Source organism: Gossypium arboreum, chromosome 5 (genome assembly GCF_025698485.1).
Source record: "Gossypium arboreum isolate Shixiya-1 chromosome 5, ASM2569848v2, whole genome shotgun sequence".
NCBI classification, from domain to species: domain Eukaryota; kingdom Viridiplantae; phylum Streptophyta; class Magnoliopsida; order Malvales; family Malvaceae; genus Gossypium; species Gossypium arboreum.
In genome coordinates this window covers 73,598,635-73,670,723 of record NC_069074.1, presented here as the reverse complement: position 1 = coordinate 73,670,723, position 72,089 = coordinate 73,598,635, and the positions used below count along the sequence as shown (strand labels likewise).

Below are 72,089 nucleotides of genomic sequence, written 5' to 3'. Positions count from 1 at the left end.
TACTACATGGGATTTATCTTGGACTGGTAATCCCACCGTAAGAGCAAGGTTCGTGGGAGTGCATACTTAAAATGATCACTTGCATGATTTGACGGTAAATGGGATATCCATCGAGATTCTGAGAAATTCAACAGGATTAAAATGAGAAAAGGAATGGAAATACTTGAATTGTATGAGACTAAATTGATGATTGAGTACATGTGTTAAGGAAAATAATCTATGTTTGATGGATTGTATAGCTAATGTGGTTGTATGTTAATTAACCGGTAAGTTTACCTTCCTCTTATCCGAACTTACTAAGCATGTTAATGCTTACTCTCTTTTCTTTTCCCTGTCTTATAGAGCTTATGGACTCGTGAAGATTGGAAGACGGTTGGAGCATTGTCTACACTATTAACTTGTCTTGCTTAGGTATATAGAAACTTTCATTTTGTTATAATGGCATGTATAGGCTCCTTGTTCATTTTGTTATATGTGTCGTTTGATTTACCGAAGTAATGGCTTTAAATGTTATGTTAATTTATTTTGTATGTGGCTATGAGATGTGGCCATTATTGATGTGGGTTGTAACCCTACTTATTTTGCATGCTAATGCTTAAATATTCCATGTGATGTGTTGATGTGGTTTATAATGGATGGATACATGAAATGAGGCCCAATAACTTGAGAATCGTTATGGCATAAAATGGTATGTGGTTAAGTTATGGCCTAAGTGTAAAATGCGGATTACAATACTGGTAACCCTTAATTCAAAAAGGGTAACTTAGTATGCATTGAGCAAATGAGATGAGGTCTACATGAAATAAACTATGCTCAAGTGGTTAAGGGTATGCTTAGACCATGTTAGATATCATTAAGATTAATAGTTGTGAACATGGGTGAAAAAAGGAGACCAATGGCTTGGAAAATAGCTTTCAAATGGTCCACATGTGTAGACACATGGCCATGTGTCTAGGCTGTGTGTGACACACGATTTGCCCCCATGGGCGTGTTGCCCGACCGTGTGCCCCCTGTACCCTAATTTTTCAAGTCAGTATGCATGGTAGTAAACATAAGGGCAGAGACACGGCTGTGTGTCTCAACCGTGTAGAGGACACGGCCTCTGGCCACGGGCATGTGCCTTGGCTGTGTGCCTCAAATTGGATGCTGGCGTCATAAACAGAATGTTAAGGTTTTTAGATACGGGCATGTCTAGGCCATGTGATGGACACGAGCCAAGGACACGGGCGCGTGTTCAGCAGTGTGAAAATCCCTGTAGGTGCGAAATGAAAAAAATAAATCCACATGGGTAAGGGACACGGGCATGCCCCAGGCACACGGGCGTGTGAGGCTTAAAGCATGAATTTTTCCCAAGCCTTCCTCAAGTTTCTAGATTTAGTCCCAATCCTTTTCCGATGGCTGTTTTGAGCCTTGTAGGTCCATAGTAGGGACAATTTGTGTATGTATGAATGAGGTTGTTCTAAAGAAATTTTATAACTCGATTTTTACATGAATGACTATGTATGTGTTTGGTAATGCCTCATATCCTATTCTGATCTTGGGTAGGGTAAGGGATGTTACAGGTAAGATATGTCAGAATGGGTCTGCTGGTCTAGTGGTTAAGTGGAGTGTTAAGTGTGGTGAAGGTCTTGAGTTCGAGTCCTAGCGATGCAGGGGAGTGTTTTATTTTGCTAGATGCCATGTAAGTGTTTGTGTGCCAGTAGAATTCTGATGCTAGTGGGCAGTTGGAGTGTTTAAGGAGTGTGGGTTGTTGTGGCCGAATTTTTGAAGGATATTGCGGAGAAGTTTTAGGGATATGTTTAGTGTTGGTGCTGAATTTAAATTACCCTTTTTACTCAAAATTTTGACAGGGGTGTTGTTGGCTCCTCATTTTCTTTGTTTTGTTTTTCTGCCGAAGATTGCTTCCTCAAACTCTCCCTCTGCTGCTGATTTTTTCTTTTCTAATTCCTGTCACTACCGTTTTGTTTTCTTTGGGTTGATTTACTCACCTCAATTTCTTTCTTTTCCCCTAAAACCTTGTCGAATTCTTGTTCCTTCTCCACTCTAGATTTTCGATTTCTCTCTGAAAAGGGAGAATTGGCGTTGGTTCTTCTCTATTTCTGTGACAGCCCAAAATTGACCCTAGTCGGGAAGTGGTTTCAGGACCGCTAAACCGAGTCACCGAAATGTTTGAACATAATATTTATTGTCTAGAATATGTATTTATGAATGTGTGAAAATTTCGAGCTTCGATTTAGTCGATTGCATGTGAATTCAGTCATTAGGACTTGTGTGACATTTTTGAAATGTGATAGGCTAATCTATAAGGACCTAATAGTGCATGTAAACAAAAGGGGACTTGCATGTCAAATTTCCCCTAATAGCTAGTGGCCGCCATGACAAGGATTATGGGTAAAAACATGTCATAAAACATGTTGGGACAATGGTGTATGTAAGAAAAAATAAAATAATGAGCATGGGAATTTAATAATGAAAGGAACAAAAAAAAAGAGAATGGTGAGTGTTTCCTCCCCTTGCCGTGAGTTGAAGAAAGAGAAGAAAAAATTTGTTGTTCATCTTTTTTCATTTCTTTGAGCTGAAATTCTAAGGAAGAAGGAAGGGTACTTGCTTCATGCTTGGTTTGGAAGAGGATTAGGAGGAGGTTTGGCCATACTTGTGTCTAGATTAAGGTATGTTTGAGGTTGTGCCATGAGATTCATGCATGTTCTTAGTTGCTAGCTTGAGTTCTAATTAGTCCATGGTTCAAAACATTGCTATATCATGGGGATGATATTCGCCAAGGTAGATTTTGTGTTAATGTCATTGCATGCTAAATATGAAGCTTGTTAATGATACATGTGATGGTGGATTGATGACTCTTGGATTTTCTTTTTAGCATTTTTGAGTAAGACATTAAGTTTTGGAATTGATGGAATGGAGAGTATGCTTAAGTTGTGTTATGAACAACTATGTGTTAAATCGAGGGTTGCTAAGCTAGCTATTAAGGTGAAGTGCAATGTTAGTGATTGATTAATAGTGTATATACATGTATGCATATTCGCCATCAAATTAAGAGCATAGGTGATGATGAGTCTATGCTTTGTACATTCGGCCATATATATATATATATGCATGTGTGATTGGATTATTGATAGTAGGGCTATAGCATATGGTTATGAGCCGAATAGCTAAGAGCATGAGGTAGCAAGATAAAAATTTTACCATGCCATTCCGTATGTCATAAAATCATTAAATTGTGAATATCAATATGTGTAGCAAAGCGGTTGAATGAGTTAATTTATTTGTTTAAGCTCAAGATCCTAAAGGAGAGGCGTCCAACAAGGGGAAATCGAAGGTCGTCGAGTAGCCGACTTGGAATTATTTTACACCACACAAGGTAGGTCACTAAGCATATATTTTGTATTGATTTAAATAGACATAATGTCTATGTAATTATGCCGAAAGGAATGATAAATTTATGTACATATATGTATGTGGTGATGAAAGTATTGAATGAAAAGAAAAGAGGTGAGATGCATTGAGTTGTTGATTTCGGCACTAAGTGTGCGGGTATAAACATTTGTGATCATGAGAATGACACTAAGTGTGCGGGTTTAAAATTTGTACAGCACTAAGTGTGCGAGTTTGATCATATAGCACTAAGTGTGCGAGTTGATTATATAGCACTAAGTGTGCGGACTCACTATATGCTTTTGAATCACTATTGACACTGAGTGTGCGACATTATTGAGTCGATCACGGACAGCAGATCGGGTAAGTACCTTGAGTTCATGACTAATAGGCGCTATGTTTATATTTGGAGTTAAGCTTGGTAAGTTTTGAACCTATGTGACAATTCAAATTGAAGTCACGTACATGAGAATTATCGTGGAATAAGTGAAAGGTCATGTAGATGTATGATTGTAACGAAAACAAAATGGTGTGTAAAAATGCCTCAAATATCCTATTGATTAGTATATGGAATGTGAATGTGTAACTTGGTATGAGATTGAATCGAAAGGTCTAAGGAACTATGGTATAGTTCGGTTTGAATGGAGTAATTAGCCTCGTTCCATTTTGTTTCCTCTTGTGATAATGTTATTAATAGTTGGTAATGCATTGCTTATGACTTACTGAGTTATATACTCATTCGGTGTTTGCTTGTCACCTATTTTAGGTTTCTTGGACTCGACTTTTTTCATATTCGGGACCCTCATCGAAGTCATCACACCGGCTAACAACTTTTGGTATTTTCTTCGTAGTTGGTCTAGGAGTACATTTCGGCATGTATAGGCTGTTATGCTTTGTTGAAATTTGGTATGTAAACTTTTAGCCATGCGAAAATGGCGTAAATGTTCGGTTGGAATTGGTTTTGTGATGTTTGGACACTAATCATGGTTATAATTTGGGACATGCATGATGAATTATTAGTTAAATTAAGGGAAAGTCATGAAATAGGCATGGTTTGTTTTAGTAATAGATGCCGACAAGAAGCGATGGTGTGGATGTGAAAATCACTAAAAATAGCAGGAGTGGAATTAAATAGTGAATAAATTATGTAAATGAGCCTTGATGAATCTACTTTCATATGGAAGAAACGAAACGGTCATATGAGTTGTATATTGAGAGATATTTAAGTATTCGTGAAACAGGGCCAGAACGGTTTCTGGATTCCCTGTTTCGACTTTGGAAATTCATTATAAATTCATACCATATATGTATAGATTCCTCTTTGAGTCTAGTTTCTATAGAAATAAACGTCATCAGTATTGAAGCCCCGCGAGGAGATATTCAAGTTGTAACGCACGAAGGTCAGTGTAGTCGACCCCTGTAACATGGGAGACTTTAACTAATAAACTGTACTAATTGGCTCGACCAAAAATTCTAGAAAAAAAGCTGTAGATGGACATATGAGTCTAGTTTCAGGGAAAAATTACGGAACTGATTTTCGAGTTTTGAAACTCCAGATATGATTTTTAAGGCGACAGTGACGCAGTAACCAGTTTGTCTGGAAATTTTTTTTATGGACTGTGAAAACAATTAAGTTAAGTCTGTGTGCACCTTGTATTCGACTCCGATAACGGACTCGGGTACGGGGTGTTACAATTTCCTTGGCTAAATACTTTATTTCCCCTTATTCTCCCTTTTCTGTCAATTATCTCTTTAGGAGTTATTCCTGTTCAACGTGGGTTACTTTTGAGTGGTAAGTTTTTTGATAAGGGGAAAGTTATGCCTCAAATGTTTCGAGAGAAGTTGTTATTTCTGTTAATTTGATAAGTTCCTAACATTCGATTATGTCAAATTGTGTTTGGCAACAACAAATCGTAACAAGCTGGGTCTACTTTCGGAATCGTAGGCTACATCCTTAGGAGCAGTAAGGATAAGCGACATTATTGGTGTTTGATTGTTGTTGTTCTAATGGTATTCATTTTAAGCGCGACTGATTTTTGGTCAAGGAATTGTCGTTTTTTAGGTGCTTTTTGTCTTAGAGTGGTTGTATACCAAAGAAAAATCATATTAGGTGTGTAAACACAACTCCAGAATTAGAATTCGACAAAAGCCGGAATAAGTGAATGTCAACACCACACGAGCGTGCGGTCGCCCGTGTGGTAGGCCATGTGATCGGACATGGGCGTGTAATCGACTAGGCAGGCCATGTGCGATTCATGGGCTGAGCCAAATCTGGCCTTGTGGGCCCTAAGGGCGTATAGGCCCCACACTGTTGAACCACACGGGCATGTGAGATTATTGGGCCAGGCTTTGCGATCCATACGGATAAGGCCATTTTGGGCCTTGTGGGCCACACGGACGTGTAGGCCCACATAAGCAAATTACATGGGCTTGTGGGCCCATTTTACTATTTGACCACTAAGGTTGCATGGGTCACCCAAGTCGATTGTAGACCTACGGTAAGGTCGATAAGATTACTTAGATCCCTAATTAACTGAATGACTTTTATATCCATGTACTTTATATATATATATACACATGTATGACTGTATTTTGAGCATGCTGTTAAAACTGTACTGAATACATATATGATACCATGATTTGGCATGACATGATTGTATGATCCATTGCATGGGGATGGGTTTATATGGATTGGAGGAAGTGTACTGAAAGGCTTTAACCCTAACTTACTGGCAGCTCAGCAGCAAACTACTGTTTAGTGCCACATTCTGTACTTTTTGGAGTGTAAGGATAGGTGGGTTGATTATATCCCCACATAGAGTGTAGGGTTGGACGGAGATGGATTGTAGAGGCTAGCTGGGTAGGACTTGTATACTGCATAATTTGATACTGCACTGATTACTGATACTGTAACGGGCCAAGGCCCAAATGCATGACTGCTTCTATATTGAGATGGGCTAAAGCCCAAACTGATATTGCCACTGATTCTAAAAAGGGCTTAGGCCTAGACTGTGATTGCCTTCTATCTGTATGTTTGTTCTAAATGGGCTTACACACTGAGTTTTTTTAAACTCACCCTTCTGTTTTAACTGTATAGGTAATCCCAGGCATAGGCGGATCGGTGCGATGGAAGACTCAACTGTGGCCACACGACCCATTTCATTTTATTTTAGTACTTAATTATAATTTTGATTTTATTTTGGGGTATTTTACTGTATCATGGCCTCTTTGGATTTTAAATTTTAAATTTGGGATTTTTATGGTTTTGATTTATAGTTGCTAGTAGTAGGTATAATCGAGTTTTCAAAAAGAATCAAAGTTAAACAAATTCACTCAAATACGCAACGATTTTAAAAAGTTTTCGCAATAGGTGACGTTTTGAAAATTAATAACGTTTTGGAAGATTATAACTTTGTGATAACGAATTAACATAAAATATTGTAAAGAACTTATATAGAAAGGAGGTTTTTGACGACAACTCACTGTTTCAAAAAACACTACCATGTGATATCGCTAGATTTGGCCATAATGTCTAGGTCGGGTTTGAAGTGTTACATTTAGTGGTATCAGAGCCAGATTGCAACACTCGGCTGTGGATTTGGGTTTTAAAATTGAAAATTTGAAAGAACAGCTTTCAAAGGATTTGAAATGATCTGAAATATTTTATCAATTGTGTGGTATACCGAGTCTCTGGCGCCGACCCTGTAAGTTCTCTGTAACTATTATGTGTTTGACTAAAATGCTATAAAGAGTAAACACTGAGACTACTATAGATAGCATACTGTACTGAAAATACTTTAGTAGTGTACACTAAGACTATAGTAAAACTATAGTGAGACTGTGATATACGAAAACGAACTTTGAATTACTAATACTGTTTTCCATAAAATATTTGTTAATAAACACTAGAACTGTAAAATGATGCAAAAAAATGTTAGTACAGATCAAAGACAATTCGATAATAAGCACCAGAGGTACTCGCAGACGGGATACAAGAGGCCGTGGTAGAGGCTGTGGAGGTGCTTGAGCTGGGTCCTTGTCATCTGGCCACATACCTAATTTGGAAACTAGTGAGACATGGACTCAACCTGTGACTGAGGCTGGGTCTCATGATCGAGTGGCTAGGGATGATGCACTGTCCCAAGCCAGTGTTAAGAATTCTGGAGAGGGTCGCTGGGCCCAATACTAGAGCTAGAGAACAAGGGTCAATTACGGAACGACTCCAGTCTAATAGAGCTGGGATATTCAAGGGTGTTGCTGGGGTCGCCCCTAATGTGGCTAAGTACTAGATTGAGGCCTGTAACACCCCTAACCCGTATCCATTACCGGAATGGGGTTAGGAAGTATTACCGGAAAAAACACATATACTAATGAAAAGTACACTTTTCATTTTTTTATAACACTTAACAAGCATGAAACATATCAAAGATTTAAGCCAAATAATCAAGCATATTAATTTACCTTTCACATGAACACATCAAATATATATATACATATATAATACATAAAAATATTTGTCCAACATTCTAGCATACCAAAACCAATTTTAACATGCTATTATCATTTAGTATATATAGTAACAAAAGTCATATTTTAAACTAATTTATTATTATCATATTCGGCTATGTACATATATAAACATATATATATAGTCGAATCGAACCACTATTAATCACAAATACATGTTACTCCAATTATCTAATATCCACCTAAAGATAATTCACCTTGTTTGCCAACTTTAAACATGGTCATTTTACAAGCTATTCATTATGCTTAACATCTCATTTATAATCAATGATCAAAGGAAATAAACTAATATCTATATCTATTTCATTCCACAAATGAATATCAACACTTCAAAACATAGTTATTTACCTAATATATCCCACTTATAAATCATGTAATTCACTCAACAAAATATACATCCACAATTCCCTTCAAATCAAATTTACCATTTACATATACTTTAGCATAACCTTATCACCATTACCACATGTATCAACCATGATTCACACATATATATATACAAATACCGAACCATCAATCAAGTATACTTATTACCTCAATTCATCGTTTAGCCAAATATATTCATCAACCAAATTTAACCATTACTATCTAATACAAGACATATCTAAATCATTTTAACTAAAGATAACATGGCAAACATAATTCATACTCATGTATATACCAAAGCCGATTTAACCAAACCACATCCAAATTCACCAATCATTATCAATACATTAAACACATATAAAACTTGACTAAAGTCTTATATACTCTCATAACATATTAGCCATTTTCGCATGGCTTAATATATACATAACTTCAAATAAACTAACATAAAGGCTAGTCTATATATGCCATAAGTTCGAGTTCAAATATAAAAGTATCGAAACAGTCAATAATGTGATAGATTTCTCTGACGATCCTCGAGTCTATTACTAGATCCAAAACCTATAAAGTAGAGAGTAAATATACACACAGTAAGCTTTCACAGTTTAGTAAGTCATAAGCAAATATATATCTAAGAATCCATTTTAACATTATAATAACAAGGTAGAATCAACCTATTTTCATCCAAGAATACATACTCATGTTCGTAACTCATAAATCATCTCATAAAAATTCAAATTTTATAATCATAAGGCCGAATATGTTCAATCATATATGCATAGAATTCCATTTGCATCATACATAATTTATATCACATTTCAAATGTCTATCTTATCATATTTTCAAATAAGCATTTAACAAACACATACCCGGACTTTTTAGCTTGATTACACATTCGATCATAACTTATCATTGCTCGTTTAACTATTCAGAATTAATAGGATATTCGGATAATCACATATTTTGTACAATACCAACGTCCCTAACGTGGTCTTACATGTAATCTCATATTGATTCCACTGTCCCAGACAGGGTCTTACTCTTAAACACATATTGATGCCAACGTCCCAGACGTGGTCTTACACGTAATCACATATCGATGCCAACGTCCCGGACGTGGTCTAATACATGATATTATGATAGGTTTTAAAAATTTATATTTAATCATATTGAAACTAACTATTATTACGATGAAGACAAGTGTACCTATCGAACAGTAGTATAGCTTTAGCAAGACGGATTTGTCAAACCCAAAGGAACCAAGAGTACTAGTAATTACTTCCTTTTTATTATCTAGCCTAAAAATTAAGGGGTTTGTTTATCTAAACTAATTAAATAAACTAAGGATGCACAGAGAGAAAATTGGGGAAAACTTTTGAGAAAACTCGATTGATTAAGACAATACCGAAGGAAAAATTCACCTAGACTTCACTTGTTATTTGATCTGAATCAGACGATTTATTCATTTGACTTGATCCGTAGAAATCCCTAAGTTATATTATTATCTCTCTCGAGACTAATAACGTCTAACCCTAAATCTCTTTCTAATTAACACCCTAGTGTTGCATTAACTCGATCTATGGATCCCCTTATTAGGTTTCACCCTAATCCAGCAAAATCTTGTCACCCTATCTCTAGACGTGCAATCAACTTTGCTTAATTACGACAAATTTACACTTAGACAGGGTCTTTTCCTACTCTAAATAAGAGCATTAACTTGAATCAATATCCTAGAATATTAAAACAAGAATTAAGAACACATAATTAAGAACAAGTCAAATATTTATCATACAACTCAGATAATAATAACAAGATCTGTCTTAAGTTTCATTCCCCTTAGGTATTTAAGGGGTTTAGTTCATAGTTATAAAAGAAAACATCTCAAAAGAATAATGAACGCAAAACATAAAGAAAACTTGAAAACCCCTGAATGGAAATTGAAGGGAGATCTTCAGTCTTGACGATGAATCCGGCTTCTGAGATGGACCAATCGGCTTCCTTTGAGTAATTCCTTGCCTCCTACTCTATGTGTCTCTTCTAAGTGCCTCCTCAGGTGTTTAAATAGGCTTTAAAATGCCTAAAAGCCCTCAAACGTGGCCTTTTTCGAGTAGGACTATACTTGGGCTCGGCAGGGACACGCCCGTGTGACACGCCCGTGTGTGATTACTCTAGCCCGTGGTCAAGGCTGTTGAATAGGCATGGGCGTGTAGTCTACCCGTGTAAGTCATGCTTCGATCCTACCAAATAGACACGCCCGTGTGACACACCCATGTGAGAAAGTCCAGGCCGTGTTGATTTTCCATGTGGGTCCATTCTCTCTGTTTTCGGCCCGTTACTTGCTCTTTTTTACTCTCCTATGCTCACCTAAGTATAAAACATGAAATTAAATATTTAAGAGCATTGAATTCACCAAATCTAAGGAGGAATCATCCATAAATGTGCTAAGCATGGGATAAAAATATGTATAAATTACGGTTTATCATGGTCTTATACGTAATCACATATCGATGCCAACGTCCCAGACGTGGTCTTATGCGTAATCACGTATCGATGCCAACGTCCCAAACTTGGTCTTACAAGTAATAACATATTGATGCCAACATCCCAGATGTGGTCTTATGCTTAATCACATATCGATGCCAACATCCCAGACGTGGTCTTACACGTAATCACATATCGATGCCAACGTCCCAGAAGTGGTCTTACGCGTAATCACATATCGATGCCAATGTCCCAGACGTGGCCTTATGCGTAATCACATGTCGATGCCAACGTCCCAGACGTAGTCTTACACGTAATCACATATCGATGTCTCATATATATTCACATATCAACTTTAACTTTGCCAAAATACACATATGTTCATTAACAAAGTTATCATTCACTTCCAAGGTCACAATATCATCTATAGTCGAATATATATATATATATATATATATATATATATATATTCATGATTCACACTTTAATATCACATACATTTATCATTTAGCGAATATAGATTTGTAATTAATATACATATAATCAACATTTTAACATGTATAGCTCATGTCATCACTTCAAATACCAAAACTTATTCATTACTTTATCATCAAACATAAATTATTTTTCATTACTCAATGCCGATTCATAATTTGCTTCTAATTATTACAATTATTTATAAATCACATATATTGAAATTTAATAACATCTATTTGCTTAGAAAATTACCTCAGTCGACAAAAAATTAGAACGGGATGACTAGTCGACAACTTTAGTTTTCCCCTGATCCAAATCTAATTTCTTTGGTTCTTGATCTAAACATATTCAAATTAAACTCATTCAACATATTTTCACTCAATTTAATTCAAAAAAACATAAATGAGAAAATTACCATTTTACCCCTGATATTTCACACTTTTTACAATTTAGTCCAAATTGCACAAAACACAAAACATGCAAAATTTGCACATACCATGCTTAGGCCGAATATTACCCATGTTCATACAAGTCCGTATATTTCATTTATTTCACATTTTAGTCCCTCTATTTATTATTTTTGCAATTTAGTCCTCATTAATTACTCAAAATCATCAAAATTTCCAATACAAAACATATCAATCCAAAATATATTTTTCATATTTCATCAACTAATATCACAAAACTCAAATATTCATCAATTTCATAACTCAAAATATTCATCAAAATTAGAAATTCAAGCATGGGCCTTGTACATTACACTGCAACGATATCAAAAATGTAAAAATTATCAAAAACCGAGCTCCTTACATACCTTAATTAAGCTTCAATATTTCCAAATACCTAAGCTTTCTATCTTTCTTTTCTTTTTAATGTTTTGGTCACCAAGAAATAAAATGAACACTTGTAATATCCTGAATTAGGGCTTAATCGGAATAGTGGTTTTGTGACCACAAATCCGAGATAGAAATAATTATTTTATAATTATTTTGATGATTATGATATGATTGCATGATTGTGTGAAAATTTCGTGATGAAATTCTATACCTAAAGTGTTTAAATTGAAAGTAGGGACTAAATCGAATAAGTTGCAAAATTTGCATTCTAGAAGTTTTTAGTATGAAATTGCATTGAAATATTAATTAGGAGGTCTTAAATAGCAATTTGACCAATTTTAAGTTCATGGACAAAATTAGGACATGGAAGGAATTTTTGAAAGTTTAGTAAGGAGGGGCATTTTGGTCATTCGGATATTAAATGAAATAAAATGGAAAAAATAACACAAAACTGGTCATCATCCTCCTTAGTTGCTACCGAATTCTCCCTCTCTCCATAGCTAGGGTTTCTTCAACTTTCAAGCTCCATAGTAAGTGATTCCAAGCCTCGTTTTTAATGTTCTTTACGTTTTTGGAATCCCGGAAGCTCAATTAAGCTTATGCTAGCAATAATTCAACCTAGGGTTTATATTTGGAAAAATACCCATAGGTGAAATTTGTGTATTTTGATGTTTTATGATAGAATATGGGGTTTTAAATTATGTTAGACAACTTGTGCTACTCAGTTTTGAGTAAAAACGAGTAAAAGGGCTTAATCTGCAAAAATACCTAATAGTCACAAGTATATGTTAGAGTGAGAATTTGATGTTGCCATAGAAGGAAAAAGTGATCAGCATGTTATAAAACATAAGAATAAGGAATAAAATTTAATTCCCGAGCCTAAGGGCAAAAGTGTAATTATGCAAAAGTTTAGGGGCAAAAGTGTAATTTTCTAAAGTTCGTATTAAATGCTGTTTTGATGAATGTATGTATTAAATAAGATTAATTTGGTATTATAGATCAAGAGAAACGAGATTCAAGTCGCGATCGAGGAAAAGAAAAGATTGTGGACTAAATTGCAAAATCTTTATATTTTGGTACCAAGGTAAGTTCATGTGTAAATAATGTAGCATAATTGTTATTTTTAAGTTATTGATGTTAATTATATGATATACTGATTTTTAATCGTGGAATATTATGCTTTGTGGCTAATGTTGAGTAATATGCAAATTATGTTTACTACTTGATAAATATGAATTGCTACCGAGTATCGGTTCCGATATTCTATGGAAGACAGCAAATGTGAGATCGAGGGAAAAAGCCCGTTTGAACCTTAGGAATAGATTAGGATACAAGTGACATGTCACTAGGATGGTTGAGCATCCGAACTCGTTGAGTTGAGTCTGAGTTCACTTATGGATGCAAATGTCCGAACTCGTTGAGTTGAGTCCTAGTTCGTGAGATGTAACTAGGCATCCGAACTCGTTGAGTTGAGTTCGAGTTCATTTATGGATGCGAATGCCCAAGCTCGTTGAGTTGAGTCCGAGTTCACTTAGGGGCGGGTTACATGATTTCTTGATTACATATGTGGCACTTATGTGCAAATTATCCATGTATCCGAGTTATATTCCGATGTGTTCAACGGGTGAAATTTTTAGTTTAATGGAAAAGCACTTAAGATATAAGTGACGTTTTGGGTAAGTGTTGTGAAATGGACACTTTGGACAGGTATGTTCTTAACCCTCGGGTTGGAAATAGGTACAACAACGATAAGATCGTAAGATGATGAATGATATTTAGAAGTGTGATAAATGTTTTGGTGATACCATGTTAAGGTTGTTTGGTATGATTGTATTTTTATGTTACTTTTTATTTGCATATGAACTTACTAAGCATTTATGCTTACTCCTTCCTTTTCATTCACTGTAGTTTTGAACAAGCCGGCTCAGGAATCGGGACAGGTCGAAAGTTCGATCACGCTATGCAAAGGACTTTTATCTTGGTAAATGGCTTGTACAACTACTTAAATATGGCATGTATAGCAATATACCTATTTTGTGTAAATAATTTTATGATATGGCCATGTTTGGTTGAGAAAATGTTTGATATTGATAAGTCATGGTGATGGCTAATTTAGATCATGTTTGATATCATGGAAGTTTAATAGGTTATCTAGTTTATAAAAATTCATGGAAAGATGAAACTTGCCTTAAAACAGAATATTGCTGCAGCAATGATAGGAATTTGAAAAATCACTAAAACTAGTATAAGTGGAACTAAATGATGAGTAAGTTATGAAATTGAAGCTTAATGAGTCTATTTTCATTTGAATTGAACAAAACATGCATATAAATTATATTTTATGAGATATTTAAACTTTTGTGAAACAAGGCCAGAGTAATTTCTGGATCCCCTATTCTGACTTTAAAAATTCATAATAAATTTTAAAAAAATAATTAGAAGTTTTTATTTATATTTACAGATTTCTTATTGAGTATAGTTTTAAGAGAAACAAACCTCATAGTCATTGAAATTTTTTATAGAGAGATATCTGATTCGTAATACACAGAGATCAGAGCAGTCGAACCCTGAAATAGGGGAGACTTTAATTAATAAACTGTACTAATTTGCCCAACTAAAAATTCTAGAAAAAAATTATTAAATATATATATGAGTCTAGATTCAGGGAAAATTTACAGATCTTGATTTTGAGTTTCGTAACTCGAGATATGTTTTTCTTGTAACTGTGATGCGGGTAGCTAGAAAGCTGTGATTGTAGAAACAAATGATTTGAAGTTCTTAATTCGATAAATTATGTTCGGGTAACCCCTCAAGCTCGACTTCGGCGATGGTCTCAGGCGTGGGGGCGTTACATTTAGTGGTATCAGAGCAGGTTTAGTCGGTTCTCGGACTACGTGTTGTATGTACGGATTTTTGCTATACATGCCATATGTATGAATTGTGATAGTGTGACGATTTCTGACCTTTTTAAATGATTTTTATAGTAAATGGATCCCGATCCAGCTGTGGCAGATGAAGTAGAGAGTAATTCGCCAGCTCCGGCTGAAGGGGCAGCGCCTATTGAAAACCCACCTCCTACTGTCGGTCAGGGAGGTGGAGAAAGGGATCCGGAAGCCTTTCTCCAAATGATGAGTGCATGGTACACTGAGTTTGTTCGTACGAACCCAAATGTACGACCTCCCCCACCTCCCCCAATTCCTCAACCTATGCCTCGATGCCTCAAGTAGTGGATATTATAAAATTTCACGAACCCCGTTGATAGAATTAAGTAAACAAGGGCTGAAGAATTTAGAGCAAATATTGATGATGATGTAGAAAAGCGAGTTCGGCTTGAAAATTCTATCCGGTATTTGATGAATTATCTTGTACACCAAGAATGTTTGAAATGTGCTACAAAGAATTGTTGAGAGATTCAGCCTATAATTGGTGGAAGACTTTGATTTGGTGGTACCGAAAGAGAGGGTAACTCGGGAATTCTTTCAAGAAGAGTTTGGAAGAAATATATTAGTGAAAGATTTATTGATCGAAATGTAAAGAGTTTCTTGAGTGAAACAAGGTAATATGGCGGTCTCAGAATATGAAAGAGAGTTTGCTCGATTGAGTAAGTATGCCAGGGAATATGTTCCTACAGAAGCCAAGATGTGCTGACGATTTGAAGACGGGCTCAACGAAGACATTAAGGTATTTTTCGAGATCCTTGAACTGAAAGAAATGGTAGTACTGGTTGATCGAGCTTGCAAGGTTGAAGAATTACTTAAAGAGAAGAGAAAGGCTGAGACACGAAATTGGAAGAAAAGGCCAATGAGTAAGGCACCTTCACAGCAACCTGGAAAGTCAAGAAATATGAATCCTCGTTCCCAAGTTTTAGCTGGGCAATCATATAGAAATTTTAAGAAGCAGAATGTGGGTCCTAAATCTCAGAATACTTCTGCAGCTAGTGTAGGGAACTCGAGATTTGTTAAACCCGAGTGCCAGCGGTGTGGTAGAAATCATTTTGGTCCGTGCAGAGCAAATGAATGTTTTCGATGTGGTTCTCCGGATCATTTTATTAGAGACTGCCCAGAGAGAACTGAGAAAGAAAAATTTCAGAGTGTAAAAGCTAGTGGTGCAGACTCGAGGAGAAGGTATCCGAGAAAAGCTGGAAGTGAAACAAGCAGTAAGAATGTAGCCAAAGATGCAGCAGTTAGATCTGAAGGAAGAGCTCCGGCTAGAACTTATGCTATTAAAGCGCGTGAAGATGCTTCCTCACCCGATGTGATTACCGGTACATTTTCTCTTTATGATATTAATGTTATTGCTTTGATTGATCCTGGTTCTACTCATTCATATGTGTGCATGAAACTGGTGTCTAGTATGAATATACCTGTTGAGAACACAGAATTTATGATTAGAGTGTCGAACCCGTTAGGCAAATGCGTGATAGTTGATAAAGTAAGTAAGAAATGCCCTTTAATGATTCGGGGTCATTACTTTCCGGCCGACTTGATGTTGTTGCCGTTTGATGAATTTGATGTTATTTTGGGTATGGATTGGTTGACATTGCATGATGCTATAGTAAATTGCAAAGAAAAGGTTATAGAATTAAAGTGTGAAAACGGTGAAACTCTGCGGGTTGAAACAGATAAATCAGAGGCATTGTCTAGTGTGATTTCTTCGATGTCGGCTCAGAGATATTTGAGAAAGGTTTATGAAGCTTATTTGGCGTATGTAATTAATACAAAAGAAGTTGAAAAGAAAGTTAAATCAATGCCGGTTGTGTGTGAATTTGCGGATGTATTTCCAGAAGAATTGCTGGGTTTGCCTCCAGTCAGGGAAGTAGAATTTGGTATTGATTTGATATCGGGAACAGCTCCGATCTCGATTGCTCCATATAGAATGGCACCAACAGAGTTGAAAGAATTAAAGTCGCAGCTTGCAAGAGTTGGTGATAAAGGCTTTGTGAGATCGAGTTTTCACCTTGGGGTGCTCCGTGTTATTTGTGAAAAGAAGGATGGTTCTATGAGATTATGTGTTGATTATCGGTAGTTAAACAAGGTGACAATCAAAACAAGTATCCATTGTCGAGAATTGATGATTTGTTTGATCAGCTAAAAGGAGCGACATGGTTTTCAAAGATTGACTTGAGATCTGGGTATTATCAGCTGTGAGTAAAAGAGTCAGATGTGCCTAAAACTACTTTTAGAACAAGGTACGGTCATTATGAATTTTAGTTATGCCATTCAGGTTGATAAATGCTCTGCTTGTGTTTATGGATTTAATGAATCGCATATTTCACCATACTTGGATGATTTGTTGTGGTGTTTATAGATGATATTTTAATTTATTTAAAAGATGAGACAGAGCATCTTGAGCATTTGAGGATAGTTTTGCAAACTTTGAGAGATAAGCGATGTATGCTAAGTTTAGTAAAAGTGAATTTTGGCTCCGGAAGTTGGATTTTGGGTCATATTGTTTCAAGTGATGGTATCTGAGTTGATCCGAGTAAAATTTCAGCCATTGTTGATTGAAACCACCGAAAAACATAAGCGAAGTTAGAAGTTTCTTGGGGCTAGCTGCGTATTATCGCGGTTTGTAAATGGATTTTCTATAATTGCTGCTCCTATGACTAGACTACTCGAAAGGATGTTAAATTTGAATGGACGGAAGAATGTCAACAGAGTTTCAAGAATTGAAAAAGTTATTAATCTGAAGCACCGGTGTTAGTACAACCCTAATCGTAAAGAATTTGTGGTGTATAGTGATGCTTCTCTAAATGGTTTGGGTGTGTACTCATGCAAGAAGGAAAAGTGGTGGCTTATGCTTCGAGGCAGTTAAAACCTTATGAGAGGAATTATCCTACTCACGATTTGGAATTGGCTGCGGTGGTATTTGCTTTGAAGATTTGGCGACATTATTGTATGGTGAAAAGTGCCGAGTATATACCGATCACAAAAGTCTTAAATACTTGATGTCACAAAAAGACTTGAATTTGAGACAGCGTAGATGGTTGGAGTTATTGAAAGATTATGAGCTTGTTATTGATTATTATCCGGGAAAAGTGAATGTGGTTGCCGATGCTTTAAGCAGAAAGTTGTTGTTTTCTTTGAGAGTTATGAACACTCAGTTGAAAATTTCAGATGACGGTTCGATTCAAGCAGAGTTAAGAGCAAGACCGATGTTTTTACAAGAGATTTCAAGCTCGAAAAATGATCAAGATTTGCTAGCCAAAAGAAAATAAAGGTGAAGTCGACACGGATCGATTTGAATCGGTTCGATGGTTGTTTGATGTTTAAAATTGGATTTGTGTACCGAAAAATGATGAGTTGATTCAAAAGATTTTGTATGAAGCACATAATAGTTGTTTGGCGGTTCATCCGGGCAGTACGAAGATGTATAATGACTTGAAGAAAATGTACTGATGGAGTGGAATGAAAAGAGATATTTTCTAGTTTGTATCAAAGTGCTTAGTTTGTCAACAAGTGAAAGCTGAACACCAAGTACCTTCAGGATTACTCTAGCCTATTATGGTTCCTGAATGGAAATGGGATCGGATTACTATGGATTTTATATCAGGGTTGCCGTTAACTCCAGGGAAGAAAAATGCTATCTGGGCAATAGTTGACAGACTGACTAAATCGGCTCATTTTATTCCTAAGACGTCTGATTATTCTTTTAATAAGTTGGCTGAATTGTATATCGAGAGATTGTTAGACTTCATGGGATACCTTTGTCAATCATTTTGGATAGAGATCCGAGGTTTACCTCACGGTTTTGGCAAAAGTTGCAAGAAGCATTAGGTACAAAGTTAAATTTCAGATCGCCTTTCATCCACAAACCGATGGACAATGAGAGTAATTGATTCTTGAAGACATGCTCGATGTTGTGTATTGGAATTTCAAGGTAGTTGGGAAAAGTATTTACCGTTGGTAGAATTTGCTTATAATAATAGTTATCGACAAGTTTGAAGATGGCACCTTATGAAGCATTATATGGTCGTAAATGTTGGACGCCATTGTATTGGGTGAACTCAAGGAAAATCAGATTTATGGAGTTGATTTAATAAAAGAAACCAAGAAAAGGTGAAAGTGATTCGAGATTGTTTGAAAGTCGCTCAGATAGATGTAAATCTTATGCGGATTTGAAATGAAAGGAAATGGAGTTTCAAGTTGGTGATAAGGTATTTTTAAAAGTGTCTCCATGGAAGAACGTCCTTAGATTTGGACAAAAGGGCAAGTTAAGTCCGCGTTTTATTGGACCGTATGAAATAATTGAAAAAGTTGGACCGGTAGCATATCGGCTAGCATTACCACCTGAATTAGAGAAGATTCATGATGTGTTTCACGTATCTATGTTACGTCGGTATCGTTCGGATCCTTCACATATAATTTCATCGACAGAAATTAAACTACGACCGGATATGACTTATGAAGAAGAACCGATTAAGATTTTAGCTCGAGAAGTCAAACAACTAAGAAATAAGAGTGTTGCACTTGTGAAAGTGTTGTGGCAAAAGCATGGAGTAGAAGAGACTACATGGGAACCTGAAGAAACTATGAGAAACCAATACCCACACCTGTTTACCGGTAAGATTTTCGGGGGGAGAGTTGTAATATCCTGAATTAGGGCTTAATCGGAAAAGTGGTTTTGTGACCACAAGTCTGAGATAGAAAAAATTATTTTATAATTATTTTGATGATTATGATATGATTTCATGATTGTGTGAAAATTTTGTGATGAAATTCTATGCCTAAACTGTTTAAATTAAAAGTAGGGACTAAATCGAATAAGTTGCAAAATTAGCATTCTAGAAGTTTTTAGTATGAAATTGCATTGAAATATTAATTAGGAGGTCTTAAATAGCAATTTGACCAATTTTAAGTTCATGGACAAAAATAGGACATGGAAGGAATTTTTGAAAGTTTAATAAGAAGGGGCATTTTGGTCATTTGGATATTAAATGAAATAAAATGGTAAAAATAACAAAAAATTGGTCATCATCCTCCTTAGTTGCTGCCGAATTCTCCCTCTCACCATAGCTAGGGTTTCTTCAACTTTCAAGCTCCATAGTAAGTGATTCCAAGCCCCGTTTTTAATGTTCTTTACGTTTTTGGAATCCCGGAAGCTCGATTAAGCTTATGCTAGCAATAATTCAACCTAGGGTTTATATTTGGAAAAATACCCATAGGTGAAATTTGTGTATTTTGATGTTTTATGATAGAATATGGGGTTTTAAATTATGTTAGACAACTTGTGCTACTCGGTTTTGAGTGAAAACGAGTAAAAGGGCTTAATCTGCAAAAATACCTAATAGTCACAAGTATATGTTAGAGTGAGAATTTGATGTTGCCATAGAAGGAAAAAGTGATCAGCATGTTATAAAACATAAGAATAAGGAATAAAGTTTAATTCCCAAGCCTAGGGGCAAAAGTGTAATTATGCAAAAGTTTAGGGGCAAAAGTGTAATTTTCTAAAGTTCATATTAAATGCTATTTTGATGAATGTATGTATTAAATAAGATTAATTTGGTATTATAGATCAAGAGAAACGAGATTCAAGTCGCGATCGAGGAAAAGAAAAGATTGTGGACTAAATTGCAAAATCTTTATATTTTGGTACCAAGGTAAGTTCATGTGTAAATAATGTAGCATAATTGTTATTTTAGGTTATTGATGTTAATTATATGATATGCTGATTTTAATCGTGAAATATTATGCTTTGTGGTTAATGTTGAGTAATATGCAAATTATGTTTACTACTTGATAAATATGAATTGCTACCGAGTATCTGCCCGATATTCTATGGAAGACGGCAAATGTGAGATCGAGGAAAAGCCTGTTTGAACCTTAGGAATAGATTAGGATACAAGTGACATGTCACTAGGATGGTTGAGCATCCGAACTCGTTGAGTTGAGTCCGAGTTCACTTATGGATGCAAATGTCCGAACTCGTTGAGTTGAGTCCGAGTTCGTGAGATGTAACTAGGCATCCGAACTCGTTGAGTTGAGTCCGAGTTCATTTATGGATGCGAACGCCTGAGCTCATTGAGTTGAGTCCGAGTTCACTTAGGGGCGGGTTACATGATTTCTTGATTACATATGTGGCACTTATGTGCAAATTATCCATGTATCCGAGTTATATTCCGATGTGTTCAACGGGTGAAATTTCTAGTTTCATGGAAGAGCACTTAAGATATAAGTGATGTTTTGGGTAAGTGTTGTGAAATGGACACTTTGGACAGGTATGTTCTTAACCCTCGGGTTGGAAATAGATACAACAACGATAAGATCGTAAGATGATGAATGATATTTAGAAGTGTGATAAATGTTTTGGTGATACCATGTTAAGGTTGTTTGGTATGATTGTATTGTTATGTTACTTGTTATTTGCATATGAACTTACTAAGCATTTATGCTTACTCCTTCCTTTTCATTCACTGTAGTTTTGAACAAGCTGGCTCAGGAATCGGGACAGGTCGAAAGTTCGATCACACTATCCAAAAGACTTTTATCTTGGTAAATGGCTTGTACAACTACTTAAATATGGCATGTATAGCAATATACCTATTTTGTGTAAATAATTTTATGATATGGCCATGTTTGGTTGAGAAAATGTTTGATATTGATAAGTCATGGTGATGGCTAATTTAGATCATGTTTGATATCATGGAAGTTTAATAGGTTATCTAGTTCATAAAAATTCATGGAAAGATGAAACTTGCCTTAAAAATGAATATTGTCTGCAGCAATGACAGAATTTGAAAAATCACTAAAACTAGTATAAGTGGAACTAAATGATGAGTAAGTTATGAAATTGAAGCTTAATGAGTCTATTTTCATGTGGATTGAACAAAACAGGCATATAAATTATATTTTATGAGATATTTAAAATTTTGTGAAACAGGGCTAGAGTGATTTCTGGATCCCCTATTTTAATTTTAAAAATTCATAATAAATTTTACAAAAGTAATTAGAAGTTTTATTTATATGTACAGATTTATTATTGAGTCTAGTTTTAATAGAAACAAACCTCATAGTCATTGAAATTTTTTATAGAGAGATATCTGATTCGTAATACACAAAGTTCAGAGCAGTCGAACCCTGAAATAGGGGAGACTTTAATTAATAAACTGTACTAATTGGCCCAACCAAAAATTCTAGAAAAAAATTATTAAATATATATATGAGCCTAGATTCATGGAAAATTTACGGATTTTTATTTTGAGTTTCGTAACTCGAGATATGATTTTTCTTGTAACTATGACGCGGGTAGCTAGAAAGCTGTCATTATAGAAACAAATGATTTGAAGTTCTTAATTTGATAAATTATGTTCGGTAACCCCTCAAGCTCGACTCCGGTGATGGTCTCGGGCGTGGGGGCGTTACAACACTTATGTTTATTTTATGTTTTTTGATAACATATATGTTATTTATTATTTTTAAAATAAAATATAAAACCATTATGCTTAATGTCTATAACCTTCCACTTTAAGCTAACATGTAATATTGCATAATAAATGCCTCCATTTTTAAAGACAACAACAATTTGGCCCTTACAAATTAAACCATCAAATTTTCATTTTACGCGATTAAGCCCCGTTTATTAAATCGAAAACTCAAACGACAAAATTAAATCACGAAAATTTCACAGATATTAATTCACAGATAATAAAAAGAGAAAATAATTTTTAAATATTTTTTGACTCAGATTCATGGTCCCGAAACCACCATTCTAATTAAGGTCTAAATTAGGCTGTTACAACTCTCCCCTATTTGGGATTTTCGTCCCTGAAAATCTTACCGATGAATAGATTCGGATAATATTCTTTCATTGCATCTTTCTCAGTCAATGTCAATGGTAAACCGGATATAAAATCCATCATGACTTTGTCCCATTTCCATTCAAGTATCATGATCAGTCGAAACAATCCAGAAGGTACATGATGCTCGACTTTTACTTGCTGACAGACTAAACATTTCGAAAAAAGTCAAAAATATCTCGTTTCATACCATACCACCAATATAGCTATTTCAGATCATTAAAAATTTTCGTACTACCTGGGTGAATAGATAACCAACTGCTGTGAGCTTCTTTTAAAATCATCTGAATCAACTCTGAATTTCTTGGGACACGTATTCAGTTTCTGAACCTCAAACAACCCTCAGCATCAACTCTGAACTCTGAATCAATATTCAAGTCATATTGAGCTCGCTTCGCTAACAAATCATCATCCATTTTCTGAGCATCAAAAATATGTTGAACAAATAACGGTCTTGCTTTTAATTCAGTTATTATTGAACCATCATCAGATATAGCCATATGTGCATTCATTGCACGCAAAGCAAACAGTGATTTTCGACTTAGAGCATCAGCAGCAACATTAACTTTTCCCGGATGATAATCAATCACAAGCTTGTCGTCTTTTAGCAACTCTAACCATCGTCGCTGTCTCAAATTCAGATCTTTCTGAGTCATCAAATATTTCAGGCTTTTGTGACCAGAATAAACATGACATTTCTCACTGAACATATAGTGATGCCATACTTTCAATGCAAATACAATAGCTACCAATTCTAGATTGTGTGTTGGATAATTCTTTTCATGCGACTTTAACTGTCTGGAGGCATAAGCTATAACTTTGCCTTCTTGCATCAAAACATAGCCCAAATCATTTAAAGATGCATCACCATAAATAACAAATTCTTTACCCAATTCTGGCTGAACTAGCACTGGAGCTTCAGTCAAAAGGGATTTCAACTGATCAGAACTTTTCTAGCACTTTTCTGACCACTTTAACTTAACAGCTTTCTGAAGTAGCTTCGTCATCAGGGTTGCAATCATAGAGAAGCTTTTCATGAACTGTCTATAGTATCCAATAAGTCCCAGAAACCGTTGGACCTCAGAAACATTTTTTGGAGGTTTCGAATCAAGTATAGTCGAAATTTAACTCGAAACAACCCGAATACCCAATACTGAAACAACATGCCCCAGAAAACTGACTTCACGTAACCAAAACTCACATTTACTGAACTTCAGTATGCTCGGTTTCATTACGTAACCAGAAGTCTGTAACACAAGTCTCAAATATTCAGCATGCTCAGTTTCATCACGAGAATAGATCAATATGTCATCTATGAACACAACCACAAATCGATCCAGATACTGTCTGAAGATCCGATTCATAAAATCCATGATAACAGTAGGTGCATTAGTAAGTCTGAAAGGCATAACCATAAACTCATAGTGTCTGTACCTCGTTCGAAAAGCAGTCTTCCGTACCTCGTTCGGAAAGCAGTCTTTGGCACATCAGAGTCTTTAACTCACAACTGATAGTAACCTGATCTCAAATCTATCTTTGAAAACATGGTAACCCATTTCAGCTGATCGAACAGGTCGTCAATCTGTGGCAATGGATATTTATTCTTTATAATCACGTTATTGAGTTATCTATATTCGATACACATTGCCATAGTTCCATCTTTCTTTTTCACAAATAAATCGGATGCACTCCAAGGAGAGAAATTCGATCGTTCAAAACCTCTATCTGTCAACTCTTGCAACTGAGCTTTCAATTCTTTAATTCGGCCAATGCCATTCTATACAGAACAATCAATATCGGAGTCATCCCAGGCATTAACTCATTACCAAACTCTACCTCTCGGATCGGTGACAACCCGGTAATTCTTCAAGTGACACATTCCGATACTCACACACAACTGGTACTAATTCAATTTTCCTTTCAATTACTTTAAAATCAAGCACATAAGTAAGTTCACAACTCTTTCTCACATATTTCTGAGCTAACATCGAAGATACCACTGCTGGTAAACCATTTAGATCATTAGACTCAATCCAATTAATCTCATCATTTTGGAATCTCAAATCAATAATCTTTCATTCGCAGTTTACAACAGCATCGTGTAAAGTCAACCAATCCATACTCAGAATTATATCAAACTCATCGAATGGTAACAGCATCAAATTAGCCAGAAAACACAAATATCGAATCATCAAAGGACAATTCTTACATACTTTGTCAACCAGAACACATCGGCCCAAGGGGTTTGATACTTTAATCACAAACTCAGTAGACTAAACGGGAAAAGTCTTACTGAATACTGAAGTCTCACATACATAAGAATGAGTCTAATCAGAATCAATTAATACAACAACACTAATATCATAGAGAGTGAATATACCAGTGATAATATTTGGGGATGAAGCCTCCTCACACGCGCGTATAGCATAAGCTCTAGCAGGTGCACAAGTCTCAGATCGAACCATTGTGTTTTTAGTTCTTTTCTGACTGTTACTCATATTACCAATATATCTGGGTGGTCTGCCTCTAGCTGACATGTTACTCGGTCTTGCATTATGTATTGTGATTTGTTCAGTTAACTTAGGGCATTCACGAATGAAATGATCCATCTATCCACATTTAAAACAGGCCTGATCAAGCAATCTACAACTACCGGGATGTCGTTTACCACAATGTCCTCACTTAGGTCAATTCAACCGAACATTACCAACACTAGCAATCGAAATGGCTCATGAACTCACATGTGGCCTGTCTCGATCACGTCTAGAAAAACCCACAATATTCTTTGATCGGCTAAAATCATCCCTGAATTTCTTCGATGCTGACTGAAATGTCTTACCCAGTGATTTCTTACGGGAATCTTTGGCTTCAAAATCAGCTGTTCTTTTCTTGTCTTTTCGTATAACATGGGAAGTTACAAGATCTTGAAGGGGTGGAGGTTGTTGAGCAACCGGATTCATCGGAATGAACTCCATGAACCACTCATTCATTAGCTAGAAGAAGGCTTGCTTAGCCTCTTCCTCTATACTACTTGAAATCGGCCTAGAATTAGCTAGTATTGCCCCCTGAGCAGGAGCGAGCATATTACTTTCTATATTATCCGTTACAGCTTGATCGGGATCAATTTACTATAAGAAAACACATTTTTAATTATCAGGAATCATCACACTATCGCAGTTTTTTGTTATGGCATGTATAGCTAGACTCACACGTGCTACATTAGTCCTAGAATCGACTAAACTATAACTCTGATACCAATCAAATGTAACACCCCAAACCAATATCCGTCGCCAGAATGGAGTTATGAGGTATTACCGAACAAAACACATATACTAATGAAAAATACACTTTTCATTTTTTTATAACACTTAACAAGCATGAAACATATCAAATATTTAAACCAAATAAGCAAGCATATTAATTTATCTTTCACATGAACACATCAAATATATATATACATATATAATACATAAAAATATTTTTCCAACATTCTAGCATACCAAAACCAATTTTGACATGCTATTATCATTTATTACATATAGTAACAAAAGTCATATTTTAAACTAATATATTATTATCATATTCGCTATGTACATATATAAACATATATATATAGTCGAATCGAACCACTATTAATCACAAATACATGTTACTCCAATTATCTGATATCCACCAAAAGATAATTCACCCTGTTTGCCAAATTTAATCATGGTCATTTTACAAGCTATTCATTATGCTTAACATCTCATTTATAATCAATAATCAAAGGAAATAAACTAATAACTATATCTCTTTCATTCCACAACCGAATATCAACACTTCAAAACATAGTTATTTACCTAATATATCCCACTTATAAATCATGTAATTCACTCAACAAAATATACATCCACAATTTCCCTTCAAATCAAATTTACCATTTACATATACTTTGGCATAACCTTATCACCATTACCACATGTATCAACCATGATTCACACATATATATATACAAATATCGAACCATCAATCAAGTATACACATATATATATACATATAGATTTCTCTAACGATCCCCGAGTCTGTTACTAGATCCAAAACCTATAAAGTAGAGAGTAAATATGCACACAGTAAACTTTCACAGCTTAGTAAGTCATAAACAAATATATATCTAAGAATACATTTTAACATTATAATAACAAGGTAGAATCAACCTATTTTCATCCAAGAATACATACTCATGTTCGTAACTCATAAATCATCTCATAAAAATTCACATTTTATAATCATAAGGCTGAATATGTTCAATCATATATGCATAGAATTCCATTTGCATCATGCATAATTTATATCATATTTCAAATGGTTACCATATTTTCAAATAAGCATTTAACAAACACATACCTGAACTTTTTACCTCGATTACACATTCAATCATAACTTATCATTGCTCGTTTAACCATTCAGAATTAATAAGATATTCGGATAATCACATATTTTGTACAATGCTAACGTCCTAGACGTGGTCTTACATGTAATCTCATATCGATACCACTATCCCAGACAGGGTCTTACTCTTAAACACATATCGATGCCAATACACGTAATCACATATCGATGCCAACGTCCCAGACGTGGTCTTACACGTAATCACATATCGATGCCAACACCCCAAATGTGGTTTTACATGTAATCACTTATCGATGCCAACATCCCAGACATGGTTTTACACGTAATCACATATCGATGCTAATGTCCCAGACGTGGTCTTACGCGTAATCACATATCGATGCCAACGTCCTAGACGTGGTCTTACACGTAATCACATATCAATGCCAACATCCTGGACGTGGTCTTACACGTAATCACATATCGATGTCTCATGTATATCCACATATCAACTTTAACTTGGCCAAAATACACATATGTTCATTAACAAAGTTATCATTCACTTTGAAGGTCACAATATCATCATATAGTCGATATATATATATATATATATATATATATCCATGATTCACACTTTAATATCACATACATTTATCATTTAGTGAATGTAGATTTGCAATTAATATACATATAATCAATATTTTAACATGTATAGCTCATGCCACCACTTCAAATACCAAAATTTATTCATTACTTTATCATCAAACATAAATTATTTTTCATTAGTCAATACCGATTCATAAGTTGCTTCTAATTATTACAATTATTTATAAATCACATATATTGAAATTTAATAACATCTATTTGCTTAGAAACTTACCTCGGACAACGAAAAATCAGAACGGGACGACTAGTCGACAACTTTAGTTTTCCCCAGATCTAAATCTAATTTCTTTGGTTCTTGATCTAAACATATTGAAATTAAACTCATTCAACATATTTTCACTCAATTTAGTCCAAAAACACATGAATGAGAAAATTACCATTTTACCCCTGATATTTCACACTTTTTACAAATTGCACAAAACACAAAACATGCAAAATTTCCTCATACCATGCTGAGGCCGAATATTACCCATGCTCATACAAGTCCATATATTTCGTTTATTTCACATTTTAGTCCCTCCATTTATTATTTTTTCAATTTAGTCCTAATTACTCAAAATCATCAAAATTTCCAATACAAAACATATCAATCCAAAACATATCTTTCATATTTCATCAAATAACATCACAAAACTCAAATATTCATCAATTTCATAACTTAAAATATTCATAAAAATCATAAATTCAAGCATGGGCTTTGTACATTACACTGCAACATCTCAAAAATGTAAAAATTATCAAAAACCGAGCTAGTTACATACCTTAATTAAGCTTCAATATTGCGGAATACCTAAGCTTTCTTTCTTTCTTTTCTTTTTAATGTTTTGGTCACCAAGAAATAAAATGAACACTTATTTTTATTTTATGTTTTATGATAACATATATGTTATTTATTATTTTACGTTTTTAACCTTTAAAATAAAATATAAAACCATTATGTTTAATGGCTATAACCATCCACTTTAAGCTAACATGGTAATATTGCATTATAAATGCCTCCATTTTTAAAGCCAACAATAGTTCGGCCCTTACAAATTAAACCATCAAATTTTTAGTTTACGGGATTAAGCCCTTTTTATTAAATCGGACACTCAAACAACAAAATTAAATTATGAAAATTTCTTAGGTATTAATTCAAACATAATAAACATAGAAAATAATTTTTAAATATTTTTCTAACTCAGATTTATGGTCTCGAAACCACCATTTCGATTAGAGTCTAAATCAGGCTGTTACAAGACCATTAAAAGGATCATGGACGATTTGGACAGTACCCCCGAGTAGAAACTAAAGAGTGCAGTGTCATTGTTGAGACATGAGGCTTATCAGCGGTGGCTTACAGTCAAGGAGGCCACTCAGCCCGATCGATTGTCTTGGGAGTTTCTCAATACTACTTTCTAGGGAAAGTATATGGGTTCCAGTTATGTGGATGCCCGGAGGAGAGAGTTTCTTAATATGACTCAAGGGGATAGATTAGTGGCTGAATATGAGGCTGAGTTCTTGCGGCTAAGCCCTATGAGCGAGGGATGGTGGCGACTGAGTATGAGCGATGTGTTCGCTTCGAGGATGGCCTCAGGGATAGTTTATGGGTCCTGATAGCTCCACAGAGGGAGTCAGACTTTGCTGCACTGGTAGATAAGGCTAAGATCGTCGAAGAGGTTAAGCATGCTAAGTGCCAAAACCGTGAGAAAGAGAGAGGTAGGAGCAAGAAGGATTCAGAGCCCTCGAGTTCCATTTAGAGGCCTAAGAAAAAGGCCAGAGTTGATGGGCCGATCAGAGTTAAGGCCCCTAATGCTACTATTGGATAGCTATCGTGTACTGACTATGGTAGACGCCATCAGGGTGAGTGTTGGAAAAGAACTGGGGCATTTTGAGATGCGGCTCTCTAGAGCACCGTATCAGAGAATGTCCAAAGAGGTCTGATTAGATGCAAGCTCTGGGTACTGGTACTACACTACCATCGAGGGTAGTTCAACAGCCATCAAGAGGCCATGGTCAGGCTAGAGGTGGGAATGGTTTGAGCCATTGTTAGAGAGCACCGGGCAGAGGTGCTAGGCATACTGATGCGAGGCATCCGGCACTAGTTTATGTTGTACGACACTGAGAGGAGAGTGATGCTCCGGACGTCATTACGGGTATGTTTTTTATTCATAATGTACCTTATACTGCACTGATAGATATAGGATCTATCATTGCTATATAGCTTGTACCGTATCTGGAAACTTGGGTATATTTCTCGAGAGCACTACAAGTAAGGTCACTATACTGAGTTCGCTGGGGCAATCGGTAAGGGTCAACAAATTGTTTGGAGACGTCCCTTTAGAGGTTCAAAGGGCTATCTTTTTGGCTAATTTGATGGAACTTCCTTTTGAAAAGTTTGATCTAATACTGGGAATGGATTGGTTGGTTAAACATCGAGTGAGCTTGGATTGTGTCACTAAACAGATTGTACTAAGAACTGAGGAGGATAATGAGGTAGTTGTAATCGGGAAACGTCAGAACTACTTGTCGAATGTGATTTCTGCATTAAGGGCCGAAAAGTTGGTTCGTAAGAGATGTGAGGCATTTTTGGCCTACATCAGTATTTTAAATTCTGAAGATTCTTCGGTTAAGAATATCAGGATGGTTAAAGACTTTCTAGCTGTGTTTCCTGAAGAGTTACTAGGGTTACCTCCAAACGAAGAAGTGGAGTTTGGGATTGAGCTTATTCCTAGTACAACTCTGGTGTCCATCGCTCCCTATAGAATGGCATCGAAAGAGCTTGTGGAGCTTAAGGCTTAAATTTAAGAATTACTAGATCGTGGATTCATTCGTTCTAGTGTGTCTCCATGGGAAGCACTAGTGCTGTTTGTGAAAAAGAAGGATGGATCCATGCGTATGTGTATCGACTACCAATAACTGAATAAGTTGACCATCAAGAATAAATATCCCCTACCGAGGATACACGATCTATTTGACCAGTTCTGAGGTGCTTCAATTTTCTCTAAGATTGATCTCCGATCAGGGTATCACCAATTGAAAGTTAAGGAGGCTGATGTATATAAGATGGCATTTAGGACTCGTTATGGACATTACGATTTCCTACTAATGCCATTTGGACTGACAAATGCACCGGTAGCTTTTATAGATTTGATGAACTGTGTGTTCCAGCCTTATCTAGATCGGTTCGTGGTGGTATTTATTAACGAAATATTGGTGTATTCGAAGATTGAGGATAAGCATGATGAACATCTTAGAGTGGTTTTACAAATTCTATGAGAGAAACAACTGTAAGCCAAGTTTAGTAATTGTGAGTTCTAGTTGCGTGAAGTAACGTTTATGGGACATATAGTTTCGGCTAAGGGGATTAGAGTTGACCCTCGAAAGATTAAGGCTGTCTTGGATTGGAAGTAGCCTAAAACGGTATCTGAGATCCGTAGTTTTTTGGGACTAGCAGGGTATTATCGACGTTTTGTAGAGGGTTTTCACTAATTGTAGCACTCTTGACTAAGTTGCTACACAAGGGTATGCATTTCAACTGGACTGATGCGCAGTAAGAGAGCTTTGAGAAACTCAAGACTGTACTGACTGAGGCTTCTGTTTTGATATAGCCAGAGTCTGGAAAAGAGTTTACTATTTACAGTGATGTATCACATGTCGGTTTGGGATATGTGTTGATGCAAGAGGGTAAGGTGGTAGCTTATGTGTCTCGTCAGCTTAAGACTCATGAGGCGAATTATCCAACGTATGACCTAGAGTTGGCTACAGTGATTCTCGCACTAAAAATCTGGAGGCATTACCTATATGGTGAAAAGTGTATCATTTATATAGATCACAAGAGCCTCAAGTATCTCCTCACCTAGAAGGAGTTAAATCTTAGGTAGTGTAGATAGATTGAGCTGCTTAAGTACTATGATTGCACTAGTGAGTACTATCCAGGCAAGGCCAATGTTGTGGCTGATGTACTGAGCCGTAGGGCTATGACTAATCTAAGGGCGATGTTTACCCGCTTGAGTTTATTTGATAATGGTCGCCTATTGGCCGAACTTCAGGTTAAACCGACGTGGATTGAGTAGATTAAGGGTAAGTAGTTAGAGGATGAGTCATTGGGTCTTCGCTTCCGGTAGGTTGAGAGCGGTGATACTGTGGATTTTGGTCTGAATAGTGAAGAGGTGCTTTGTTTCTGTAGGAGAATTTGTGTTCTAAAGAATACTAATTTGAGGTAGTCCATATTGCGAGAGGCGCATAGTAGCCCTTATGTTATGCATCCTGGCAGAAATAAGATGTACCGAGACCTTCGTGAGTTATACTGGTGGCCAGCTCTTAAGCAAGAGTTTACTAAATTTGTGGCTACGTGTCTGACATGCCAGCAAGTTAAGGCTGAGCATCAGTTACCTTCAGAATTGTTGCAGCCAATTAAGATTCCACTTTGGAAGTGGGAGCGAGTGACTATGGACTTCATTAGTGGGTTACCCCTCACACCCACTAAGAAGGATTTTGTTTGGGTCATCGTAGATCGATTGACCAAGTCTGGTCACTTCATACATGTTCGCACTAACTACTCTCTATAGAAACTGGCTAAGCTATATGTGTCTGAGATAGTGAGACTGTATTGGGTTCTGGTTTCAATAATATATGATAGGGATCCTCGCTTCACGTCTCGATTCTGGAAGAAGCTACATGAAGCTCTGGGTACAAGGTTGGACTTCAGTACTGCGTTCCATTCTCAAACAGATGGACAATCTAAGAGGGTGATCCAAATACTAAAAGACATGTTGAGGAGTTGTGTGATTGACTTTCGAGGCAATTAAGAGGATTACTTGGCACTAGCGGAGTTTGCTTATAACAACAGCTATCAGTCTAGCATTCAGATGGCACCTTAACAAGCATTATATGGTCGTAGGTGTCGCACACATTCATGTTGGATTGAGTTGGGCGAGTGGCGTGTCCTGGGCCCTATATTGATTTCTAATACCGAAGACAAAGTTAGACTAATTCGAGACCAACTAAAAGCGGCATCAGATAAAAAAAGTCCTACACAGATCTGAAGCGTCAAGAGATTGAGTATTCTGTGGGGGACTTCGTTTTCCTCAAGGTCTCGCCATGGAAGAAGGTACTGAGGTTTGGACTTAATGGCAAGTTGAGCCATAGGTTTATTAGGCCTTATCGCATATTGAAACGTGTAAGACCGGTTGCTTACCAGTTAGAGCTACCTCTAAAGTTAGATTGGATTCACGACTTGTTCCATGTCTCTATGTTGAGGCGCTACCACTTTGATCCCATGCATATTGTTCTGGTTGAAGAGATCGAGGTTAGGCCAAATCTGACCTTTAAGGAGGAGCCAGTCCAGATATTGGAGCGAGATGTAAAATTTCTAAGAAGAAATCCATCCCACTGGTTAAGGTGTTATGGCGTAATCATAGCTCTGATGAGGTTACGTGGGAGCCTGAGGATGCAATGCCACAACAGTACCCTCATCTGTTCTGATCAAGTAAAATTTTGGGGCCAAAATTTTCTTTAAGGTGGTAGAATTGTAACGCCCCAAAGTTGTGTAATTGTTTCTGTGTAATTGTGACACTAATGCATGATTGCTTCAATGGTTAAGTGTCCTGGGAAGTGTTTGAGAAGTCTTGGGTTCAAGCCTTAGCTTAGGCAAAAATATTTGTTTTTAATTTAATAAACCCCTATCTTTAGCCAGTAGGCTTATAAATAAATACAGGTGAGATATGTCAGAATGGGTCTGCTGGTCTGGTGGTTAAGTGGAGTGTTAAGTGTGCTGAAGGTCTTGAGTTTGAGTCCTGGTGATGTAGGGGATTGTTTTATTTTGCTGGATGTCGTATAAGTGTTTGTGTGCCAGTAGAATTCTGATGTTGGTGGGCAGTTGGAGTGTTTGAGAAGTGTGGGATTGTTGTGGCTGAATTTTTAGAGGATATTGTGAAGATGTTTTAGGGATATGTTTAGTGTTGGTGCCGAATTTGAATTACCCTTTTTACTCAAAATTTCGGCAGGAGTGTTGTTGGCTCCTCATTTTCTTTATTTTGTTTTTCTACTGAAGTGTGCTTCCCCCAACTCCTCCCTATGCTACCTGTTTTTTCTTTTCTACCTCCTGTCATTATCGTTTTGTTTTCTTTAGGTTGATTTACTCACCTCAATTTCTTTCTTTTCCCCTAAAACCTTGCCAAATTCTAATTCCTTCTCCATTCTAGATTTTTTGTTTCTCTCTGAAAAGGGAGAATTGGCATTGGTTCTTCTCTGTTTCCTTGGCTGAATACTTGATTTCCCTCATTCTCCCTTTTCTGTCAATTTATCTCTTTAGCAGTTATTCCTGTTCAACGTGGGCTGCTTTCGAGTGGTAAGTATTTTGGTAAGCGGGAAAGTTATGCCTCAAATGTTTCGAGAGAAGTTGTTATTTCTTTTAATTTGTTAAGTTCCTAACATTTGGTTATGTCGAATTATGTTTGGCAGCAACAAATCATAACAAACTGAGTCTACTTTTGGAATCGTACGCTACATCCTTGGGAGCGGTAGGGATAAGCGACATTATTGGTGTTTGATTGTTGTTGTTGTAATGGTATTCGTTTTAAGTGCAACTAATTTTGGGTCATGGAATTGTCGTTGTTTAGGTGCTTTTTGTCTCAAGAGTGGTTGCGTACCAAAGAAAAGTCATATCAGGTGTGTAAACACAACTCCAGAATTGGAATTCGACAAAAGTCGAAATAAGTAAATGTCAAAACCACACGAGCGTGCGATCGACTAGGCAGGCCATGTGCGATTCATGGTCCAAGCCGAATTAGGCCCTGTGGGCACCACGAGCGTGTAGGCCTCATACGGGTGAACCACAAGAACGTGTGAGATTACTGGGTCAGGCGGTGTAATCCACACGGCTAAGGCCATTTTAGGCCTCGTGGGCCACACAGGCATGTAGATCCACATGGGCAAATTACATGGGCTTGTGGGCCCATTTTCACTGTTTGACTGCTAAGGCTGCATGGGTCACCCGAGTCGACCGTGGACCTACGGTAGGGTCAGTAAGATTATCTAGATCCCTAATTGACTGAATGACTATTATATCCATGCACTTTATATATATATATATATACATGTACAACTATATTTTGAGCATGCTGTTAAAATCGTACTGAATACATATATGATACCATGATTTGGCATGACATGATTGTATGATGCATTGCATGGGGATGGGTTTATATGGATCAGAGGAAGTGTACTGAAAGGCTTTGAGCCTAACTTATTGGCAGCTCAGCTGCGAACTAGTGTTTAGTGTCACATTTGGTACTTTTTGGAGTGTAAGGATGGTGGGTTGATTATATCCCTACATGGAATGTAGGGTTGGATAGAGATGGAGTGTAGAGGCTAGTTGGGTAGGACTTGTCTACTGCATTATTTGATGCTGTACTGATTATTGATACTGTAATGGGTCAAATCCCAAATGCATGACTGCCTCTGTACTAAGATGGGCTAAAGCTCAAGCTGATACTGTCACTGATTCTGAAAAGGGCTTAGGCCCAGACTACGATTGTCTTTTGTCTATCTGTTTGTTCTATATGGGATTACACACTGAGTTTTTGTAAACTCACCCTTCTATTTTAACTGTACAGGTAATCCCCAAGCATAGGCGGATCGGTGCGGCGGAGGACTCAGTGGTGGCCATACAACCCATTTCGTTTTATTTTAGTACTTAATTATAATTTTGATTTTATTTTGGGGTATTTTACTATATCATGGCCTCTTTGGATTTTAAATTTTTAATTTGAGATTTCTATAGTTTTGATTTATAACTGCTAGTAGTAAGGATAATCAAGTTTTCAAAAAGAATCAAACGTTTAACAAATTCACTCAAATACGCAACAGTTTTAAAAAGCTTTCGCAATAGGTGAAGTTTTGAAAATTAATAACGTTTTGGAAGAGTATAACTTTGTGATAATGAATTAACATAAAATATTGTAAAGAGGTTTTATAGAAAGGACGTTTATGACGACAACTCACTTTGAAAAACATTACCATGTGATATCGTCAGATTCAGTCATAATGTCTAGGTCGAGTTTGGGGTGTTACATAAATTATGCTTCCGGTTGGCTCGTAAGAACTTGTAACGCCCCGTACCCGAGACCGTTACCGGAGTCGAACACGGGGTGTTAACGGACTTAATTCATTTGCTTACACAGTTCATTTTACAATTTCCAGACAAGCTGGCTAACTGCCTCACAGTCACTTTAAAAATCATATCTCGAGTTTCAAAACTCGAAAACCTATTCCGTAAAATTTTTCCTGAAACTAGACTCATATATCCATCTAAAAATTTTTTTCTCTAATTTTTGGTCAGGCCAATTAGTACAGTTTATTAATTAAAGTCTCCCCTGTTTCAGGGTTCGACTACTCTGACCTTTATGCATTACAACTTAGATATCTCCCTGTACAGGGCTTCAATACTTATGCCATTTGTTTCTAATGAAACTAGACTCAAAAAGGAATCTGTACATATAGAGCATGACTTCTAATTATCTCTGGTTAATTTATAGTGAATTTCCAAAGTCAGAAAAGGGGATCCAAAAATCGCTCTGGCCCTGTTTCACGAAAACTTAAACATCTCATAAAATATGGCTCATATGGTCATTCCGTTTCTTTCATATGAAAATAGACTCATCAATATTCGATTACATAATTTATTCATTATTTAATTACAGTTATACTATTTTTAGTGATTTTTCAAACTCACATCACTGCTGCTGTCAGCATCTAGTTTAAGGTAAATTTCACCTATTTCATAGTTTTCCATGAATCAACTAGCCATTTGTCATACATAGCACCAAAATGATCGTGATTAACCATTCCAATGGCTAATCATTACCAAGCATTTCCATACCACTCAATGAACAATATACAAAATGATTATAATGCTATGCTCAAAATATATATAAGCCATTTTCGCATGGCTATCCGAATATATACATTACCAAAAGGTACTTGATTAACAACAAAGGTCAGTCCTATACATGCCATTATCAAAGTTCAACTAAAAGAGTACCAAAAGGGCTTTGATAGTGTGGACGACTTCGACTTTGACACTCCCGAGTCCGATAGTTGACGAACAAAATCTATAAAACAGAGAATCAAAGCAACAGAATAAGCATTTTAATGCTTAGTAAGTTTAAGTAATGAAATTATTCACGACTAAAGTATAGCGTTCATATGACTAAATGAATAATTGCATATACGCATATTCCCAAATCATACTTACTTCGCGCTTCAACCAGTATATTCATACACAGGGGATCAAACCTAACTAAGGCCGGAAGTTTATTAATCAATTGAGCGAATACTATTTAAAAGGAATCAACTTTCCGATGCATATACGAAACATACCTTATCGTTTGGATTTTATGAGCGTATTAATTGAAATTATTAAAGCAAGATCGCTCATTTCCAAACCCAAGTACCTTCGGGATTTAGCCGGATATAACAACTCGCACAAATGCCTTTGGGACTTAGCTCGGATATAGTAACTCGCACAAATGCCTTCAGGACTTAGCCCGGATATAGTAACTCGCACAAATGCCTTCGGGACTTAACCCGCACTACAGGAAAATAGGGCTTTAGCGGCGTTTTTAGCGGCGTTTTATCAAAAAACGTCGCAAAAATTGTAAAACACATAGCAATAGCGGCGTTTTACCAAAAACGCCACTAAAAACAGAGCAATAGCGATGTTTTAGTAAAAATGCCATAAAAATAGAGCATTAGCGGCGCTTTTGGAAAACGCCGCTAAAAACCAGAGCATTAGCGGCGCTTTTGGAAAAACGCCGCTAAAAACCAGAGCATTAGCGGCGCTTTTGGAAAAACGCCGCTAAAAACCAAAGCATTAGCGGCGCTTTTGGTAAAACGCGCTAAAGTCATATAACCCATAAACCCAAAAAATCATAAACACTAATCTATAACCCTAAAACAATAATTATTAAAATTTATGGTTATACAATATATTAAATATTTTCTTATATAATCGTAAAAGAGATAGTATTGAATTTAAAATATCGAATTAATTATCATTATAGTTTATGGTTTATGGTTTAAGATATATGGTTTAGGGTTTAAGGTTTATGAGTTAACTATAGTTTAATATATATGGTTTAGGGTTTAAGGTTTATGAGTTAACTATAGTTTAAGATATATGGTTTAGGGTTTAAGGTTTAGGAGTTAACTAGTATTTGAAGGTTTATGATGAATTATGGGTTTAGGGATTATGATTTAGGGTTTAGGGGTTAGGGTTGGAGTTTAAGGTGTAAGGGTTTGGGGTTAAGGGTTAAGGGTTTAGAGTTTAGTGTTTAGTGTTTAGGGTTTAGGGTTTAAGGTTTAGTGGCATTTTTATCAAGCGCCACTAAGAGTATAATTTATTTTTGATTGTGTATTTAAATTCTTAAAAGAAAATAATGACACGTAGATTAATTTTAAAAGTAAAAACATAGGAAAATATTTATTAAAAATGAAATAAATTAAAATATTATTATTTAAAATAATTTAAAAGTTTTTGGTATATGACTAATTGTTTTTATATTTATATATTAAATTTTTCTTATATAATTGTAAAATAGATAGTATTAATTTTAAAATATTGAATTAATTATCATTATAGTTTAGGGTTTATGATTTAGGGTATATAGTTTAGGGTTTAAGGTGTAGGAATTACTAATTTACGGGTTACAATTATGTAATTACTAATTTACGGGTTACAATTATGTAGTACTTTAAGGTATTGATTTAGGGGTTTAACAGTTAGAGTTTAAGATTTAAGTGTTAGGGGTTAATTAGTAGAGTTGGGTTAGGGGTTTAGGGTTTATGAGTTTAGGGTTAGAGTTTAATTAGACATGTGTATTGTGATATTTAGGGTATCAATTAGTTTAGGGTTTAAGGTTTTAAGGCCAGATAGGGGGTTAGAGGTTTAGGCCGATTTTGATTAATTATCATTTTTTAATTTATATATTAAACGATTTCTTATATAATTGTATATATAATATTTATCTTAATATATTAAAATTATATATGATTATAGTTTAAATTATTAAAATTATAAACTTTATATATATATATATTAAAAGGTTTAGGATTTAAGTTGGTTTACTTGAAATTTTTAAATTAATGATGAAATTTTTATACAATCAATTGATGCTTTTAAAACATATATATGGATATAGGTACTATATCTACTTAATAACATTATAAACACATAGAAACCATAGAAATTAAAATATAAGGATTAAATATTAAGCATATTTAAAAGATAAAACTGAAAATTATCTACTTAGTAAAATGTAAAAAAAAGAAAAAAGATTAGTATGTACGTACCATATATCGTGAAGAGATATAAATCTTTTAAACTTTTATTCATAATATTAGGATTAAATTATAACTAATTATCATCATATTAACATTTATCATCATTAGTATTAATAATTAAAATCATTAATTAATCTAAACAGTTAATTGAACGAAGAATTCAATTCAAATTAATTCCTCTACACTTAATTTATATAAGTGAAATTTAAACTTAAAATTTCAAAGTTATCATACAATATAGATATATTATTAACTATTGACTATCATAAGTAAATTATTATGGCTACCAAATTATAACAAATAAAAAAAAAAGAATAAAAATTAAGAGATTAGTGGCGTTTTTTAAAAAAACGCCGCAAAAAACAGTATAGTTGAAAGAAAACGGCGTCGTTTTAGATTGATAGAGTACTAGTGGCATTTTTAAAAACGGCGCAACAGAAGTAAAGTGTACTGGAAGCGTCGTCGTTTTAGTTCAATATATAGGGGATTTGCGGCGTTTTTATAGAAAACGCCACAAAATACAGATTAGTTTAACGAAAACGGTGCCGTTTTAGTATATACGGGTATTAGTGGCGCTTTCAAAAACGCCGCAAAATAATTCAAGTTTATAGTACACGTCGTCGTTTTAGTTGAGTATATAGGGATTAGCGGCGTTTTTTAAATAAACGCCGCAAAAAACATTAGTGCTTAACAGGAACGGCGTCGTTTTCTTCAAATATTAGTGGCGCTCACCGAAACGCCGCAAAAGATTGTTTTTTGCGGCGCTTTTAATAAGCGCCGCAAATAGTGATTTTTTTTTTCAAAACGGCATCGTTTTCATTTCAGAATTTATGTCCTTCTTTCATGCCCGATAGTCTCAGCCTTCTTCCCCAAAAGACTAAAATAGATTTCCCCTAATCCCTTAATTTCCCCCAAATCCCTAGGCATCTCAGTCGATCGACCACCTACTCATCGTTGTTCGCCGTCGTCTCTTCTGCGTCTCTTCTGCATCCTTTCGCCGTCGCTCTCCGCTTCCGCAATTAGTCGGTAAATTTCAGTACCCATTTGCTGCAACTCTAGCGTCTCATTTTCATAGACAGGTTATACTTTTTAACTTAGTTTGTTTTTCCTGCTCATGATAAATGTTATTTGTATTTACTATTTGGTGCATACTGAAATTTACAGATGAACTTCGTGATTTAAATCGAAGATGTCCTCACCAATTTCGGTTACATTTAAGCAATGATCCGCATACCATTAGCATCGACATTTGTTACATCTTTAAGCATCGCCTTCTTTTAGGTGAAGGCCAACAATGGCGACCACACAAGTCTGTTCTCATCCGATGATGCACATTTGGAGTTCATCTGAAGAACACATTTTTGGTCCTGCTTGAAGGATGGTTTTGAAGAGCACATTCATTCGCTCCCTCTCGTACTTTAGCCCGTGCTCGAGTAATTCTTCCTGTAGGCTCTTCAATACTTTCAATAGGTTCATTTTCTTTACTCATACTTGTTTGCCTTCTAGAAGAGCAATGCATGATTTTCAGTTTGAAATTTTCTTCATTGAACCTGCATTCCTAACACCGAATGAAAATAATACACATTAAACTACGATTTTCTAGAAAAAGAAGACAAATTTTATGACTTCAATCAATTCTCGAACAGCATAAGCTCTGCGATACTATGAAAATTTTATTGACTCCAGAAACTTTAGCCTCATGCATACTAGAATTAAGTTTTTCATTATATGAAGAATCAATGGTATAATGGAGTCATTCGAGGTCACCCTTTTTCATTTTCAAATATTGGAATCTGAGACCTTCGGAGTCCAAAACCAAAGACTCGATTCTCAAGTTCCAACAGAGGAAATGGGTATTCGGGAGGTTTGGCACGGGATTTTTAAGTTATAACATCTCGCAATGCCTCCGCACTAGCAAGATCAATAAGAAAGATTGAATCACCCTAGAACTCTAAATTAGAAATTGCTTTACTATTTAAAAGTTCACTTTCTTTCAACGTGTGGTTTAAAAAAGAAACTGAATTTTGTTTTTAATTTTCATTCTCATGATACCAATTGATAACAAGTTTACTGAAATGCATCAATAATATTCCATGGATGAGGCATTGAGCTTAGTATCTATGTTGTCATGGTGATTCTGACATTGTATTTGGTTTATATGCAGTGACATGGTGATTCTGTCATTAGTTAAATTCTTCATTCATTTCTCTTTGCTTGCAAATTGCAGGAAGGTTATATGTAATTTAGAACCCTTGTTGATGATACCATTTGTTTAAAATAAAATTATAACTTATAGGTTCCATGGAACAAATATAGGCACTTTCATCTAATGGAACTTGAGGTTAGTCAAGACATTGTTATTGAAAGGGTCACCAAGTGATCCAACAGTTCGGTATGGTCCTACACCATCACGAGCCCTTGTATGAAGTAACCCAAGATTGCCAACATTGCCAATCTCCCATTCTTCACTTCTTTCAGCTTCAAATCCTTCAATGACTTCTCATCTTTCCCAAAACCAAGTGGGTTAAACAGTGGTCCTCCAGGTATGCTGGCTCACCAGACCCTCCAAGGTACTTCTCGAACCTCAAGAAGTATTGTTTCCCATCGAACCTGGTTTGGCTCGGTCTTGGAACCTTCGTGCTCGCAAATCCCATGAGTGCCATCTCGAACACAAACAAAGTGTAAGGGTCTGCCCAATAGTTGTATGTCCCTGCTAGTGGGATCACACCAGTTCTAAACCAAGGGAGGGCTGTTTCAATTCCTTTTTTTACTTATATATATATATATATAAAATAAAATATAAAGGTTGAATAAAATGTAGATTTTATGTGAAAGGTTGTCTCATTGGTCAAGAATTGCATAATTAGTTATATATATATAAGAGAAAAATATTATTCATGTAATGCCTATGTAATGCCTTCTTATGTTTGCTCTGACATTTCATTTTTCATGAAGTACCAATGTGCGGCACTTGTGTTTAACATGTATCCAGATAAAGCTGCTCGGGATGATGATCGTCAAAATATATGGAAAAACTTAGAACAAATTTAACATACTTGTGTCGGACATATATCCATCTTGTCACACCGAGTCCAAGTAAAATAGATGCATTCGATTTCATTATTTGCATTTCGTGTACATCACCGGTGTAGGATTTGCTATCCCGTCGTCCATTGTGCTCAAGATTGTACCTCGGTGATCAAATTTGGCAAAGTAAGTTTCATTAAGTAAATTCTTGGTCTCTTCTTTTTCGATCTGTGCTAATCCTGTTTCACTCACCTCAATAAAATCTTTTTGAAAATGTGTTAATTATATGAATAAGTGAATATTTTAATATTTATAGGAATAAATATTAAATTTACACATAAATATTGATCAAACTTATAATTTGATACATAAATTTTCATTTGGTGTTATTATATAAATGAAACTTAAATTGCGGTTCATATGTATGTATAAAACTTTGATTTCTTTCAATTGTACATGTTTAAAAGAAATAAATACATACATTTTTTGTTATATTGAATTAATATAATTGTGTGAATGTAATATAATTGAATAATTATATAATGTGTTAAGTTTGAGCATTGTATAAGTTAGTAATGTTTTATATGGAGGACAAATTTGGAAATATCTGCTAAGGTAGGTCTCTCTCCATACTTGGTATGATTTATACTGTTGTTCATTTTGTGTTATAATTTACGGAGCATTGAATAATTATATAATTGATGGTGATCATTGTGGAGCCTTAGTCTATAAAATATTACTTTATTATAGTAACTGCATTTATAAGCAATTAAAACAATAGCTGACCTTCTCTCCAACATTATTTTAAATATTTTAAAGATTCAAAGTATATAGGCTGGAAACCTGACGGGTTGCCTTATATCGAGCTGTAAGATATAATGGATCCTCCCTAGGTGTAACAATGCCACGTATGATGAATCTTAAAAAATTCAAAAAGACTTGAAAAAAGTTCTATCGAGCTCATTTACTAATGAATATTTATTTCCAATTTACTTATAAAAATTAAACTACGATTCTTTTTTATATTATTATATTCAAATTACTATTTTTATATTAATAATGTTTGATTTTAATATTTAAATATTTTAAAGATTCAAAGTATATAGGCTGGAAACCTGACGGGTTGCCTTATATCGAGTTGCAAGATATAATGGATCCTCCCTAGGTGTAACAACGCCACGTATGATGAATCTTAAAAAATTTGTATGTTTCAATTTAATATGTCCCATCTAATATACAAATATTTAATAAAATATTTTATATAGTTTTTAACTTAAATTTAAATTATTATTGAAATATTCTTGTCCGTTTTATCATAAATATTATTCTCCGTTTTATCACAAATATTATCGTCTGTTTTACCGTTTAATTTAAACTTTTATTCAAACTAAATCATAGCTTTTAAGCTAAATACGGATGTCCACACAAAGTGCTTTAATATGTACTTAAGATAAGATGACTTGTAAAACATAAATTAAATTAAGTGTGGACTATTTTAACGCACATGTGATTTGTCAAATAAAACGAACGACATGTATATTATTTAATTAAAATAATTTTTATAAATATTATTTAATCCCGCTACTTACTTGTAGATACTTGATATTTGATATGTATTATCCATGTGATTTTCCACATCGTGAAATAAAAACTTACATAATACATAAATATATTTGATATCATAATTTACATAACTTATATAACATATATAACTTACATAACTTATATAACATACATAACTTATATAGCATACATAACTTATATAACTTAGATAAATATATAACTTACATAACTTACATAATACTTAAATATATATCATATCATACATAACTAGTTTACGAAATTTACTTAACTTACATAATACATAAATCTATAGTCGAAAATCCGCACCTTGCCTAAATTAGTTTATACCCATTAGAGACTTGATATTTAGTATAATGATATGATTTAAATCAATTGAGAACATTTAAGTAACTCGTAATATGTTGTCAACTTTAGATTTCAAGAACTACAAAATGGATAGGAGTTGGATGAAATTGTCAAGGGTAAGCAATGCCTATCAAAATGGAGTACAAACTTTTCTAAATTTCGCATTTCAAAATGCAAGCCAAGAGAATATGATTCTTTGCCGTGTAAGAAGTGTGGCAACATCTACGGCATTTTCGTGAAGTTGTCTACGAACATCTAATTGTTGATGGCTTTATTCGGGGTATAAAAATGGATTTTCCATGGAGAGTGTACATCTAGTGGAACTTCTTCAACGATTAATCCGACTTATCCTGATACTGATTACCATCAGTATGTTAGACAAGATGACATGGAAGATATGTTGCGGGATGCATTTAATATGCGTACTCATGGTGAGCAATCGTTTCCACCTGACTTTATTATATCTAAGGATTGTAATATTGGTGGAAATGTTTTTTGCGAAACGGGAACAAGTGCACCTAATGAGGAGCCAAATGAAGAAGCGGCTAAGTTTTACAATTTACTTAATGAAATGAATGAAGAACTTTACGAGGGATCAAAATATTCGAAATTGTCCTTCTGTATTCGTCTATTTCATTTAAAATGTTTGGGAGGGTGGACCGGAAACTCTTTTACAATGCTGCTAGAGTTTCTAAGAGAGATGTTTCCGTTTGCAAAAATTTCCCAGTCTTGTCAAGACATGAAAAGACAAATAAAAGATTTGGGCCTTGGGTACGATAAAATTCATAGTTGCCCAAATGACTGCATGTTGTACTGGGGTGATCAAAAAAACCAACAATCTTGTCATGTTTGCTGTAAGTCTCATTGGATGAATAGTAATAAAGAAGATGTGAATACGGATGAAGGTGGGGCACAGTTAAGAAAGAAGCCAGTCAAGGTCTTGCGATATTTTCCCCTGATACCAAGACTTCAAAGGCTTTTCATGTCCTCAAAGATAGCCGAATCTATGACGTGGCATAATGATCAACGGACCGATGATGGATTATTAAGACATCCTGCGGATTCTTTAGCTTGGAAATCATTTGACAGTAAATTTCAAAGCTTTGCAAGCGATCCTCGGAATGTGAGGCTTGGGCTAGCGGTGATGGCTTTAATCCATTTAAAATCATGAGTACTTCAGATGCAAGATTTGGCCTGTAGTGATTGTTCCTTACAATTTGCCTCCATGGATTTGCATGAAGCAATCTTCATTTATTTTATCAATGATTATCCCTGGAGAGAAAGGTCCCGGAAATGATATTGACATCTATTTGCAGCCACTTATTGAAGAGTTAAAACAATTATGGTCGGGTGTTGAGACATATGATGTATTGAGAAAGGAGAACTTTAATTTACGTGCAGCTTTATTGTGGACAATTAATGATTTTCCGGCTTATGCTAATTTATCGGGTTGGAGTACTAAAGGACGTTATGCCTGTCCTTGTTGTGCTGCGCAAACTTGTTCGAATTGGTTGTATAATGGGAAGAAGTTCTCTTACATGGGCCATCATCGGTGGTTAGATGAAAATCATAAATTTAGATTTTAGAGGACTCTATTTAACGGTACTGAAGAGTTCAGAGGAGCTCCTGAGCAGACCGTTGGATCTGAAATCTTGTTTATGTTAAAAGATATCAACTTTAGTTACGGGAAGATGAATCAACCACCTATCACGCAATCAAGGAGAAGATCGAGGGATGAATCTGATGATGAATCTGATGAAGATGATGATCCTAATGAGGCGGAGTTGTGGAAGAAAAGGAGTATTTTTTTTTAGTTGCCTTATTGGGAGCACAACATTTTACGCCACAATCTTGATGTCATGCATATTGAGAAGAATGTCTGCGAGAACATAATTGGGACAATTTTAAATGTCGATGGAAAATCAAAAGACAATCTTCAGAGCCGACTTGATTTAGTTGACATGAGAATCCGACGTGATCTTCATCCTCAAGTACTTCCGAATGGGAAATATCGGTTGCCGCCTTCTATTTTTTCAATGTCAAAGAAAGAGAGAAGTTTTCTGCATGGTGTTGAAGGATATGAAGGTCCCAGATGCGTATGCGTCAAATATATCTCGATGTGTGAGTTTCAAAGATAGAAGATTATATTCATTAAAATCACATGATTACCACATCTTGATGCAAGATTTACTCCCAATTGCTTTACGGTGCTGTATGTCAAAAAATGTAACGTCCTGTATAATTGAACTATCCAATATAATGAAAGCTATCTGTGGCAAAGTTTTGAATGTCGAAGAACTTGAGAAAGTACAGGATCGAGCGGCTTTGACTTTATGCAATTTAGAGAAGATCTTTCCACCTTCTTTCTTCACTATTATGGTGCACTTGGTAATCCATCTCCCTCACGAAGCAATCCTTGGTAGACCGGTTTTTTATCGATGGATGTATCCTATAGAAAGGTGCTAATTTATTTCTCAAGTATTCAACCCTAAACCTCTATACATTTAGTTACAGCTTTTGATAAATATTGTATATCGTGTTTAGGTTCCTAAGCAAATTGAAGTCATATTGTCGTAATAAGCGTTATCCAGAAGGATCAATTGCTGAAGGCTACTTGACAGAAGAATGCATGACCTTCTGTTCTAGATATTTAGAAGATGCTGAAACACGATTGAATAGACCAAGTAGAAATGCTGGGCTCAATGATAATGACTTGGCCGAAACTTATTTATTTCAAAGTTATGGAGAACCAATCGGCAAAGTTGAAATTGTAGAATTAGATGATATATCGTGGATACAGGCACATCGATATGTACTTTTTAACCACGATTCAATTGAACCGTTGCGCAAGTAAGTTATAAAATTGTCTTACATATTCGTCATTTTGATTTGTTTATCTTCTAACCAATTAAACGAACTTGTTTTTAATATAGTGAGTACAAACAAATTTTGAGATCTCGTGCACGCTCTCGAAGATTACAACATCGAGAGATTAATAAGTTATTCACAGAATCTTTTCATGAATGGTTAAGTCAAATTGTATGTAACTAAAGTTAATAAGTTACATATAATAGCGAAATTTAGTTAATCAAATAAGAATGTTTTTACATAATACATTTTTAATTATTTAATTTACTTTCGATCCAATAGGTTTGGAGTGGGAAGGACGTCAATGACAAAGTTAATTGGCTTTCCCAAGGTCCGAACAGAGTAATAAAAAGATATAGTGCCTTCCTCATCAATGGATACAGATTTCATACAAAGTATCGCGAGAGAATGAGGAGAACTCAAAATTGTGGAGTTGTTGTTAATTCTTCAATTACAAGTTATGCTAGTGCTAGGGATAGTAATCCGGTTGAGGGTAATGTGGAGTATTACGGACTTCTTACCGACATTATTGAGTTGGATTACTATGGCAGATGGAAAGTTATCTTATTTCGGTGTGATTGGGCAGATGTTAATACTGCTCGAGGAATTAAAAAACATCAATTTGGTTTTACAATGGTGAATTTCTCTCGCTTGATTCACACTGGACAACAATTGATGGACGAGCCATATGTATTTTCCTCTCAAGTGAAACAAGTTTTTTATTCGAAAGATCCAACTGATGAGGGTTGGTATGTTGTACTCCGGAACACCTCTAGAGACTTGTTTGACATGGGTAATGGAAGTAGAGATGACATCGTCGAAAGATCGAAACATTACCTTTTCGAACAAAACTTAGATGAAAATATCCTAGTACTAATACACAACATCAATGGGTTCGACATGATGTGGATGAAGATATTTACTGAATAATGATGTAGTAAGATTTTACAATTTTTAATTATATGTAATATTATAATTTTAATCTTTGTCATGTTATATAATTTAACTATTTTATATGTACTACTATTGTTGTAATTTGTTACTAAAACTTTAATTATTTTATGTATATTGCAGGAAAAATGCGTAGAAGAAGAGTACGAGATTTAAGTATTGTCCGAATACTCCAAATTCGGAAGAAAGAAATAGTGAACAATGCAGACAGGTTGTTGGATCTTGAATGTGCGGAGACACTTGATGAGCTGAAGAATTTCAAAGTAATATTATGTTCATTTTACATGTGTTGACTTTTATTATTGAATTATTTGTCAATTTTACTATAATAATAGTATATCATTTTTCATTTGAAAGTGGTGGGACGCCGCAGAGTTCGAGGACGACGCTACTTAGAGATTTATCGACTTAGATCCTGTCGAACGTGTTAAAGTAAGTAGAAATACTCATGGTCACTGTTGGATCTGAAGCTCGACTTTTAGCAGGCTATTTGGGCATTTTAGCACGAAATGCAAATATGTTGCCCATCAACTACGAATCATGGCATCACATGCCCGATAGCAACAAAACCGGGCTCTCGCTAATATTAAGGTAACAAAATGTGAATGCAATTTATAATACTTTGGTTTAAGTTTCATTTATATTTACATTCTAAACTTATGTTTTTTAGAGAGATTTGCTTTAGAAGTCTCCGATGATTATATCAAGAAGGCATTAGGTAAAAGATGAAGAGACAATAAAAGCGCTTTAAAGAAACAATATTTTAAGAAAGACATAAGCCTCGAGGAAAAACTGAGAAATGTTCCGCCAGGAATGCTGAGGTATTAATGGGAAGATGCGGTTAGATTTTGGAATTCAAAGAAAGGAGAGGTATTGCGTGATTTCCAAACTCTTATATATAGTGTTTACTATATACGTAATAATAATTTTATTATGTAGGACCGTGAGCGAGTTGGAACAAGCAAGAGCAAAAACAAAAATTCACGCACACGCAGCAGGTCGAGAAGTTTTGCTTCAGAATGAGGCCGAGGTATTATGAATTTATTAATTCTTTCAAATATTAATAACTTTCGTTATTAAATAATATTCTTACTACTATATTGTAGGAAGTCAAATCCGGACAAAAGTTGGACGCCTTGACTTTTTGAGATTACGATAGGAAGAAAGATGGATCTCCTATGACATCCAAGTGGAGAAATTATGGTATATTCACTTAATAATATTTGATTTATTTTAAATATTTATAATCTTTAATTATAATTGTTTAATTCAATTCATCATTAGTAGTTTTAAAAATGTTAAGTTATGTTGCATTTCTTTTTATTATATATTTCGTTTCTAACTCTTTAATTGATTTTTAGGAGAAACTAAAGGAGAAGAAGGCGGAATATGAAGCGATTGCTTCGAGTGATAGTTCTGTTAATCTTGAGAACATTGATAATGTAATTATCATTGAAGTTTTGGGTCTGAAAGGTACGGTCGGGTTCGATTTCAAGGATCTGGTGTTACCCGACCCAATATTTTGATCCGCTCTCAAAGAATACATGCCTTCCTAAGTCAAGCTCAAGTCAAGTTCAGAGGTTAAGAGACCAGATAGCTCGGATGCAAGCGAACACGGTTGAGCAAATTGCCGAGGTTCAACGAAAATATGAAGAACTCCAAGAACAACTTAGAGCAGAGGCGAGAGAGGGAGGCGTGGCTGCAATGAGAGAGGCAGAGGCACGAGCGATGGTAGCGAACGAGAGCAAAAGTACGATGACCTCCACTACTGACTTCAGCAGATGATGCATATGTTTCAACAATCGCAAAAGTCACTGCGTCTTAGACATTAGTTTTCTTATTGTAAGAATGTTTTTAAGTTTTGTCACGTTTAACATTTTTGTAAAAATATTTTAAATTATACTTTATTATTAATTATATCATATATATTTAGTTAAATTTGAAGTATCATTTAGAATTAAATTTTGGTTGTATTTTTATGTTAAATTTGCTATTTTTGGTGCATTTTATATTATATTTGTTGTATTTGGTTGGATTTTAATGCAGAAGAAATTTGGATATTGGTGAAAAAATACTACAATTTGCCAAATTTAGCGGCGTTTGTAAAAAAAGCGCCGCTAAAAGCCTTGACCTTTAACGGCGCTTTTCCCACAAACGCCGCTAAAAGCCTTGACCTTTAGCGGCGCTTTTCCCACAAATGCCGCTAAAAGCCTTGACCTTTAGCGGCGTTTTTTTTCCAATAAACGCCACAAATTTTTGTGGCGTTACATATAGCAGCGTTTTTTGCGGTGTTTTAGAAAGCGCCGCTAAAAGTTTTAGTGGCGCCTAGAAGCGCCGCTAAAGGCTAAAAAAAGCGCCGCTAAAAGTCTGTTTTCCTGTAGTGCCGGATATAGTAACTTTCACAAATGCCTTCGGGACTTAACCCGGATATAGTCACTAGCACAAATGCCTTCGGATCTTAGTCCAGTTATCATCCGAATAATCATGCACATATATCAATAAATCATAACACATCTATATTTCATTTTCATTACTAGAATTCAAACACAAGACACTTATCAACCATTACCATTTTCGGCTCAATAGCCACATACAAAGGGCATGATTTTGACTTGCTTTATAACATGATCTCTATACGCATTCGGCTGCCCGTCGTAAGTATAAGCCAATTACCTCAATATATAATTCAAGTAGAATCATTATATCACCGTTTATTTGTTATGCTTATATGTCATGACTTAATTAAATCATAAACTAAGTTCCATTACTCGAAGACTTACCTCGGATGTTGTCGAACGACTTCAACGGCTATTCAATTACTTTTTCCTTTCCTTTATTAGATTTAGTTCCCCTTTGCTCTTGAGCTTAATTTAACAAATAAATTGATTTAATCATTTTGAACATCAAAGAGAAACTCAAGGTACTTAGCCCATATATACATTAGACATTAGAGTCATATATATATGAAATCATGAATCAAATTCAACATATTAGCCAATATTCTCCTTTAGCCGATTATCTAAGTCAAGATAAAATCATCAATATGCTTACCTATAGCCGAATGTGCAACATCAATCTATCACTATCACTTACATCCTTAATTAAAGGCCGAATATATGCAACATCAATCTATGTATTCATTCATGTGGTCGAATATACATATTCCAATATGATATCATTTCCATTTCATTTAACACTTAACATTTACCACATATCAATTAACCAATTTTGTTTATAATTACAAAACTCTTCATCTATTCATGCTCTCATATTCGGTCATCCATACCTATACTAACCATATAACTGAATAATTTTAAGTTTAAACATAAATACAACATTTTAGCACCATGGCCGAACACCTCATGAAGTTGCTAAGACCCATCCTTTTCAAATTCTCACACACACTCACATCCAATCCTTTTTGTTAAGCACTCAAACTCAATCATCTTCATGCCTCATCACCACAACATCAAACACCAACCAAGAAAGACAACATCCATGGCCGAGTATCATCTCCATCAAATAGCAAAAATTTAAACCATGGGCTAGGTAGAATTCAAACTAACAACTAAAAATATGCATGAATTTCATGGAATAACATCAAACATACCTCAACCTAGTTACAAGCATGGCCGAACTTCTTCAAACCTTTCTTTCTTTCTTTCACTTGGTTTTTCAGCCAAGAAGAACCAAACTCTCACTTTATTTTCATCACCCCCCAATTTCCATTACTTTATTACTAACCTTTTATTTTATTATTTCTAACACAAAATATTAACACAAAATGTTTATAATATATTTTAACCCATAGCATGGCCGGCCACTACCTAAAATTTTGGGTAATTTGACATGCAAGTACAAGCATTTTCTAACATGCATTAATAGATCCTTATAGATTAACCCATCACATTTCAAAAGTATCACACATAAGTCCTATTAACTAAATTCGCATGCAATCGACTAAATCGAAGCTTAAAACTTTCACACATTCATATTCACATATTTTAGACAATAAATATTATATTCAAATACTTCGGTGACTCGGTTTAACGGTCCCGAAACCACTTTCCGACTAGGGTCAATTCGTAGTGTCACAACTCTCCCCACTCAAGAAATTTTCGTCCCCAAAATCTTACCGTAAATAGGTTTGGGTATCGTTCTTTTATAGAGTTCTCGGTTTCCCAAGCAGCTTCTTCGATCCCGTGTTTGAGCCATAACACCTTTACCAACGGAACCTTTTTGTTTCGCAACTCTTTCACTTCACGAGCTAGGATACGAATCGGTTCTTCTTCATAACTCATATCGGCTTGAATTTCAACCTCGGAGGGATTTATTATGTGCGAAGGATCAAATCAGAACGTCAAGCATCAAAACATGAAAACGTTGTGAATCTTCTCGAGATCGGGGTAAAATCAATCTATATGCCATCGACCAACTCGTTCGGATATTTCAGACGGCCCTATGAACCTCGGACTCGGTTTGCCCTTACGGCCAAATCGAGTATCTTTTCCAAGGTGAAACTTTAAGAAACACTTTGTCTCCCACCGATACTCAATATCTCTTCGTTTTAAATCCGTACGACTTCGACGATCCGATGTCGCCGGACTTTTACGAATTATTTTACTTTCGCTCAAAGATCTTTAATCAAATCAACTCAAAATTTTACTTTCACCGAGCTCGGTCCAAAACAATGGTGTACGGCATTTACGACCGTACAAAGCCTCGTAAGGTGCCATCTTAATGCTTGACTGAAAACTATTGTTGTAAGCGAATTCAATCAAAGGTAAATACCGCTCCCACGAACCACTAAACTCAAGAATGCAACATCTCAACATATCCTCGAGTATCCGAATTATCCGCCGATTGACCATCGGTCTGGGATGAAAAGCGGTCTTTGAAATGCAATTTGGTACCCAAAGCTTCTTGAAATTTCTTCCAAAATCGCGATGTGAATCTCGGTCTCTATCGACACAATAGAAACGGTACCCGTGTAATCTTACAATCTGAGAAACATACAATTCAGCTAGTTTATCCAATGAATAATCCGACGACGGAATAAAATGAGTCGACTTAGTCGGTCTATCAACAACAACCCAAATCGCATCTTTCTTACTTGCCGACAATGGCAACCCGGATACAAAATCCATCGTGACTCGATCACATTTCCATTCGGTATCATGATCTATCAAGTAAACCTCAGAGGCACTTGATGTTCCGCTTTCACTTGTTGACATATTAAACACTTCAAACAAAATCGAAAATGTCTCGTTTCATACCATGCCACCAAACCGACGTCTCGGATCGTTGTACATTTTCGTACTCCCCGGGTGAATTGACATTCGGCTAAAATGAGCTTCGTTCAGAATCATCAAAATAAGTTCTGAATTTCTTGGAACACACAAACGACTTCTAAACCTTAAACAATCGTCATCGTCAATTTGAAACTCTAATTCCATATTCAAAACACATTCAGCCCGTTTTGCAACCAATTCATCATCAACTTTCTGAGCTTCACGAATTTGATGAATCAACAAGGGTTTGGCCTTTAATTCTGCTACTAACACATTGTCGGATAGAATGCATAAGTGTACATTCATCGTCAGAAAAGAAAACAAGGATTTACGACTTAAAGCATCCGCAACCACATTAGCCTTTCCCGGGTGATAGTCAATGACAAGCTCATAGTCTTTCAACAACTCGAGCCAACGTCTTTGTCGCAAATTAAAATCTCTTTGAGTCATCAAATATTTGAGACTTTTGTGATCCGAAAATACATGGCACTTCTCACCAAATAAGTAATGTCTCCATATTTTCAAAGCGAATATGATGGCAGCTAATTCGAGATCATGGGTTGGATAATTTTTCTCATGTGGCTTCAATTGCCTCGACGCATAAGCTACAACTCGACCTTCTTGCATCAATACACAACCCAACCCAAGTAAGGATGCATCATCAGAATGACAAACTCTTTGCCCGATTCGGGCCGCACTAGTCTTGGAGCTTGGTCAAATAAGTCTTTAGTTGATCGAAACTTTTCGACATTTTTCGTCCATTCAAACTTAACATCTTTCTCAAGCGGTTTCGTCATTAGTGTGGCTATTATCGAAAAACCCTTTACAAACCGTCTGTAGTGTAAGCAAGTCCCAAAAAGCTCGAACCTCAAGAATATTTCTGAGGCTTCCAGCTAAGTATGGCTGAAATTTTGCTCGGATCAACTCGAATACTCGATGCGATACCACATGACCCAAGAAGCTAACCTCTCTTAACCGTAACTCACACTTCATCGAACTTAGCATATAACCGCTTATCCCGTAAAATTTGTAACACTAATCCCAGGTGTTCAACATGATCGGTTTCATTTCTCGAATAGACCAAAATATCATCGATAAACACAACTACAAACCGATCCAAAAATGGTCTGAAGATTCGATTCATCAAATCCATAAATACCACAGGGGCATTAGTGAGCCCAAACGGCATCACTAAGAACTCGTAGTGACCGTATCTCGTTCTGAAAGCAGTTTTGGGTATATCTGAATCTCGAATTCACAACTGATAATAGCCCGATCTCAAATCTATCTTTGAGAACACTAAGGCTCCCTTTAGTTGATCAAACAAATCATCAATACGCGGTAACGGATATTTATTCTTTATTGTCACTTTATTCAGCTGATGATAGTCGATGCACAACCTCATGGTTCTGTCCTTCTTTTTCACAAACAATACTGGTGCACCCCAAGGTGAGAAACTTGGTCGAGCAAAACCTCTATCCATCAACTCTTGCAACTGAGCTTTCAATTCCTTTAATTCCATTGGTGCCATACGATACGGAGCTATCGAAATCAGTGTAGTCCCAGGTACAAGTTCGATGCCAAACTCTACCTCCCGAACAAGTGGTAACCCCGGTAATTCTTCGGGAAAAACATCCGGATATTCACAAACCACTAGTACCGATTCAAGTTTCTTTTCTGGTTCTTTATTATCAAATACGTATGCAAGATACGCTTCACACCCCTTTCTCACATATTTTTGAGCTAACATCGAGGATATTATTGTTGGCAATCCATTCAAAACAGTAGACTCGACTCGGATTATCTCATTATTTGCACACCTCAAATCAATAGTCTTACTTTTGCAATTCACAACTGCATCATGTACGGTCAACCAATCCAAACCGAGAATAACATCAAATTCATCAAGCGGTAAAAGCATCAAGTCACCGAAAACAGAGCCTCGGATTATTAAGGGCATTTCTTACACACCTTGTCGACAAGCACATAACGACCCAAGGGATTCGACACTCGAATTACGAACTCGATGAGACTCAACAGTAAAGTCTTATTGGATGCTAAGGTCTCACATACATATGAATGAGTAGAACCAGGTCAATCAATGCAATCACATTAGTATCAAAGAGAGTGAAAGTACCAGTAATAACATCCGGCGAGGAAGCATCCTCGCGTGCGGCAGATAGCATAAGCTCTAGCAGAGCACGAGCCTCAAATCTAGTTGTAGCATCTCTAGATCCTCTCTGACCACCACTAGCATTCCCCGTATTTCTAGATGGTCCGCCTGCAAGATAGTAGCATTTGGTTTCCCATTCTGATTACATTTTGTTCAGACAGTCTCGGGCAATCCTTGATAAAGTGGTCGGTGATCCGCACTTATAACAGAGCGGTCATGGAATCTACAACTCCCGAATGCCATTTACCACAATATCGGCACTGCTCGTCTCGACGATCATTTCCAACACCGGCAACCGAAGTGACTCGTGTACTCACAGGTGGTCGATCACGATCTCATCTAGAAAAGCCCGAAGTGTCTTTAGACCGGCCTAAATCATCTCTAAATTTCTTCGATGACTGTTGAAAGGGCTTTCCCGAAGATCTCTTATGAAACTCCTTTGCTCCCATATCAGCTTTTCTTTTCTCCTTACTGAGCTCTTCGGCTTTGCAAGCTCGCACGACAAGTACCACAAATTCTCTGATTTCTAAAATGCCAACATATAGTTTTATATCATCGTTCAGTCCATCTTCGAAACGTTTACACATTACAGCTTCTGAAGAGATGCATTCTCGAGTGTACCGGCTAAGCCTTACAAACTTTTGTTCATAGTCAGTAACCGACATGGAACCTTGTTTAAGTTCAAGAAATTCTTTCCATTTTTGATCAATGAATCTCTGGCTGATATACTTTTTTCGAAACTCGGTTTGGAAAAACTCCCAAGTTACTTGCTCTCTGGGCACAACAGAAATCAACGTATTCCATCAATAGTAGGCAGAATCACGTAGCAAGGAGATAGTACACTTTAGGCATTCATCGGTTGTGCAAGATAGTTCATCAAGTACCCGAATAGTGTTGTCCAACCAAAATTCAGCTTGCTCGGCATCGTCGCTGTCTGTAGCTTTAAATTAGTAGCCCCGTGTTTTCGGATTCTGTCAACTGGGGGCTTATTTAACCTTATTTGGTCAGTTATCGGAGGTATCGCAGGTGTAGGGGTTGTATTAGTCGGGAATGGGGGTCATGGAACAGCCGTATTAGTTCGAATATATTGATTGAACCAATCATTCATCACGCTATAAAAAGCCCGTCTAGCTTCATCATTCGATTATTAGCAACAAAGTTGAGAGTCCACGATCTTTGTCCCTTGCGCGGAGCAAGCGCTACTCTCAACATCATCGCCTATCGCTTCGGTTGGGATCGGATCCATTACTATAAGTAAACACATTTTAATCGCGTAAATCACCACACTATCAAATAAACACATAATGGCATGTATAGCTAAACCCGAACGTATTACGGTAGTCCTAGAATCGACTAAACCGTAGCTCTGATACCAATAAAATTGTAACGCCCGCACTGCAGAGACCGTTATCGAGTCGAACACGGGTGTTAACGGACTTAATTCATTTGCTTACACAGTTCATTTTACAATTTCCAGACAAGCTGGCTAACTGCATCACAGCCACTTTAAAAAATCATATCTCGAGTTCCAAAACTCAAAAACCGATTCCGTAAATTTTTCCTGAAACTAGACTCATATATCCATCCACAAATTTTTTTCTAGAATTTTTGGTCAAGCCAATTAGTACAGTTTATTAATTAAAGTCTCCCTTGTTTCAGGGTTCGACTACTTTGACCTTCATGCATTACGACTTAGATATCTCCCTGTACAGGGCTTCAATACTTATGCCATTTGTTTCTAATGAAACTAGACTCAAAAAGGAATCTGTACATATAGAGAATGACTTCTAATTATCTCTGGTTAATTTATAGTGAATTTCCAAAGTCAGAACAGGGGATCCAGAAATCGCTCTGGCCCTGTTTCACGAAAACTTAAACATCTCATAAAATATGGCTCATATGGTCGTTCCGTTTCTTTCATATGAAAATATACTCATCAAGATTCGATTACATAATTTATTAATTATTTAATTACATTTCTACTATTTTTAGTGATTTTTCAAACTCACATCACTGCTGCTGTCAGCATCTAGTTTAAGGTAAATTTCACCTATTTCATAGTTTTCCATGAATCAACTAGCCATTTGTCATACATAGCACCAAAATGATCGTGATTAACCATTCCAATGGCTAATCATTACCAAGCATTTCCATACCACTCAATGAACAATATACAAAATGATTATAATGCTATGCTCAAAATATATATAAGCCATTTTCGCATGGCTATCCGAATATATACATTACCAAAAGGTACTTGATTAACAACAAAGGTCAGTCCTATACATGCCATTATCAAAGTTCAACTAAAAGAGTACCAAAAGGGCTTTGATAGTGTGGACGACTTCGACTTTGACACTCCCGAGTCCGATAGTGATTTAACAAAATCTATAAAACAGAGAATCAAAGCAATGAATAAGCATTTTAATGCTTAGTAAGTTTAAGTGATGAAATTATTTACGACTAAAGTATAGCGTTCATATGACTAAATGAATAATTGCATATACGCATATTCCTAAAATCATACTTACTTCACGCTTCAACCAGTATATTCATACATAGGGGATCAAACCTAACTAAGGCCGGAAGTTTGTTAATCAATTGAGCGAATACTATTTAAAAGGAATCAACTTTCCGATGCATATACGAAACATACCTTATCGTTTGGATTTTATGAGCGTATTAATTGAAATTATTATAGCAAGATCGCTCATTTCCAAACCCAAGTACCTTCGGGATTTAGCCGGATATAACAACTAACACAAATGCCTTCGGGACTTAGCCCGGATATAGTAACTCGCACAAATGCCTTCGGGACTTTGCCCGGATATAGTAACTCGCACAAATGCCTTCGGGACTTAACCCGGATATAGTAACTCGCACAAATGCCTTCGGGACTTAACCCGGATATAGTCACTAGCACAAATGCCTTCGGATCTTAGTCCGGTTATCATCCGAATAATCATGCACATATATCAATAAATCATAACACATCTATATTTCATTTTCATTACTAGAATTCAAACACAAGACACTTATCAACCATTACCATTTTCGGCTCAATAGCCACATACAAAGGGCATGATTTTGATTCGCTTTATAACATGATCTCTATACGCATTCGGCTGCCCATCATAAGTATAAGCCAATTACCTCAATATATAATTCAAGTAGAATCATTATATCACCGTTTATTTGTTATGCTTATATGTCATGACTTAATCAAATCATAAACTAAGTTCCATTACTCGAAGACTTACCTCGGATGTTGTCGAACGACTTCAACGGCTATTCAATTACTTTTTCCTTTCCTTTATCAGATTTAGTTCCCCTTTGCTCTTGAGCTTAATTTAACAAATAAATTGATTTAATCATTTTGAACATCAAAGAGAAACTCAAGGTACTTAGCCCATATATACATTAGACATTAGAGTCATATATATATGAAATCATGAATCAAATTCAACATATTAGCCAATATTCTCCTTTAGCCGATTATCTAAGTCAAGATAAAATCATCAATATGCTTACCTTAGCCGAATGTGCAACATCAATCTATCACTATCACCTACATCCTTAATTAAAGGCCGAATATATGCAACATCAATCTATGTATTCATTCATGTGGTTGAATATACATATTCCAATATGATATCATTTCCATTTCATTTAACACTTAACATTTACCACATATCAATTAACCAATTTTGTTTATAATTACAAAACTCTTCATCTATTCATGCTCTCATATTCGGTCATCCATACCTATACTAACCATATAACTAAATAATTTTAAGTTTAAACATAAATACAACATTTTAGCACCATGGCCGAACACCTCATGAAGTTGCTAAGACCCATCCTTTTCAAATTCTCATACACACTCACATCCAATCCTTTTTATTAAGCACTCAAACTCAATCATCTTCATGCCTCATCACCACAACAACAAACACCAACCAAGAAAGACAACATCCATGGCCGAGTATCATCTCCATCAAATAGCAAAAATTTAAACCATGGGCTAGGTAGAATTCAAACTAACAACTAAAAATATGCATGAATTTCATGGAATAACATCAAACATACCTCAACCTAGTTACAAGCATGGCCGAACTTCTTCAAACCTTTCTTTCTTTCTTTCACTTGGTTTTTTGGCCAAGAAGAACCAAACTCTCACTTTGTTTTCATCACCCCCCAATTTCCATTACTTTATTACTAACCTTTTATTTTATTATTTCTAACACAAAATATTAACACAAAATGTTTATAATATGTTTTAACCCATAGCATGGCCGGCCACTACCTAAAATTTTGGGTAATTTGACATGCAAGTACAAGCATTTTCTAACATGCATTAATAGATCCTTATAGATTAACCTATCACATTTCAAAAGTATCACACATTAGTCCTATTAACTAAATTCGCATGCAATCGACTAAATCGAAGCTTAAAACTTATTCACATTCATATTCACATAATTTAGACAATAAATATTATATTCAAATACTTCGGTGACCAGGTTTAGCAGTCCCGAAACCACTTTCCGACTAGGGTCAATTTAGGGCTGTCACAGAACTAATTTGGGATTTTCCCTTTTACCTGGTTATCTACCATACGATTCAACTCTTGATCTATATAATGATTAAATTCAATTTATCAAATTTTAAAAAAAAATTATCAACTCATTAATATTCATAACCCTTAGGTTTTTATCTTTTTACAAATTTTTCCCTAAAATTTTACATTTCTCTCTATTTAATCCCTAATTCCAAAACTCCAAGATTATCAAAATTTTATAAATTCTAATGCTAACCAAATTTTCTTTTAAACTACTATAGCCCATATTTATTCAAAATTCATAAGAATTCCATGTCAATTTTAATATTTTATCAAATTAGTTATATCATTAAAACTAACTAAAATCACTTTACAAAATAGTCGTAAACAACAACCAAGACTACAAATTCATCTTTTAACTTCAAAAATACCTAGAATTCATCAATGGTAAATTCCAAAACCTTCAACATTTTTACAAAATAGTCCATTGTTACCTAGATTAAGCTACAACGGTCTCAAGAACATAAAATTTACGAGAAACAGACTCAAAACAGACTTACATGCAAAGGAACATCAATGGTCGAACCTCCCAACTTGTTCATCCATGGCTTTTCTGTGAAGAAAATAAAAGTGAAAAAGATGATGTTTTTTATTTTTCTTTTATTGTTATTACATTTATTAATTTAACATATTTTATCAAATAAACATAATTTAATACATAATTTACTTAAAACCACCTACGTATTGTCCACCATAATTTAATTATGGTTAAATTATCATATAAAACCCTTTAAAACCATTTCTATGCTCATTTAACCAATTTTAATCAATAGCGATTAAGATTTATGATTTGTACAATTTAGTCATTTTTAATTAATTAACTAATTAAATAGTAAAATTTCCAAACCAAATTTTCACATACCTAAATAGTAACTCCGTAAATATTTAATAAAAATATTTAAGAGCTTGGTTTACAGAAATAAGGTCTCAATACCTTATTTTCTGAAACCACTTGACTTTCAGGACAACCATTTATACTTAACCATTTATTTAATTAGCTAAAATTGATCAAGTTAAAATTCAATATAAAATTATTATTGACTCATATAATTTAAATACTAATTATTACAGACTTACTTGTTAAATTTGTGGTCCTGAAGCCACTATTTTCGACACCACTAAAAACATGTTGTTACAATTACCTTTGAAACTCATCTTATAAAAGCCAAGTTTTGGGGTGACAATGTTTGATACGGTCATGGGTCGAAGTCTAAGTGGAGGTCCTAGTCGATGACTGTGATGCGGTCACGGGTTTGAGTATAATTGGGGGACAGTTAATGGTTGTTATGTGGTCACGAGTTCAAAATTTTAGGATACCCACAAATGATGCCTTATATATACCATACATAAGATTAAGGTCATAATCATATGGAAAAACTAAGGGCTTTCTGGTGTAATCAACATAATTTTCTTCTCTATTTCCAGGTAGTCGGTATCTTTAACATTTCTTTCTTATTCGAAGGCTGACATCTAGGTGACAAAAGAGGGCTCTCACGTGGAGAGCAAATGTTCTGACATAGTAGATGTCAAACTCGAGTCGGCCCGACAACTATTGTAGTTATTAATGGGTTTTTAGTAACGAAATCGTCATCACAACAAAAGGAGCATCACCTTTACTGCACCACAATAGCCGTTGTCCACCTGAGAGTCCTCTTGTGTTCACGGCGGTGCCAGCCTTCAGATAAGAAGGAAGATTAAAGATACCAGCTTCATGGAAATAAAGAAAAAAATTATGTCAATTATAGCGGGAAGCCCTATAGTTTTTCCCAACGATTATGCCTTCAAACTTCTGTATGATATTTATTAGGTAACATCTCTAGGCATCTGAAAATTTTGAGCTCGTGCTCGTATAACAACCATCAACTGGCTCTCCCGTTATACTCTAATCCATGACCTCATAATGATTGTTGACCAAGACCTCTACATAGACTTCCACCCGTGATCGTATAAAGCAAAATCACCCCTGAACCCAACTTCTACATGATAGGTTTTCGAGGTAATGGTCTCATCTCGGCAGGATATATGAAATGGTCACTGTACCTTAATTAATCACTAGTTCGATAATGGTATCTATCCAAAGTTACATATTTCATATCAAATATTATATATGAAAAATTACATACAATTTACATTAGAATTTAATAAAGACAAATATGAGTTGCAACAGAAACATAAAAAAAATGATATTTTTTTATTGATATCATTTATATTTACATTACAAAAAGTAAATGAAAACTACATCATCGACGTCGTCGGGCCAAATGTGTGCTGCAGGGTGGTGGCTGACAGTTATAGGTAGGATTTCTGCGTAAAAGTTATGGTGTCGACTTCTCCTCTTGATCTTGATCATCATTCTCATTTTCTTCATCTTCACCTCGACTTTCATACTCATCTTTATGTCGACCCTTGTCTTTATCTTCATCTCCACCCTTGTCTTTGTCTTCGTCTCTATCATTGTCTTCATCTTCATTGTCGTCTTCGTCTCCATCGTCTTCCTCCGTGCTTGAGTGTGGTGTAATCGTAGCCTCCCATCATGTATCCTCCATTTAATGAGAAGGTGGTTGCGACAATGACCCACCTCGATAAAATGACACAGTGAGTGTTTGTGACACTTGCAGTGAATAATTGTACGATGTCGCAAAACCCAAATACATCGGCATTTATGTAGGCATTGATACTAGCATTGGTGTCGATACATGTGTCGACATTTGTGTTGACATCGACGTCGGCATTGGGGTGTAATATGCTAGTGTAATACCCCATACCCGTACCTGAGACCGGGATAGGATACGAGGCATTACCGAGATTTTCAGAATAATTTCAATTAATTTATATTATTTAGTATTCATTTTCATGTTTCATGTAACATTCTTTTCATATATTCAATTCAAAATATCATATAAAATATGATACAATACTTAAATTTTCATATTTACATGCTCATGTAGGATATACGAACCTACCTAACTAAATTGCAGAAATACCAAGATTTAGGGGCATATTGGTAATTTACCATATTCCCAAACTTCACCCAACCTTAAATTGATAATTTCATTCAATTTATTAATTTAGATAATAAAACAATTCATTCCCTTCAATTTAGTCATTTTGACATTTTACAAAATTACCCATAAAGTTTTACTTTTATTCAATTTAGTCCTTGAGCCAAAACATACAAATTAGCCATGCTAGCTGAATATTCATACATATTTTTCCTCCTCCTCCTCTCCATTCCACATCCTTAGTATAAACAACACACTTGTAGGTAACATTATCCATAATTTTCACTATCTACTTATGTGAATATTTAAGCTGTCCATCTGTGTCATAGTCACTAAATTATTTTTATCTTGAGCTAAAGAACTCCAAATTAATATTATATAATTTTACCTGAAACTAGACTCATATACCTTCTTACCATAAAAATTTCATAATTTTTTGTTGGGCCAATTAATACAGTTTATTCATTAAAGTCTCTCCTATTCTGCTGTCTGACAGTTCTGACTCTTCTTCACTAAAAATTAATTATCTTCTTGTACAGGATTCTAATGATGTCCTCATTTGTTTATCTTGAAAATAGACTCATTAAGGATTCTAAAAATATAAATTTAAGCCCCTAATTATTTTTATCCAATTTTTTATGATTTTCCAAAGTCAGAACAGGGGAACTCAAAATCATTTTGACCTTATCTCACAAAAGTTATTGTATCTCATGATTTACAATTCCATTGCTTACATAATTTCTTTTATAAGAAACTAGACTCAATAAGCTTTAATTTCATATTTTATTCATCCTCTAATTCGATTTCTATAATTTTTAGTGATTTTGCAAAGTTAGACTACTGCTGCTGTCTAAAACAGTTTTAGTGCAAAATGTTAATTTCCATTTTGCCCCAAATTTCACAATTCATACAATTCAGTCCTTGCTCAATTAACCCTTAAATTAAGATAATTTTTTCAATTAACACTTTTTCTAGACATTATGAGTTATTTCATAACTATGGAAATTCAGAATTTCCATATGAAACTCTAACTTCAAACTCTTTTACAATTAGGTCCCAAACATTCACTTTCTATTCAATTCTTTCAATAAAATCAGCATATAAATAATTTAAAGCTCTAATTCCATGCCAAATCATCATATACTTCCATCACATATTCATATCAACTTTCAATTTCTTTCATAGAATCAAAAACTAATGAATTCAACAAGTGGACCTAGTTGTAAAAGTCACAAAAACATAAAAATTTCAAGGAGAAAGCAAGAATTAAACTTACATGAAGCTAGAGTATGAAAACCAGCTTGAACCCTCCTCCATGGCTGTTTTTCAGCTGATGAAAATGAAGAGAAATGAAGCGAATTCTAGATATTCCAATTTAGTCCCATTTTTATTTAGCCAATTTTGACAATTTTCCAATTTTTCCCTTATTTCATCCATTTCCTGATTTTTCTCAGCTATTGCCGCCCAAAATATCTCCTTTAGGACTATTTTCACTTTAGGTCATTCCTCATTTGACAATTGAGCTATTTAATCCTTCTAGCAACTTTTACACCCTTTTCAATTTAGTCCTTTTTATTTAATTAACCACCCAAACGTCAAAATTTTCTAATTAAATTTTAATACTACCTCACCAACACTCCATAAATATTTCTAAAAATATTTATCGCTCGATTTATGAATTCGAGGTCTCGATACCTCATTCTCGACCCAATTTACCTAATTAATTCTTTACCTAATTAATTCTTTTAAATCACCAAATTCACTAATTCAAAAATGCTTTTATATTCCCATTTGACTCATAGGTATTAATTTATTAAATTTTTAACTCACCCGTCGGATTTGGTGATCTCAAATCTCTATTCCCGATACCACTGAAAATTAGGCTGTTACAGCTAGGGATAGAGATGCCTCAAAATACGTACCTGCAAGAGGTGTAGATGTAGGGTGCTATGGTGGTGTATAGTGTAGTGTCGTGCCCAAACCAAGGCATGTACTCCAAACAGGTCACCGTGTTCGATGAGAAAAAGGGTTCGCAAATGGGTAAGAATTCCATCTTACGATCCCAAATGTTGATGTACTCCTTATATTATCACGCCAATTTTTGTTAGACTTCCCTTACAAATCAAGCTTATGCAATGCTTCCATGTCTCGCAATGGTGGTGGAATTTTTTGCCTCTACCTAAATTGTTGTTTCACTCAATTTGATTTATGCATCTCCCTTGTCGCTTAAACAATCAATGGCACTTTTACATCCTATATACTCCAAATGGCCAAAAATTTGTGCGGGACACTTTCTATGATATCTGGATAAGCATATGGCATCCATTCAAACTATAGTGCACAATTATAAATTTTCTTATGTACAGAATTTTAAATTTCAAATCATTGCGTAATTATTATAGGTTTGAAAAAAAATTAATAACATCAACTTCCGAGTGTTGATCTAACAGCGGCCGAATATCTTTGAGCTGCTTCGGTAGTCCTACATAACTACGGCCCATGGTTCCACCTATTAAAGCAATATGTTAATTCGAACATATAATAAATAAATAATGCTCACTATATTAACTACATATTGTTATCAAATGAATTTTACCTTGTCACCAATGAAAATGTCTGAGGATCATATACTCGGGGATGTAGAAATGGTAGTCGCCACCACGCCCATGACTACAGTAAGAGTAAACAACCACTGATTAACATCTTATTCAGTTTCGTCGCCCGAAACAACTTTCAATACAACGTGGCCGATATGACTGATCCCCAACTCGGTCGTCTGCATTCTTTGAAGTCAGCTAAGTGTAGTAGCCACCTTATGTGTACCAAATTTTGAGATTTATCAAGCATCAGAATGCCCTTGATTAACCTCAGGATAAATGCTTGGGCATATTGTTATTTGATGACATCGGTCTCATTCAAAGGAAGTTCTTTGAAATTATCTTCCAACCACTTAATATTCATCCGGCCACCTTAAAACTTGTTCGGCACCTTCCACAAAAATGCCTCGCAAAGTTCTTTTTTATCGAGAACGACTGCTGACATTGTAACAACTGGCTTATCCACTAGTAAATCGAGTTGTAAAGTTATGTCCTCAAGTGTGATTGTACACTCACCATATGGAAGATGAAATGTATGTATCTAGGGTCACAATCTTTCCACCAACGCGCTGATAAGAATATGTGTAACACCTCTTACCCGTATCCGACACCGAAATAAGGTTATGGAGTATTACCAGACTTGTAACTCAATCATTCAAACAGTTCTCATGCAATTCTCATTCAAATAAAAAATCATTCTAATTCATTCATATAGTCCCTAATACGAGCCCTCGAGGCCCTAAATAGCCATTAAAAATGGTTCGAGACTAAACCGAGCACTCAAGGAATTTTTTAGGAAAACATGGAAAATTTTTCAAGGTGCAGAGGTCACATGCCTGTGTGGATAGGGGACACATCCGTGTGACTATAGGACACACTCGTGTGACTATAGGACATGCCTGTGCTTCACACCGTGTCTGACCCCCTGTAAGTCTCTAACTTGGGTCACACGGCCAGACCACACGCCCGTGTACCAGGCCATGTACCCTTCAAAATGACCTCACATGCCCGTGTGCCAGGCCGTGTGTTGGGCCGTGTGAAAACTGGAGGGTATACTAACTTGTACCACACGACCAAGCCACACACTTGTGTGTTAGACCGTGTGGAGTTTGTGACTTAATTTCTAAATAGTATTAGGGGACACATGTGACAGCCCTAAATTGACCCTAGTCGGAAAGTGGTTTCGGGACCACGAAACCAAGTCATAAAAATAATTAACAGTCATATTTGATGCTTATTATATATGAATATGCATGTGTGAAAAATTCATGCTTAAATTTTGTATATAGTATGTGAAATTTATTAAATAGGACTTGTATGAGAAAATTTAGAAATGTGCTAGGCAAATGCTAAAGTGGCCTATTAATATATGTTGGAAAGTGCTTGTACTTGCATGTCAAATTAGCCAAACTATAGGTAGTGGCCGGCCATGCTACAAATTATATAATAAAATATGAATTTTCTATTAACTTTAATTAGCTAAATGGCATAATATCATGAATTAATGAAAAGAAAATATAGAAAGTGGGTGAAAACAACAAAGTGTTCACCTTGTTCATTCCAAAAGGCCGAAAGTGAAGGGAGTTGGGAGGAAAGGAGCCATTCGGCCATTTCAAGTCTTCATTAAGGTATGAAATTCATGTTTATTCTTGAAATTTTAGATAAAATTGAACTAGTTACCAAGTTCTTTAGGTAACCCATGTTAGGAATTTTGATTTTGGGAAGACTAGAACTTTCGCCATAGTAGCTATTGAGGATTTAGGTTTTTGTTTCATGTTAAATTGGATGAATCTTGGTGTATGGGTGTTTGAACTAAACTAATGATCAAATATGTGCATAGATACAAAGTGGGAAGAATCGGCTACTAAGTTTGATACTATTGCGAATATGAAAATGTTATGCTTGAGTAATGCATGTGGTTAGAGTTGGTAAAATGAAAAGAATGCTTAGAGGTGTTATAATTGATTAGTTGTTAAATTAAAAGTCGCTAAAATTTTCATTGTTTTAGCGAATATGTGTTTGTTCAAAGAAGGAATTATTGAAGAATGTATATGAACTTGGCAAGTGAATTCGCTTAGTACATAAATGATGTGAAAATTTTGGAATTTATTTTTATTATGTGTATGTATGACCAAGTATAATCGCCACATGAGTAAAATGAGTTTGATATGTGATTGCCGAATGTGACTAACAAGTAAACATTATTGGTAAAAATATTGAATACTTCTACTTGTATTCATTAAGCTCAAGAGCAAGGGGGATCAAAGTTAGATCGGGGAAAGGAGAAAGCAATAGAGTAATCAATCCACAACCGTTTCAATATACCGAGGTAAGTTTTTAAGTAGGCTCTTCTAGTATACATAATTAAAGATGCCTATAAGAATATGATAAATGAATCGAAATTTTTGGTTGGCACTTGAATAAAATTGTTCATTAATTAATGTGGGTATGCGATTCATAGTGAGGATCATTTGGAGTTAAGCTGTAATGGTGTTATGAACATGTGAATTTGAGTATAACTTTGGAGTTGAAATGTGAATGATGATATATATATTGATAGAATCTATCCGGACTAAAGGTCCGCAGGCTATGAGCTGGAAAAAAAATATATAACCGGGTTAAGTCCCGAAGGCATTTGTGTGGGTTATTATAACCGGGTTAAGTCCCGAAGGCATTCGTGCGGGTTATTATAACCGGGTTAAGTCCCGAAGGCATTTGTGCTGGTTGTTACATCCGAGCCAAATTCTGAAGGCATTTATGTTTGGAAAGGTGCGACTCTGTTGTAATAATTCCGATTAATGTGCTCGTAATCCCTAATATGACCATGTATGGATCGTATCTACATTGGAAAAATTTGGTACAGTGTCAGTTGTGATTACATAATCGAATAATGCTCTTCCAGCCATTTCTTAGGATTGTATGAAGTCTATAGCTCACTCGAGCTACATGAAATTGAATCAAATGAAATTTAGTTAAGTTTGACTTCGAATGTATAAACCTATTGATAAAAGTGTAAATTAAAACGAAAACGTGATCTTGTGCATAGGCATTATTTATCCTTATGAATGCTATTTCTTTTGTGTTTTGTTTCAAATGAGTTCCTTACTTATAAACTTACTAAGCAACGAAACGCTTACTCTGTTGCTTAAATTCTCTGTATTATAGATTTTGTTCGTCAGCTATCGGACTCGGAGGTGTCAAAGTCGAAGTTATCCACACTATCTAAGCCACTTTTTGGTACTCTTCAGTTGAACTTGATAATGGCATGTATAGGGCTGGCCCTTGTTGTTAATTAAGTATCTTTTGGTAATGTATATTCGTATAGCCATGCGAAAATGGCTTGTATATTTTGAGTATAACATTATGATCATTTTGTATATATGGTCTTATGATATGGTTATTAAGTGGTGTGGAAATGTTTGGTAATGATTAGCCATTGGAATGGCCAATCATGGTCCAATTGGTGCTACGTATGTCATGGCTAATCGTGATTATACTTGGAAATAATGTATGTCAAATTACTAGTTGATTCATGGAAAACTATGAAATAGGTAAAATTTACCTTAAAATAGATGCTGACAGCAGCAGTGATGTGAATTTGAAAAATCACTAAAAATAGTATAAATGGAATTAAATAATGAATAAATTATGTAATCGAATATTGATGAGTCTATTTTCATATAAAAGAAACGAAATGAACATATGAGCTGTATTTTATGAGATGTTTAAGTTTTCGTGAAACAGGGCCAGAGCGATTTCTGGATCCCCTGTTCTGACTTTGGAAATTCACCATAAATTAATCAGAGATAATTAGAAGTCATGCTTTATATGTACAGATTCCTTTTTGAGTCTAGTTTCATTAGAAAGAAATGGAATAAGTATTGAATCCCTGTACAGGGAGATATCTAAGTCGTAATGCATGAAGGTCAGAGTAGTCGAACCCTGAAACAGGGAAGCCTTTAACTAATAAACTGTACTAATTGGCCCGACCAAAAATTCTAGAAAAAAATTAGTAAATATATGTATGAGTCTAGTTTCAGGAAAAATTTACAGAATTTGATTTTGAGTTTTGGAACTCGAGATATGATTTTTAGAGTGACTGTGATGCAGTTAGCCAGCTCGTCTAGAAATTTTAAAAATGAATTGTATGAGCTGTTTAAGTAAGGAATTAAGTCCGTTAGCACCTCGTGTTCGACTCCGGCAATGGTCTCGGGTACGGGGTGTTACAACACATGGCCGTATCACCTAGCCGTGTGTCACACACAGTCGAGACAGAGGCCCATGTCTCTGTCCGTGTGGACAAAAATAGGTTATTTTCAAAGTCATATTCCTCACCCACCTTGGTACCAATCTATACATATCATTTGGCATACAAACATGGCACAAATAGGTACTCAAGACCAACCAATATCAAGTTTATAACATGAATAATTACACTACAACATGATATTACAAACAGTTTCATCTCAACCACGATGAATGTAACACCCCGTACCGAGTCCGTTACCGGAGTCGAACACAAGGTGCACACAGACTTAACTTAATTATTTTCGCAGTCCATTTAAAATTTTCCAGACAAGCTGGTTACTGCATCACTGTCGTCTTAAAAATCATATCTTGAGTTTCAAAGTTCGAAAATCAGTTTTGTAATTTTTCCCTGAAATTAGACTCATATGTCCATCTACATATTTTTTTCTAGAATTTTTGGTCGGGCCAATTAGTACAGTTTATTAGTTAAAGTCTCCTGTTACAGGGATCGACTACACTGACCTTCGCATTACGACTTGGATATCTCCTGTACAGGGCTTCAATACTGATGCCGTTTGTTTCTATAGAAACTAGACTCAAAGAGGAATCTATAATATATGGCATGACTCCTAATTATCTCTGGTTAATTTATAATGAATTTCCAAAGTCGGAACAGGGGATCCAGAAACCTTTCTGGCCCTGTTTCACGAGAACTTTAATATCTCTTAACATATAACTCATATGACCATTTCGTTTCTTCCATATGAAAGTAGATTCAACAAGGTTCATTTACATAATTTATTCACTATTTAATTCCATTCCTACAAATTTTAGTGATTTTTCAAATCCACACCACTGCTGCTGTCAGCATCTGTTTTCAAGGTAAACTTTACCTATTTCGTGGTTTCCATGGACCAACTAGAGTTTTGTCATACATAGGTCCACATATAATCATATTTAGCCATTCCAATGGCTGATCATTTGCCCAACACTTCCATTAAGTCTATAGTCACATCATGAAACCATACATATATACATAAACACAAATGGTCTAATGCCATACTCCACTTTTACGAGCCATTTTCGCATGGCTGTACACACATACATCACAAAACGTACTTGAAAAACAGCAAAGGGTAGTCCTATACATGCCATATCCAGAGTTCAACTAAAAGAGTACCAAAAGGGCTTTGATAATGTGGATGACTTCGACTTTGATGATCCCGAATCCGATAGCTAACGAGTAAAATCTATAAAACAGAGAGCCAAAGCAACGGGGTAAGCATTTAATGCTTAGTAAGTCTCAAGTAATGAAATCAGCTTTGACTAAAGTATTACATTCACATAGCTAAATGAATCACTTTAGTAATACACATTCTCATAATCATACTTACTTCACACTTCATCAACATATACACACACAAGGTATCAACCTATCTAAGAGCCGAAAGTTCGTTAGTCGATTGAACGAATACTATTTCAAACGAATCGACTTTTCCGATGCACATGTAAACATACCTTATCGTATGGGTTTTTCGAGCGTATTAATTGAATTTATTACAGCACCAAAACGCTCACCTTCAAACCGAGTTTCTTGAATTTAGCGGATATAACCACAAGCACAATTGCCTTCGGTCTTAACCCGGATTTGGTAACTTGCACAAATGCCTTCGGTCTTAGCCGGATATAACAACTTCGCATACGAATGCCTTGGTCTTAGCCGGATATAACAACTCATACGAATGCCTTGGTCTTAGCCCGGATATAATCACTAGCATAAATGCCTTGGGACTTAGCCCGGTATCATTCAAATGCTCATGTACACATATATCAATAATCACGACACATCCATATTTCATTTTCGTTACTAAGGCTCGAACACAAAATATTTATCAAACCTTTCCAATTTCGGCTCAATAGCCACACACAAAGAGCATGATTTCAATTGACTTTACAACGTAGTCCCTACGCACATTCGGCTATCCGCCATAATATGACAAATCATTTCAATATAATTCAAGTAGGGTCATTACTCGAAGACTTACCTCGGATGTGGTCGAGCGATTTCGACGACTATTCGATCACTTTTTCCTTCCCCTTATCCAAATGTGGTCCTCTAAGCTCTTGAGCTAATTCACACAAATTTAACTT

General features: G+C 35.4%; 1 pseudogene; it reads right to left on the bottom strand.

Annotated features, from left to right (window-relative positions):
* Positions 1-41,557: 41,557 nt before the first annotated feature.
* LOC108456278 (chlorophyll a-b binding protein 8, chloroplastic-like) lies at positions 41,558-62,579 on the bottom strand (annotated as a pseudogene).
* Between the last annotated feature and the right edge of the window lie 9,510 nt (positions 62,580-72,089).